Genomic DNA, 72,089 nt, shown 5'->3' with positions numbered 1-72,089 from the left:
ATGGGGTCCGTTCTGGAAATGGACATAATGCTGTCCTTGTCTCGTGAAAAAATGTTTTCATGGCTTTATTTGTTCAGCAGTTCGATTTGTTTTTCAAGGCAGCGAACAAAAAAGCCATGTTTTTTCATGATGTCCATTCCCAACACGGTTCCCTCACTGCTGTCTGGTAAATACCAAAAGGCTCTTCTACCATTATCATGCCTAAGTCGAGTTGAACTGGTTGTTTTTTGGTCGCGATCATTAGTGTGTCGCCTATGCCTCTAATTTGTATGTTTTCATTTGTTAGAGGTAAAGGAATGTTTGTGTAGGAGCATGCAGTGCCGGTATCGATAAGTATGTTGGCTAACCGCCTCCAATGTTAGCCCTTAATTTGATACGGTTGCCGCTGTTGATAATACTCCCTATTTCATTGGAGGCCACGCATCCCTATTGTATGTTATATTTCGACAGTAATAATTCGAGTTCAGCTTGGAATTCGGTGTTTTGTTGTTTTTGTCCCTGTTGTTGTTCCTCCATTTGTCGGGGAGCACTTGTGTTGTTTTATGTACTCAAGGTATCTAAACGTTTGAGAATTTCAGTGTCGGTTTTGGAGGGTGCTCCCTTTCTTTCGCACTCAGCTTTTAACTGATAACAGTCCCGTATGTTATGACCTTTTCTTCTGCAATAATCGCATCGATGTTGGGTGTAATTAAATGTTTTCATTTTTTCAGCACCCTTGCCCTCTGTCACCCACTGGGTTGCTGCAACATGATGCGATTTAGACTGATTGTGTCTATTTTCGATTTTAGATGCCCAGTCTACCACTGCCCTGTACGTGTTTTCAGCTGGGTCGGCACCACTCAAAAGAGCTTGTTGAACAGCGGGCCCTGCATTATTTTTTAGGAACTGAAGTAAAACTTCATGATCCCTATCTCGCGGTTTCTAGGTCGGAGTATTCTTTGTACGATTCCCACAAACGCTCTGCATAACTTTCGAATGGTTCTTTATTTGATTGTTTAATGTTAACAATTTTGCTCCATTCTGCATGGCTGGGTCCTCTCAGATCTAGCAGTGTTTGTTTTAGTCTTTCGTACACTTCTGTGTTGGTTTCACGATCGCGTCTATTTATAATGCGTCCCGACTTCATTTCCTCATTCAGTTTTGGTCTGAGTTCGTTCGAATAGTTAAGAGAGCAATTTGCCATACGTCTCTGATCTCTAGATTGTAAACATTGGCCTGTAACATTAAGGTGTCCCAGTAAGGCTGGAATGGACCTCTTCTTGGCATCATGCCAATTATTTCTTTGTGTGAGCTGCATTCCTCACACGCTAAAGGACGACTGATAGTTGTGATGTCATCTTCCGCATTTGTTATTGTCTTAAGGACTGCGACTTGAACAGATTTTTTCGAACATCGCTAGCTTTTTTCCGCGTCATAACCGGGCTGCGTTCTTTTGTCCACTGAGAGGAACTATCCCCATGGGCTCGGTTACGAGCCTCTCTTGTGTGTTTTGCGTAAGCTAATGTTACCGCATCATCGTCGTCACTATCCTGTTTTCTTTCCGCATTAAAAGGTGAATTTATGGCTGCTTCTTTTATAGCTGATATTGGGAAGCCTGCGTTATCACAACACTCTTCTAAGGCGGATGCATAATTTCGACCTGATCGAAGTTTTTGTTGGAGATCATTGATCTGTGCTTCCAACGCATCTACCCATCTTGCCCAACTTTGCTTTTTATACACAAATGTGTCGACTTGAGCCCTCAACTTTTTTAATTCTTCCGAACGCGATTTCTCTATGTCTTTAATGTTTACTATAATTTGCTCCTTTTTCGCCATGGTGTCGATGTCATTACGGCGAAGCAAGTAAACAATAGCGACGGGGGTTTTTCGGTATTTAGATTTAGATTCTAGTCTCCGACCCTCCGTAGAGTACCATGATAAGATTTCATCATTACTCCATTTTAAATTTAGTCCTTCCTCGTAGAACGAAAAAGGAGATCTTTGAATTTTATGGCCAGAGCTTCCATTACCTCTTCATCTGCTCTGCCTCTATCATGTCCCTGATCCATGTTTTTGACTAATATCTTTAGCCCCACCGGATTTTTCCGGTCTCCGGTCTAACAGTGGGTATTCCGACCCGCTCTATAAATGTGTCTATATGGGATGTGTCTGTGCTTTCCTCAAAACTTCTAATAGGCAAAAAGAATAGACTTACCAGAGCTGATGTAGACAGAGAAGTAGAAGAAGCTCAAAACTCATCCTCTGTCCCAAACAGGTTGTTGCGCTGAAAAGACGTCACTCGCTCGTTGGAGATCACGGAGGCAGGTCACCACTTGTAAAAAGGCAGGCAAAACTGCTAAAAATACATAGATTTGCCCCTTGAAGGTCTCTGCGTTGTTCTGTCTTTTCTGAGCACTGACTCCAATTTTATATTAATCTGACTCCAATTTTAAGTTGACCTCTGATTTAGATTAAAGTTCTAAATTCTTTCTGATTATTCTTTTATTTTAATCATTTAAGTTATTGATTACTCTGAATCCTCTTCTATTCATTTACCTTTTGATCAGTTTCTAATGAGATTCATACTGATAGTCTTTAAGTGGCTTCCTCCTACATTAAAGCTTCAGTTATGATAGAAATGATTCTTAAAATGGGATTCTCCTGCTCGGTTCCTCCAGAGCGGTTTCTCCTATTTTAAAGACCCAGTATTGATATAAATGATTTCAGAGGAATACAGAATAAATCAAAAAGTAACAATTTATTTGCCAGGTAGGATTTAAAACACAAGTTAAAGAAACAAGTCAAAGAACATACCTGGCAGTTGAGAAAAGTACATGTAATTGCAAAGCATGGGAAATCTGAATGCAGATTCCTATTATTACAGTTACACACATTGAGGTGTGGGATCATCTGACTACAGAGAACCTTGAGCTCTGGGCCAGCCTTCCTTAAATATCCAGACAGAATACACATTGTGTACCAAATGGTATTATCCTTTGTTCAATGAGAATTTGGGGGTGAAAGGGTTCTTGGCTTCCTGGTGTTAAACCTTCAAGGAGGGGATAGGCCTCCAGAATTATTCAGTATTTGGCATAGACCTTATAACTTTGTTGTCATTAAGTTTTATAAAGCTGGGGACAAAACACTATACCAGACGCACTCGAGACATTTTAAATGATACCAAACATGTTACAAAAGTTACATTATTTGTATACATCAGATATGGTGCATACAGATCTTAGGTGAGTTTGGGGTGATTCTGGGCTTAAAGGGAATGGATGAGGAGGAGGAGAGGGGAGAGGGGAGAGAATGGGACAGATGTGGAAGGGCGACAATGAGGTGTGATTTTTCAGTCTTCGCTCAGTGGGGTGTGGTGCCTCAGGAAGCATTTGCTATTTGCCTTTGAATGCAAACACATTGGCACCCCGCCTTACAACGTCGAAGTGAGTGACAGACGGGGAACATCTAGGTTACTGTTGTAACCTCCATTCCCTGATGGAGGGAATGAGACGATGTGTCCTCTTGGCCACGATGCTGTACCGAGCCACTGCTATGGCCGAACCTTATTCTCGGCTCCTCAGTGCAAAACCTAAATGGACAGAAGCATGATTCCCTCCTTTTATACCCATATGTCCGGGGGAGGGACATGCAAATTCTGTCTGCCAATTTATCAGAGGTAACCAAAGAAGTCCCCTAGTGTCGCTTCACTCGACACAACGTCTCGTTCCCTCCATCAGGGAACGGAGATTACAATAGTAACCTAGACGTTTCCAACTTACTAAATGGTAATGCCACACTTGATGCTGTAATATCTCGGCCTGTCTGTGGGATCTAGTTGATTCTGGGTAATGATTTACCATGTATTCATGTTTGTCTCACCCCCATTGCCAGTCCAGTAACTGAAGCTTTGTCCCAGAAATATCTGGAAGAGTTCCTTCCTTGTTTAGTCATCTGAGCCCAATTGTCTGCTATGGAGACAGCACAGAGCAGTTCACCTGTAGAGTTGGAGGTAGAAATAGGAGAAGATATTTTTGAACAGGTAATTTATGTGCATGTTATTGCTAAGTTTAATTGGAAGACTTTAGTAAGAGAACAGACTGAGATGAGCAGTTCAGTCATTTGTCAACAGAGCAATGTGCAGATGTGGTGGTGAATCTGCTGAATGCTTATCCCACACCTCATTGGCCTGACATGATGTGGAAATAGGAGATGCTGCCACCATAAAACATCATCCCTATTGGTTAAATCCCAGTAAGCTTTCCAAGGTAAAGGAGGAATTTGATTGCATGTGTAGTATTGGGATGGTAGAGGAAGATCAGAGTGACTGGAGTTCCCCAGTAGTGTTTGTAGCCAATCCAGATGGGTCTCTGCATTTACTTAGTAATCTATTCAAAAGCGAAGTGTTGAATATAGTTGCTTTTCCTATAACATGACAGAGAACTGTATTGATCATATGGGCCAAGCTCAATTTGTGTCAAAATTGTATATAATGAAAGTATACTGACAAGGTGCCTCTGTCTGATCATGCCCAAGGGATTGCTCTTTTTGTGACTACTCCTGATGCCTATTGATGTCTTACTGTTCCCTTTGGTTTAAGAAATGTGCCAGTCACATTTCATAGGTTGATGAATCAGTTTATCAATGTACCAATGAATGTAGTCACTTACATTGACGATGTCATTGTTTATAGCACCTCTTAGGTAGATCATTTATTACACATTGGGCAGTTCTTTTAGCAGCTCGAGAAAGCTGGGCTGTATAGTGATATTTTTGAAAACAAGTGTATTTTTGAACAACAAATGTTTTTCTTTATATTCCTTTAAAATCCCTTCAAAAACATGTATTTCTGTTAACCAGTAGTGTTTCTGTTGACCAGTAGTATTCTGACATGTATCCTTGATGTATTCCTTAAGATAAGATGTTTTCAGCAATAGTCTGACACTATCCTTGATGTATTGCTTAGGAGATCTCTTGTTCCTGGCATAATGTAGTGCCTTGATGTGTTAAACGCCTTGATGCGTTAAATATTTAACTAGTTTGTATTTTCATAGAGGAACAGACAAGGCCTCATTGTAAGGGTCTGCTGAAATGGAGGTGAAAGGTGAAAGCTGCATGATGAGGACAAGGCTGTATTACACAGATGTTTCTAAGATTGATGTATTCTGTACCACGAACTGCATGTGTCCGGGGTGTATGGGGGTACCAGCTAATGTATGGTTTTAAAGGGATGGGCAGATGATATATGTTTTTTAAAATAGTTAGATAGGGGATTTTCCACCAATATTCAATTAGTGAGGGAAATAAAACATATTGGTGGCGAAGGAAAGAGACAAGGATAATAAATCTATTGGTCAGAGATAATGGGCAAAAAGATAACAAAAGGTATATAACTGAGAACTTAGGAGGATAGAGTCAGAACAGACAGCTGGCTGGTCTCATGTTTGTTGGTGTTCAATAAACTACAACTTTGGCATCTGGAACTCAAGACTCTGAGAGTTTTCTTACAACTTAGAGAGATTCAACGCGACTTTCCACGACAGCTGGTGATAAACTTATCCACATATGAGATTGCACAGGGTAAGGTCACATAGTGCGGATGAGGCTCGGTACTATCCTGTGTGGCTTAGGACCAGGTCATCTTGGACACACCAGTCCCTCGACTCAAAAGCTGTTAAAATGGGTTTTGGGAATGTGGTTCATAACGAAAATGTGCATCATTTGTCTGCTGACATCGAAACTCCTACTATCCTGCTGAGGAAAGGCATGAGATTTGAGGTATCCAAAGACTGCCAAATAGATTTTACTGTGCCTTTCAAGATGGCAGTAGATGCTTGTGATGTAGGGGTAGGAATAGTGCTGTTGAATGCTAATTCAAGTGGGGTGAATGAACCTGTGCCGTATTTCACAAAAATGTTTGTAAAGTGTGTACAACTGTTGAGAAAGAAGTATTGTGTTAGCTGTGCAGTATTTTGCAATTGAGATCTTTAGTGTGGGTGGAAACATTATAGTCTAAATTGATTTAAGTTCTTTGACCTTTTTGACCAAGTTTACACTGTCTAACCAGAGAGTATTTTGATGGAGTTTGGTGTTTGATGGAGCTTTTATGTTCTTTTCTTTACTGTACTTGTTAGAAAAAAAGAAGAAAAAAAAATGGTAAAGAGAAAGTGGCTTTTTTTTATTTTCTTTTTTTGGGGGATTGTGGAGAGGGATGTTGATAAAAGAGATGGTGCTCAAATAGACTCAAGACTTCCACATTACAATCCGCGTCCACTGAGGGGAGTACATTTGTGGATATGCTGGGTATACAAAAGTGGTGTTTTTTAGGAAATAGTTTTTTAAAATAGAATATACAGTATATATATATAAATATATAAAAACATCATGAAAGAAGTTTGGTGACTTGAGACTCGACTCGAACTCGTGATGGAAGAATCTAGACATTACTCAGATATGTCCATTAGAAACTTCATACTTGACTCGTATTCCAGCTTAAAGACTGCAGACAGACATGACTTAGACTTCAGATGAAAGACTTGTGAACATCTCTGGTTTTTACCATTCATTGACCTCATCGTAATATTTGATAATATTTGATTTGACTAAACATGCCTTAATAATTAGCTAAACATCTGGCAAGTTGAACATGTCCATGGAATTTTTATTTTATTTGAATGTAATCATGATTTTTCATGTAGTCTCTCGATTCGTTTAACATCACACCACAGAACAGGTCAACTTCTCAAAAGAGTTACATGTCAACTCATGTGTGTGTAATGTCACTATAAGATTATAGTAGAGAGTTTCTGTTATTTGCTGTGCAATTCATTTTCTTTTAGTTTTTATTCCAAAGAAATTTAATTTAATGCAATACTTAATCATATAAAGTTGGTTTAGTCAATATTAGTTAGTTGATTTTCATACTGACTGTAAAGTTCCATTAAGTGACACATAAAAACGCATCTCTGTAATTACAATGGATCTTTAAAGCTGATGTATTCATGTCAGTCAAGCTGTTCACACTGGTAAAACTCTCCAGTTAAAATTAATGTCATAATAACCTAGTCATATACAAGACACGCCAACAGATCCAATTTTATGTAGTCAATGCAGTGACTACAAATTCCCTTTAAAGGTTTTGCAGTTGAATTGTTCACAATTAATGTAGCAAATATTCATGTTGAGCCATTAACTTGTGACCTGTTGCTCAGGGACTGTGTGTCTCCTGCCATCTGTGAGCTAATAATAACACTAGAGTGGACATCTCTGAAGTGCTACTCAACATAGGAGGTGAAAGCTGGAATGCAGTGTACGTTGAGATATTGGCTAAATTTAACTGTTCAGACTGGGCTCTTTCATCTGAGATGAAATTAATTACTTGATATTTTGTATCTAGTATAATTTCTTTACCATATACAGTCATAGCCAACACATTTTCCTCCTATTGCAAAAGAGCACATGAAGATTTGCACAAACTGTACTGTGTACTATATGGAAACATTTACTGACAGTAGAAATTTCAATGAAATGTTAATACATATGATCAGCTATGAATTTAACATCATACGGGAACATTTAAAAAAAAAATCTTCTTTTTTATAATATAACTGTAAATAAAAAATTGGACCATTTATGCATTTACATTTATGCATTTGGCAGACGCTTTTATCCAAAGTGACTTACAGTGCACTTATTACAGGGACAATCCCCCCAGAGCAACCTGGAATTAAGTGCCTTGCTCAAGGACACAATGGTGGTGACTGTGGGGATCAGACCAGCAACCTTCTGATTACCAGTTTACAGAAGAAATTGTCATCAAAAATTTAAGTGGTGGTGGTGTAGTGGTCTAATATGTGCATTAGACCACTACACCACCACCACTTTAATTTTTGATGACAATTTCTTCTTTAAACTTCTTTAATGTACTGTATCTACTAATCAAAATCTCAAAGAGCATTCTGGTTGTTCATATATTCAAATGATTGATTTAGTCTACATCTGTTCCAAAAATATTAGAAACATTCCCAAAAAGTAAAAAAATTTATGTAGATCTTTCAATGAACCAAGAGTACACTATAAGACAGAAGCATATTGCTTGTTGATGTTTTAATGTCTGCTACTGGTCTGCCTCAAAAAATCTCTGGACTGTAGCCAGTGTGTCCCCATTGCTGAAGCTCTTGTGTGCGTACATGTGTAACATACTGCAACAACTCGCAGGTGCAACAAAAAAATCTTACACTTGATTGAAATCTGGCCGAGCAGTCAGTGTGTGTGATGATGTGATGATTCGCTCTGACAAGGATTTGATTTGATAACAGTTCTTTACCTAACCCTTATGATGTATCATGATGCATTGTGAAATCTGAAAGCAGTACGATTCCAGGATTTTAATGGAGCAGGCTCGGCAGGGTCATAGAATGAAAAACTGTCTATTAGTAGCATGGAAAGGCAATTACACATTTCATTTTGGAATAGAGAAAGAGGTATTAGGTGGCTAAAAGGAGACACATGTGCCCGTCAAGCCCATTCACAAGAATTAAATCGCATTTTCATGCAGGACTGTATGTGGCACACACTGTGAAAGATACAATTGTTTGATCTTTTCATCACAGGTGACTGTAATCAACTGGTTAGTTCCCCTCAGAACAGTCTGAAATCACTCCCTATTCTGTAGCATTCACTATAAAGAGAATGAATGAATGAGTGTTTTCGTTCACAGCCTATGTCTGCCCACCAGTCATATTTACAGTATCTCACAAAAGTGAGTACACCCCTCACATTTTTATAAATATTTGATTATATCTTTTCATGTGACAACACTGAAGAAATGACACTTTGCTACAATGTAAAGTAATGTGTGTACAGCTTGTATAACATTTGAAAATTTGCTGTCCCCTCAAAATAACTCAACACACAGCCATTAATGTCTAAACCGCTGGCAACAAAAGTGAGTACACTCCTAAGTGAAAATGTCCAAATGGACATTTGTCTTATGGACAACTTTTCATTGTAGCAAAGTGTCATTTCTTCAGTGTTGTCACATGAAAAGATATAATCAAATATTTACAAAAATGTGAGGGGTGTAATAACTTTTGTGAGATACTGTATATAAGCTCTGAATAAGTTCGATTCATGGTTAAACAGTTTTATGGAGATATTATGGAGATACAAAAGCAATATTAGCATGCTCGGCAGTATCCATCCATCCATTTGAGACTGACACATTGGGTATCGATGCACGGCGATGCATAGATGAATTTTTCCACCCCTAGTTGGCAGGTGTGCATACTGTCCCGACAAGTGAGAGATCAGCAATGAGCAATGAAATTGCAAGAGAGTGAAAAAGTGCAAGATGAGGGCACATAACATTGGGAATTGGAAGCCAAACAATGTCTTTGTCATTTTGGTTGGAATCAACTCTCGTATTGCTATGTGCTAAAGTTTTGTGAGAACAAATATTTGGATTGTAAATTTGGGAGTTGAGTGATCTTATAATTAATCAAGTTTGTGATTAGTATACACAACAGAAAACAAGAACATTTAAAGAGTCTTTAAATGTGCAAAGCATGTGCGCTTGGCTTCAGGTAACAAAACCTTTACAAACTTTCCAATTATGTTATCTGCATCATTCCATAATATGAATGCAGTGCGAAGGACTTTGGGATTGCTGACCGCAAAAATATTCAAAAGGAAAGTAAAATCTGAGTTTGTATTATGTTTATTATTATTATTAAATGAAGTCCTTCTGATACACTTGATATCAGATAATCCAGTTCAGGTTTTGTTTCGGGTATCAGATTTTCAGATCATCTATTCTGGTTTTGTTGATGTGTTTTGCAGTGGGGTTTGGCTTTGGCTGGTGATCTGCTAGTGATCCAGTGACTACACCCAAGGCCTTGTTTACTGTCAGGTCACATTTCTCTGCTTTGACATTCCTTTCCACTGCAAAGTTATCCTTGTTCTGCTTGTAAGCTCTCTTGTTGTTATACGGAAGGAAAGAGTCTTTTACACTTGCTGTGGAGAGACTGTATTCTGGGGGAGGTTGGTAATGTTGCTGATGCCCATGAAAATAGTTACAATTGGGGATAAATGGAAGCACGGGTTCACTAGGTGCTTTAGAGGAAGTTCCAGGAGACATTGCTGTATTTCTGTACCTCAGGCTCTGATGGCACTTTGTGAAGCCCAGGTGATAGATTTCCAACAGATTAAGAATGAGAGACACACAGGCCACCACAAGCATGAAGATAATGAAGATGGTTTTCTCGGTCGGTCTTGAGATGTAGCAATTGACAGTGTTGGGGCAAGGTGGCCGGTCACACGTATAGAGCGGTTTCAGATCAAATCCATACAAAAAATATTGTGCAACAATGAAAGCTACCTCAAACAAGGTTTTGAAGATTATGTTAAAGATGTATGTGCGCAAAATATCTCCCTGGATGCGCACATGGCCTTGTTCATCTCGAATAGGAAACTTCCTTGACTTGGACTCCTCAATGAGGGTCTGTTTGTTTCCTGGTTGGGCAAGTTTCTTCTCTTTTTCTTTGTGTTTTTCCTCCATGCGCACCAAATGCAGGACATGGCCCAGGTATATGAGCGTTGGAGTCGACACAAAGATGATCTGTAACACCCAGAAGCGGATGTGAGATATGGGGAAAGTCTTGTCATAGCAGACATTTTGGCAGCCGGGCTGTTTGGTGTCGCAGCTGAAGCCCGACTGCTCGTCGCTCCACACTTTTTCTGCCGCTGTGCCCAGAACGAGGATCCGGAAAATGAAGAGAACCGTCAGCCACACTTTGCCCACCACAGTGGAATGTTCCTGAGCGCTTTCCAAGAGCTTACCCAACAAACTCCAGTCACCCATCGTTTCCAGATTCCTGGACTAGCTCTGGAAAACACATACAGTACATGCTCAGGCAAGGTATTGTCTACGACAATATTCGTGCCCCCACAAAATATAAGCAAAGATATTATATAAAAAATGATGATGAATTAAGATAAATTATGTCTGTCTACATGTTCTACATTTTTATTTGAGATTTTTAGCATTTTTGATTTATTACAGCAAGTTTTATTATTAGAACTTTAGAAGTTTATTTACTTATTTTAAATATTTTAAGTCATTTTGAGGCCCTCTGGTTGAGAATCAATGCTGCAGGTGATCTTTATGGACTGATACATGGAAGCGTAAAGTTCAATGTATTGGGCAAATCTGAAACAAAATTGTGTAAACACCTTTACTTCATGTTTAGTTCTCATTTACTTTTTAGAATTTACACATTCTTTATTATTATGATTAAGTCATCAAAACAATGAATTGATAGTGATGTTAGTATAGAAATTATTTAGTGACCAAAATAATGTTGTAAAACTTGGATAACACTGTACAACAAAGCTACATTCATAATATTAGTTAACTTGAACTAACAGTGAACAGTACTTTTAAAGCACTTCTACCATATTGTTACAGTACATTTCAAAATATACTAGTATGTTTCAACATTGTACATTGTTAACATTTGCTTATGCAATAAAAACTAACACCAACTTACAATGAACAATTGTAAATTAATAAATTAACATTTGATCAATAAATGTGGTAAAACAATAATGTTCATTGTTAGTTTATGATACCTAATACATATACCAAGGTCAACAAATACAAACTTATTGTATAGAGTTACCAAACTGTTACTGTATATTTTCATTTTGTATACTTTGAGAGAATGAACAGAGTGTGCATCGCTGTAGTCTACACAATCAACTGCATGCGGTGCTTCATCCTGAGATAGTCTTTAAATGCCATTGAAGTTTCCATGTGTGCGCAACACTTGAGCAATTGTTTTTCCTCCACTATCGCTTCCACCAAGTGTTGAGCAATAAAAAGTCATTTGTCTGATATTTCAATCCATCAATAAAAACAACAAAAACACTAATTCCCATTATTCATTTACAAGGTTTCTGTCATATTTGTGTTGAGGAAGTTCAGTGGGGACAATACAGAATTCAAATGTAAATCATCTTTTTTCAGGTTCAGTATGTGAGAGAAAACAGTAAATATCTTTCATACTGAGAGACACGTTTTTTGGTTTGTAAAATATCAGTGGTTATGACTCCCATGGCAATTTGAAGCCTCTAAGGATATTTTATACATCCTTACATTAATAATCACTTTTAAAATACTGAGAATTTGTTTTTCAAGTTTATTCTACACAGATGTGCACACCTGAAAAGTTATTTCATGTTTGTTTGTTCATTAAACCCTAGTGTTAAGATCTGTTAGATTGAAAGAAAACCAATATTATTAAATAAAAGCAAATAAAAAGAAAGATTTTACAAAGACTTCTGTATGTATGTATGGATAATTCACCGAGCGATACCCACCTTTTCATTGAGCACATCTCCAATGGCGGGACAGGAACCGTGAGAGAGGGTCCATGCAGCTCATTCACACGAGCCCTTTAAAAGAAAGTCCCTCAAAGAGAATGAAATGTGCACTTCAAATGATCATATCCACAGACGCTTCACAGGGAGATCAGTCCTCCGCTGACGTGCCGTCTCCCTCAGGGTTAAATATGGTTCAGGCTCAGATGTAGTCCAAAACCACTTGCTAGTTACTTAAAGTGGCACAGTAGTTTACCAATGAGAAAGGCCTGGGCTGACCCAAGGTCAGTTCTAAATATAGCACAGAGGTCTCCTGACTTAAAAGTGTACAGACATTTGACAACCTACACTGATCTCAATCTTGACCAATAAAGATGGCCTTAGATAAGTTTAAAAAGCCCAAATATGTCACGATTGTTGTGAATAATGTATTAGAAAAAGAAGAAAATCTGACCCTTTGCAAATGTTGGGACTATGCACTTTAAATAACTTGGATCACACTTATCATTTCAGTACAATAGGTGAAACCTGTAAGGGGTTAGTTCATATAAATGAAGCTCTCTCTCTCTTTTTTTTTTTTTTTTTAGAGATGAATGGATAAATTAAATACAATTACAGTGAAATACATGGACATATTGATATTTCCTTAAAATGATCCCAAATTTTATTCAGGAATGTTCAATATAATGCATTTCTTTTAATGTCAAGATTGATATTACAAGCAAAAAGCAGCATCAATCAATTCAACAAAGTCCTGCAGTGCAAATATTATTTCCCAGCCAGTCAATTCTATCAGATTGTGTGTTAAATACTGCTGTGATATACTCTGTGAGACCAAGAAGCATTTACAGTAAAATAAATATCATACAATCTCAAGTCAAGATGATTCTGTCTTCTCAAAAGATTTGTGCTTGCAAACATGTAAGAGACACAGGAGCAATTTAAAGATTCAACACACTTTCTGCAGAGCTGGAGCGTGGAACTGAAACAGACAAGTTTAAGAGACGTTCACACATGAAACACTATTAAAACCATCAAGTTTGAATCTCTTCTCTAATACACGTTCATAAATGATTTTCTCTAGATGTTGCATTAAGCAGGAATATGACAAAGAATCTTAACATGATATATATATATAGTATATATATATATATATATATATATATATATATATATATATATATATATATATATATAGAGAGAGAGAGAGAGAAGCACTTGGATTAATTTATAGGCCAGAAAAAACAAACAAAAATGATTGCACTTTTGTATTTCAAACTTAAACATCAGACATTGATACAGGCGACTTCTGGGAAGTCCAAGTTTGAACATTTTGTGCACTGTTTAGAAGTACAAACACTCAACTATTTGCAATTTTCTTCAAAATATTTAACATTCACACTGTGTTCCCTTTACAAAAAGCTTCACTTTGATGCTGCGCTGCTAAGCGCTACGGGGAACAACTCTAACTGTGAACCGAGCTGAAATAGTGTGTGTAACACGTCAATGAACATTGACTGGAATTTATAGCCTCGGTTGAAGTAATCATTAGATGCACCTGTGGCCAGGCTATAAATGGATACGTCACCAGGTGTCGTCAGAAACTCTTTTTTCAGAGCGATTCTGTTTCTGTGTGTTTCACAAACCCTGTCAAAACTTTCTTTCCTCTGTTAGGAGTTAGAATCAGTTAGGCAGTGTGCAGTGAACGTTGTTCTCTTTGTTCTCTTTTTTCTTCTCTCTTCTGTTTAGAAAATATTATATATATATATATATATATATATATATATATATATATATATATATATATATATTTTTTTTTTTTTTTTTTTTTTTCTAAAATTGATCCTCTAATGGTCAAACTCTTATATGAATTAGCAGGTCAGAGTTTAATAAACTTGAACTTTGGTGCGCAGTGTAAGATAAACATATACACAGTGGACCCGCAATGCTAACATTTTACAAATGTCTTTGCTTTGCAAAATATCAAACCAAGTGGCATTTATTTTTCAAGTAAAATAGCACAAGTACACTTTTCAAAGAAAACATTTCACAAAAAAAGTTTGTTAGGTGTGAAATGATAAAGCAATAGATCAAAATAAATAAAAAATATTTGGCCTCAGATGTCCATAGTGAGTGTGTTGAACTCCACCTGTGGTCCCTCTTCTGGGACACCTGTGTGAACTTCATACATCTACTAAAAATCACCACAACACCAGTTGATTAAAAGACATTGAGTAAGAATCACTCAGAAAAGTTAGTTTTGAGAAAACATCCAGCAGCACTTGATACACAGATCACACTTGTTTTGATATTTTGGTATGTAATGCAATGACTGAATTATTTATACGTGTGACTGAAGTGTCCACATACTTTTGGGGGCCAGTGTATGTTTTGTATTCGCATGTGCATGAATGGAAGTTAATAAAACACAAAGTCTAGTGAGATCATACTGTTAGTCCTCCAATCTCTTTGGGAGAAGACAAATGTTTGCACCATTTTGAATGTGTAAAAGGTGACAGTTCTCCAGCATTTATCTGCCCATGATCACTTATCACCTGTAGTGTCCCCTAAATGAATGAATGAATCAAATAAATCAATGAAGACAGATTAATAAGATTACTGACATCCACATTCCATGGGTTATCGATAGTTGGTTGAGACCTTGGCCATTTCTAGCTATTTTGCCGTCATTTGCAATATCCCTACTCGCTGCCAGGTGGGGTGCCTCATTGGAGCCCCCCAACCCTAGGAAAGATCCCTGTTGGCAAGTGTAGGGGGGGTTTGGCCTATTCATTGACCGCATAGACTTGTTCTAGAAACGGCCCTGTTTGAGACCATCAAATGGTCTTGAAGAGTCTAGAAAGCAGAGCAGCGCTCGCTCTTATCAGTGACCGGTTTTCGGCCAACGTTAAATCTGGGCTTAAATGAGTGCTCTGATATCAGCTGATTAATTTCATTCTGCTTGTAGGATGCCAGTTTTTGAGAGAGCCAAGGTCCTTTGGATTCCCCTCCTGCACCCTGAAAGTATCTGACACACGCACGGCCTATTAAATACACCACCTCTGCAACGTTCAACAAGACACACACTCCAGACACCGTCAGCATGAAGACAGTGAAGATAGTCTTTTCTGTTGGGCGAGACACAAAACAGTCCACCGTATTCGGGCAGGGGTAGGAGTCGCACTTTACGAGACGCACCATCTTGATGTCTGGGTAGATCATGTAGAAGACATACAAGAAAACGGCCTCGAAAATTATGCGGAATAGAATGCTGATCATGTAAGTCCACCAAAGAGAACCTGCAATCTTGAACTTCTGAGTCTTGATGGACTCAAAGTCCTTTGTGTTCCCCCTTCCGGACATTTTCAGGATCTTCCTCTCGACGTGCCGGCGATGAGCTACGTGCATGGCGACCAGTAGTGCGGGTGTGGACACCAGGATGAGCTGCAGAGACCAGAGGCGGATGTGAGAGATGGGGAAGAACTGGTCATAGCAGACGCTGTTGCAGCCAGGCTGTTGGGTGTTGCAGGTAAAGCTGGACTTTTCGTCACCCCACACGCTTTCAGCCGCCACCACCAGCACCAGGATCCGGAAGATGAAGATGACTGAGAGCCAGATGCGCCCGATGCCCGTCGAATGCCTGTTCACGCCACTTATAACGGCATAAAACGATGCCCAATTCATGATTGAGTCCAAAACTAAGGAGAGGAGAATGCAAAATATGACAAGGACCTTTAACTACACCAGTTCTGATCAGTTTCATCAATTCCCAATATTCCCAAATGTTTATTTCCAGATTTAAACTGGTTTTAACTAATATTTTGTAATCAATTTGGACCCACTTATTCCTAATCAACATCACAATACACACATAAACAAATAATCTTGGTAAATGGTCTGCAATTATATAGTGCCTTTTTTAATCTTCGAGGTTACCAAATCGCTTTACACTGTGTCCCAAACACCCATTCACGCACACACTCATACACCAATGGCAGCAGACAAATAATCTTTCCTGTAAATGTAAGAGTGGTGGAGGCGTAGTGGCTAAAGCACAGGGCAGTTAATCAGAATGTCTCTGGTTCGAACCCCACAGCCACCACTATTGTGTCCTTGAGCAAGACACTTAACTCCAGGTTGCTCCGGGGGGATTGTCCCTGTAATAATTGCACTGTAAGTCGCTTTGGATAAAAGCGTCTGCCAAATGCATAAATGTAAATATAAATGTAAATAATAATTGTAAGTCATTTACCTGACAGATGAAGCAGCTGACGCTGTAACAGGACCAAAAGTGATGAACAGCCGTCTGTATTCTTGGCATTTGGACACTTGATTTGAATGAAATAAGTGTTCAGGTCACTTTGAGCACAAGAGCACCACACGCAACCTGGCCAATAGTGTGCTGTCGGCCGGCCCCCACAAAGGCTACACAATTCAGGATTTACCAGAGTAAAACGCTCAAATTCATTCTGCACATTGCAAACTACTTAAAAGTATACTTTAACTCTTGCAAGAAAAAATGCCATTTTTGATGACTGATTACCTAAAAAGGATCTTAAAGTAGGGGAGACTAGGGCTAGTTGTCACGCTTTTCACTCTAGTGAATATTTCTCAGGGTTGACACAAACCCTAAAGTCTTAACATAAAACCTAAAGAACATTTCCACCATTTATCTCCAGGAAAAACAATGCAGTCCTCTGAAGACACAGTGATCACTACTGGGGCATGTTGTCATAAAACCTCTATTATAGAATTTAAACAGTAAAAATAATGAAAAACTAAAATTCATGAAACAGCACAAATGTAAAAGATAATGTACAAAAATATCCAACCATTGTTTTAGCCAACAAATAGTGTTATTAATATATTGTATAAATTAGAAATATTTAAAAGATGTGACAGCTTGCCTCCACCTGACCTTTATGAGCTATCCCCTTGTAGTTACCAAGATACTGCCCTTGTGACAACTAGCCCCAGTGTGCCCTAAATAAAAAGATTTGGAGAACAGTTTACCTTCAGCTGTGATAGTGAGCAAGCATGTCCAAGAATCATCCAGAGGCCTCGCTGAAGATCACCATGCCCTTTGCAAATGCGAAACGTTGACGCGCTACTAGCCACAACCCTGCACCACAGATGTCACGCACTTATATAACCCGTTTACACACAAAGCCATTCTTTATTGAGGCCAACAAGACTCTTCACAATTCAGATCAAATGCCGTGATTTCCGCCCACCCGGGCTAGAAGAAAGAATCTGTGTGGATTCACAATAGCAGCAACATTATTCATTGTGCCTGGCAGGCAGAGGAAGTGAGGGCTGATTCTGACCCGTGCACACTTTATCAAACACTGGACAATTTATCAAAGACGCTCGACTTGTTCAATTACATTGTCAGGCTTTTGTGTATATTTCTGGGTTCAAATTCAGGTGAAATAGTCCGAGCTGTGAGGGTTTCTGCAGGATTCATGAAGCTAGATTTAAAGTAACTGTTCACTTTTGATCAGCTCTTGTTAACAGAGCACAAATTAAACATGGCAACATGTCAGTAACATCAAACCTCATTGGTTCTTGCACATCATGTGACCAAATGTCAGTGACAAAATGACAAAAGCCAGTGAGGTTTGATTTGTGCTATTAAATCAATTATGTTAAGAGTTGATCAGTGTTTGATACAAACTGATCGAATGCCTTCAGAAGACTTGGAATATGACACACGAGTCACATGGACTACTTTCATGACACTTTGGGAACTTTTAATTTCATTTAATGACCTTGTTAAGACCACCTATATGAAACATATGACAAACTTTTAGATATCTGTGATTTCATGGCTCTGTTTGTTTGAGTCTTTCAATATGTCATCTTCTGGATCAACCCATGATTTGAGTTTGCAGACCGTTCAGTAAACCTGCTAAAAATTAAAGAATTTTTGCTGGTTGACACTAATGACAAAAATCAAACACTTATACAACAAGATATGTATCACAAGTGCTGTAAAGAGGTCGGCACATGCCTTAAAAAGGATAGTTAACCACAAGATGAACATTTTCTCATCATTTACTCACCCTCATGCCAGATGTGTTTGAATTTCCTTCTTCTGCAGAACTCCAATTAAGATTTTTTAATATATTTCAGCTCTGTAGGTCCATACAATGCAAGTGAATGGTGACCAGAACTTTGAAGCTCCAAAATCCACATAAATGCAGCATAAAAGTAACAACTCAAGTAGTGTGATCTATATTAAACATGACATGACTGGTGTGGGTGAGAAACTTTCCCATCCATATTCACCTACCTTCTATTTGAAGCTTGTCAAAGGAGGAGATTTACAGTAAAAAAAGACCTAGAAAAAGCACCTATCAAATCACTTCTGAAGACATGGATTAATCTACTGGAGATTACTTTCTGAGTTCTGGTCACCATTCACTTGCATTGTATGGACCAATAGAGCAGCGAAATTCATTCTGCATTTGTGTTCTGGTGAAGAAACAAAGTTCTACACATCTGGAATGGCATGAATGTGAGAAAATTATGAGAATTTTCATTTTTGGGTGAACTACCTCTTTTAATTGAAGCCCAAAACTGACCCGTACGAGGCTGAACCAGAAGTCGCTCACCCTCTTTATGATTTTTCTCTAAGCAAGTAAAATGTTGCAATACACTGTATTTTCGTTATTAAGGAATCGTAAGCAACATTCGTTACAGTTTAGTAAACATACACAGTTATATCGCAACTTGACTCGTTTCACCAGAGCAGAAGAAAACAAAACAAAACTTTGGTTTGCCGTTTATCAAGCGTCTAAACTTTGCTGAATCGTGTAACAATGCAACAATCACATGAAGTCCTGTTTGCAGCCTGAACTTGTCTTTGTGACACGAGCACTAAAAAAGCCTGATGCAGCACAACACATGATGCAGGTGTCTCCAGATGCATTTACAAATATTGATCAACTTTTTAACCTGACACAGTGTCTACAACATTGCAGAACCAATCAGAGCTCTATAATACTTCATGTAACATTGAAAACTATGACATTATTAATTTAAGACATTTAGCTCCAATTGATGACATTGTAAGACCTTATAAGTAGAGTTTTAAAAAGAACAAATAACTTATCAAGACTAACACAGCCTCAATCTTTGGTGGCCCCGGGACACAGTCCATAATATTGCCTGGGAAAAAGTTCAAATCATACAAATGACACGGCTCATTATTTTAGATATATAAATGTTTTTTCCAGTCCACTAATCTGATTGGACAGTCGGTGTCTGAAGGGTACTGATATTTAGTATAGCAGTATCAAATGCCTGCATTGTATTTTCTAGATTGGTGCTTAAAAACAATATCACATTTGCTATTCATCAGAACAGCATTATGCTTTAGAGATTTAAGACAGACTAGTGCACGGTGTCATGACACACGAACTGACGTTCATCGCAAGTTCACTGGCATCTGTGGCAGGAAAGCATCCTGGTTCATATAATTGACCAGCTGAATCTCCCCCGACTGGAAAAGAGAAGTAGAGCTAAATGATGCAACAAGATGACAAAGCAGCTTTTATTGTCATTTTCCCAAATGAAACTACATTTCAAAAAGAAGTTCAACCGAACACTCACACCTAATCTACTCGAGCAGTCATAAAAGTAAAAAAACATTTTCAATAAATGTCTCTCAAAGCAGCTGCAGTTTGATAAATGCAAAAGAAATCAAATCAAATACTTGGTCATTTTGTAATAATAGCTAGTAGTTTAATGTCTATAATGTAAATCCGTCACAAATATATAAACTTCACACTTTTGCATTTCAACTCATTCTTGAATTGATCGCAAGTCATTCTCACAATTTTGACAAAACCTCATCGCACAGTCATCTAGATAAAGTTACCTTTGAGACATATTTCAATCAGTAGACTTTGCAAAACAGCAATGAATGAATGTTACATTTATATTGCACAATGTTCAACACACATCAGAAAAGAAAACGTTTGAAGTTATGATGAATGACCAGTTGGAATGTAAGACTGTAAGCTCCGAAACACTCTCACACTGACCCGTTCTATACAGACTTCAATCACACATCAAGAGAAACTCAAACAATCTTCTCAACAATTCTGACAGAGAACGTTTTCAACAAAAATCAGCACATTTTACACACATCACTGAATGTTTTCCGTAACGCAAACCTTTTAAACGACACAAACTAAAGCACATGCGACTACTTTGAACATCACATACAAATTCTGAATAAAAAAAAGAGAATCTGTGTAACTTCAGTTCCTTGAAATGTTAAGAAGCTTCTTCTACTAAAGAACAATAGAAATCCTGTCTCGGACACACTGCTGTGTGTAAACTTCTCTTCACAACAGTCCCCAGAGGCTGTAAAAAGATGCTGTGACATCATTTCCTGTTGTGACAGTAACAGGAAATCAGATACTTCTCCCACTCTAAGGACTGCAGTTTTGTTTGCGGTTGGACATGACCTGGAGAATATGTTCACTGTTACTGTACACAACTGAAGTCCTTTATGTATCCATGACATTTCAACAGGTCCACTCACTTGTTGTCAATATCTTACGCTTCTGAAGCTCATATCGGGCAAATCCATGCTGGACCAGTCTGACCGACAGTGAGTCGCCTCTCCTAATGGAATCAAACACAAACAAATCAAGACGTTCTCCTCAGGGAGGAAGAGCGCTGATTGGCATTTCCATTTGAAATTGACCTGTAAAATACTTCACAGCCTTACCTCATGGCACCAATCTTTCCCTTCTGCATGAAGAGCTCCACAGAAACTTCAGCTGATTGTGGGTAAAGTCTGGCATACAGAGTCTTGTTCTGCACTTTACTTTTAAACCAGCTGATGGCTTCAACAGACCAGAGTTCACCATTCACCGGCCTCACCTACATCATATAAACAACAACAGAGATCAACGGGTGTCGTTATTCACTCACCTTCATGTGTTCCAAACCCAACTGACTCAGTCCCCATTCTCTTTCATTGATGGAAAACATATGCAAGTGAATGGTGACTGAGACTGTCAGCTCCAAACACTCTGTGTTCCGCAGAACAAAGTGATATGATGGCAGAACACACAAGTGCATTGTGGGGTGAACTTGTGATTTCATGTAGTAAATAAAAACTGCTTTTCACTCAATTATCTGATGGGAACTGTCTTGCTCTCAAAAATGTGGAAGAAGGGCGATACGACTTGGACAAAAAATCCTATTGCAATTATAAAAAAAAAAATTGTGTGATTGTTTTGGTCGAAATATAATTTTTTTTAATCATATTACGGTTCAAATTACAAAGTACATTTTTTGCCCATGTTTATCAGCAAATAAAAAAAACGCTAGCTAACTTAAGTCCTCTTAAAATTTTTGTACACTTTATGATAAGGTGTGAAGCACAAAACCGCTCTGAAAACACCTGTGTAATACACTAATACCATACAAACAGAACAGAGACGTGCAGAAACTTAAGAGTGGAGCTTGTGCTGGGGTGTAGCACTCCATTTTCCCCTAACTATTTTAGGGGCCCCTGAACAATTTAGGTTTGTGGTGGGGATAATATGCAGTATAAACATTTTTAGATGGATATAACAGTGCTAATTCTTCACAACTTTTTATTTTCTTAATCAAGCAATACATAATATATATATACAGTGCTGTGCAAATGTCTTTGGCACTTAAGATGTTTCACAAAAACATTTGTCTTAAGATGGTTATTTATATATTCAGCTTTAGTGTGTCAATAGGAAATATAAATGTTAGACTTCCAGACATTACTTTTGCAAATGGAAATAAGAATAGAAGAACATGGATCCCTGCAACAGATGTCATGTCCCCTACAGAGTCCCCTACTAAACATCATGTCAGCCTGAGATTACATGATAAGACAGAAGCAACTGAGACAGCCTAAATATATAGAAGAACTGTGGAGAATTCTCCAAGAAGCTTGAACATCCGATCTGCCAACAACCAAGAAAAACTGTGTCCAGGTGTATCTAGGAGAATTGGGGCTGTTTTAAAGGCAAAGGTGGTCACACCGAATATTGATTCAACTTTTTATGTTTAACTGACTTTGTATGAGATTAAGTGATAAATGAAAACTATTTATTTAATTATTTTTGAAGACATCCTCACTATGCAACATTTTTCACAAGTGCCTAAAACTTTTGCACAGATCTGTATATATATACATATATGCATTTATGAGTTTTATTGTTGTCACCATAACATTTCTGAAATGAGAAGAGTGTACATCGACTCATTATCTGTCAACATCTTTTATGGGGCATTTCGCATTCATCCACTCCCACCAGGACTTTTCTTCTGTGATATTTTGTTTGTTTGGGTGTATGATGAAGTGAGCAGTCTTTAGAATTAACAGTCTTATCTGGGAATGGTAGTAACTGATGAAATGAAGTATTTGTCCTTCTGGTTGCAGCCCGGGATTCTTTGAATAAAGTCCTTGGGCAGTTGCCCTCATGCACCCAAGCAAACACCCAATCCAGCACTCAAGGGCTATGTAAGTCACGGGTAATACAAAAATCCTCTATAACAGAAAACAACTCATTAACATCTTTACAAGTTCTTTTACCAAAGCATACACAAGATGAAATAAGAACTACAAACTCACGGTTGAGCAGCAATCTTAACGTTTCTCAGACCAGGATTACCATTAAGAACAGCAGATACCATGTGGTTACTCAAACTGAATCTACCTCTTACTCTCCTACTTCCTCTTTTATCTATAAGGTAGAGGTGCTACTGGTGCCCCCTAGTGGATGGGATGAACATAGCACTGAAAATGAAAACAAATAAACATGTGACAGGCAGTGACTGTTACAGTGCGTTTGTCTGTGTGTGTGAGAGTTTGTGCACAAGTTCGTTTTTGAGGGATTGATAGAAACTCAGAAACTGAGAGAGATTGCTTCTGAGATTACATTTGTCTCGTCATAAGTAACATCGCTTCAAAATTGCCAAGATGTAGGTTTAAGCACACTTCTCAGCAGCAGCGAGTGTCGCCATATTTCTATTGTAAACATTAACAACTGTTTTCAACCCAATGAGATGCAAGTGTGCGCTGACATGATGGCTGTTTTTCCGCTCGCAGGTAAGTGTTTGAGTAATACGTATGTGTCCATGTGTTTGGGAGTGTGTGTGTGTGAGAGGGGGAAGGGTGGGAGCGAGGGTGCTTTTCACAGATATTTCAGATGATATAGAAACTGTTGTACTGCTCAAGTGTATCTAGCTTTGATACAGCTCAAGCCTTCGTTGCTAGAAATGGAGGATGTGCTGCTTTACAGCATTGGAGTAACAAGGTAGTGCGTGCGGGTGTGTGTGAGCGAAAGAGAGAAACAGAGAGATCACTTTTAGAATTACCTGTGTTTAAAGTGGCACTCGTCAGGATTAACATCGCTTCTATTTGCCAAAGTGTAACTTTAAGTATACTTTTCAGCAGCAGCAAGTGTTGCCATTCTTGTACAGCTTTTCCATTGCTAAACAACAGTTCACAATCCTACTGTGTTGCGGGGGGGTGCTGACTTTGCTAGTGAGAGTGAAAGAAAGGGGGAGGGATAGCCGATGGTGCTTTCCACTATGGTTATGTAGGCTGATAGTGACGAGAAGGAGGGCGGGCCATGCCGTGAGGACATCAGGCTAATCAGTCGGGAGGGGGATAAAGAAGAGCCGGGAGTGCTATTTCGAGAGGGAGAGAGACGCACTTGCCTGTGCTGCATGTCAGTACGTTTATTTGTTTTAAGTTAATTTATCATTAAACCTTTATGTTGATTGTTCAGCTGGTTCCCGCCTCCTCCTTGCCCATCCTTATATGGTTACAGTCGTGCTGAAATCCGGGAGGGAGGAGGGATGTGCTGTCGTAGAGTCCTTGCCGCTGCCGTCTGCAAAAAAAGCTGAGCAGCCACGACCATCTGCCTGGGGACAGAGGCTTCGCTGCCAGCTGCTGAGTGCCGGAGGAACCGCTGCTGTCCGCCAAAGAAGGGGAAGAGCGGTTCCATCTGCCAGGGGCTGGAGAACTCGCAGCCATCCGCCGGGGGAGGAGTGAGCTGTCACCTTCCAGAGTGCATCATGTCGGGGTGTTTCCCCGTCCTGAGTCGGGCGATGGAGGAGTGTGATGAGGAAATCTTATCAGCCAGAAGGGGGATAAAGAGAAGTGCCAGTTTGAGGGGGGGGTCCTTTGTAGTCTTCTGTTGTCTGTAGCTGAACCAAACCAGACAGTTATTGAAGTGCAGAGGACAGACTCAATGACTGCTGAGTAGAAATGAATCAGCAGCGCCTGTGGCAGGTTGAACTTCCTCAGCTGGTGAAGGAAGTACAACCTCTGCTGGCCCTTTTTCACAATGGAATCAATGTGTGTCACACACTTCAGGTCCTGTGAGATGGTAGTGCCCAGGAATCTGAATGACTCCACTGCTGCCACAGTGCTGTTTAGAATGGTGAGGGGGTCAGTGTTGGGGTGTTCCTCCTAAATTCCACAATCATCTCCACCGTTTTGAACGTTTTGAGCCAGCTGTTCAACCTCCCTTCTGTATGCAGACTCATCGTCATCTCGGTAGTTACAAAGACAGAGAAACTAGCTAAGGTTAGACTACTTATTTTTAATGAATTTACTTAGCAGATATAAGTATTCAAAAATATTTTAAGAGAATACGGCATGAGGATGAGGAAGAGAGACACACAGCACTTAGCCAATGTTAGCATTTAACGTGAAATGGCAATAAATAAATGCATGAGCCTCAATAATTACATGTGTCCATTCATTTGATGTGAAATTACAATTAGAGTCAACAATGAAACGAAATGCAGTGACCGGTAAGATTCAAGCTTGTTCCCTATCAAAAAGCTACACTTTGATGCTGTGCAGATTTAGCGCTTTGGAAACATATTTAGGAGTGACCAGCTGTAAATGTGTGCAACATGCAATGAAACTGACTAGAATTTATAGCCTCCGCCGGTACAGGGGCTATAAATAAATGTGCCACAGGTGCATCGTCAGATCTTTTGTCTTCAGACCACTCTGTGTGTTGTGCTTCTCAAGCTGTCAGAACTTTCTTTTCCTCTGTTAGGAGTTAGAATTTGTTAGGCAGTGTGCAGAAAACCTTTTCTCCTTTCCAAGAATGAGTGTGAAGCAAAGCAAGCTGTGTGTGTTCCCGTGTTTACACTCTATGGCTGAAACGGACACTCTTTGTTTTGTGTGTTTGGGGGAAGAGCATGCTGCTCTTGCGTTAGGGTGGGGCGGGTGCGAGACAGGCCCGTCCCTATCGCTCGCTCTCTCCCCAGATCCAGCTGGTCCTTCTCATGAGTCTGCGGACTTTGAGCTACCCACCTCTGAACATTCCACGCACAATAACAAAGTGGCTGAGGAATTACTCGAGGTGGTTACTCGGGCTGTGGCCAGGCTATAGTTAGACTGGCTACGCGAACAAGATACCCCCAAATGCTCTAAACTAGAAGACAGATTTCTGAAAATTTCAGAAAATAGGAAGGGAACGCTATATCAGTCCCTTACTTTGTTGACCTCCATAACGAGTTTTCTCATTCATGGAGGAATCCTTATACTTCCCGTGTCTTCGCACCCTCAAAGAGACACGGGGGTATTCCACGATGACGCCGGTAGAAGAGACACTTGCGGGTTATCTCTCGCCTGGCTCGGCATTATCTCTTAAGAGACCCACTCTCCCCACAAAGCAGTGCAAGACCACCTCCACGCTTGTGGGAAAAGCTTATCAGGCAGCAGGTCAGGCTGGTGCTGCCCTGCACACAATGGCAGTGTTGCAGACGTACCAGTCTGACCTGCTGAAGGACTTCGTCATGCCACAGATCTGTCTCTCCGGGTGAACAAACAGATGACTCTCGACATTGGCCGGTCTATGGCTGCTTTGGTCAGCTCAGAAAGACATTTATGGCTAAACCTTTTGGGCATCAAGGACAGGAACAAAGTGTTCCTCCACGATGCACAGGTTTCCAATTCTGGCCTATTTTGTGATGCCATGAACAAGGTTATCACCAGGTTCCAGGAGGCGAAAAGCCATGAGAAAGCCTTCTGTCAATTCCTCCCTTGCCGCACTCAGGGGGAGGGGCCGCTGGCCACCCAGCCCTACCCTTCTAGAAAGTAGGCTCAAAAACAGAGCGTGGCAACTCGCGTTCCCCCTCACAGAGCTCGTCGCCCTCAGCAGCCCCCAAAGCAAGACCTCAGGACCGTCATCTCTAAGAAGAGAAAGCTCTGACAGTCTTGCGCCCAGCCGTGGGGGTAGCGCCCCCATGGGATGGGTCGTGTCAAAGATCCACCTATGCCCTCTCGATACCCCCAAGAAACTGCTCCATTCCCGCCGCCTCTGGCGTTTCGGGATTTAGTGGTTTCCGGCTAAATGTTGGGTGTTCCGTTGCTTCCTGCCATAGCCCAGGACATGGGACACTCGACATCCCCTCAACAGGAAGTGTCAGAATAAAAAAAAAGGGCAAAAAGCCATCTCAGAGAATCTGGCAGCGTGGAAACTACTGCCAGGTGTTTCTATGAGGGCCCTAAGAACAGTAGAAAAAGGCTACAGAATTAAATTTGTTTGCCGACCTCCGCGTTTCAATGGCGTGGTTCCCACTACTGTGAAACCAGAACAAGCATGTCTACTGTGGGAAGAACTGCAAATCTCTTGGTCAAAGGGGCCATAGAACATGTTCCCCTTCCAGAGAGAAAGTCAAGTTACTACAGTGATACTTCCTGATCCCCAAGAAGGATGGAGGGATGTGTCCAATTTTAGACCTTTGAGGCTTGAATCGCTCAGAGGGCGTTCAAGTTCAAGATGCTAACCGTCAAGATAGTCGTGTTTCAAAGGTCACAATTGATCTCATGGACACGCACTTTCATATAGAAAGTCTGCCACATCACAGCAAGTTCCTGAGGTTCGCTTTCGGGGGCGAAGCTTACCAATATCGGGTTCTTCCATTCGATCTATCCTTATCACCCCGCAAATTCACTGAATGCATGGATACAGCACTGGCTCCATTGCGACTCAGGGGCATCTGCATTCTCAATTACATAGATGACTGGCTGATACTAGCACAGTCACAAGAACTGGCATTGCAGCACAGGGATATCATTTTACATTTTTATGCATTTGGCAGATGCTTTTATCCAAAGCGACTTACAGTGCAATTATTACAGGGACAATCCCCCGGAGCAACCTGGAGTTAAGTGCCTTGCTCAAGGACACAATGGTGGTGGCCGTGGGGTTCGAACCAGCGACCTTCTGATTAACAGCCCTGTGCTTTAGCCACTACGCCACCACCACTCATATCATCTGAGCTCATCTGGTTTCTCTGGGGTTGAGGCTCAATGCCAAGAAAAGAGTTATCTCTCCCACTCAGAAAACTACCTATCTGGGGATCGTATGGAATTCGATCACAATGCGGGCACAATTGTCTACCGCTCTAATCGAGTCCATTCAGAACACCCTGAGCAAGGTCAGGCTAGGCCAAGGTTGCACTGTTCGTCAGTATCAATGACTCCTCTCCCCTTGGGCATTTTGCACAAGAGACCGTTTCAGTTGTGGCTCAAAGCCAGGGGATTTCATCCAAGGGCCAGTCCCCTAAGGCTGACAAGGGTTACGCGTCACATGCTACGTACCCTTTTCTATGTGTTCAGACCCCGGTTCCTCACTTTGGGTCCCACTCTAAGTGTGTCCTGCCGTCGCAAGTTCCTAATGACAGACGCCTCCCATGGCTGCCATGTCTTGGTGCGGGTGGACAACACAGCGGTAGCCTCTTACACAAACCATCAAGGAGGTCTACGCCAGCTGAACAGACTGGCATGGCAGATTGTCCTTTGGGCCCAGGGTAAACTACTGTTAATCAGAGCAGCTTATATCCCTGGATGCCTGAATAGGGAGCAGATTTACAGTCCAGATGGGAAATACCGATGGAGAGTGGAAATTCTAAGTCGCATTCTAAGTGCCAGGGCTCCCTCTACTAGAATACTGCCAATAAATGGGGTGTCTTTGAAAGATGGTGCAGTGCACATAATGCAGGTCGGCTTAACTGCCAGATTGCTTCAGTTCTGGACTTTCTGCAGGAAAACTTAGCAGGCACATGCCACGGCACTCTCAGAGTTTATGTGGCTGCTCTATCGGCTTGCCACGCCTTGATTGACGGGATGCCATTGGGGAAACATCCTCTGCTCGCTTGCTTCGCTCGTTGAGCCATGGGATTGAGACCTCCTGCTAGGACTAGGATCCCATCATGGGACTTTGCAATAGTCCTTGAGGGTCTGGTTGAGACCCCCTTTGAACCTCTAGAGTCAGCGTCTGATAAACTTCTGACTCTCAAAATGGTTTTTCTTATGGCAATAACTTCTCTAAAAAGAATTGGGGATCTGCAGGCTCTGTCTGTCTTGCCATCCTGCTTAGATTTTGCTCCAGGAATGGCTAAAGCAATATTACACCCTCATCCTGACTACCTGCCTAAGGTTCCTTTCGTGACTGTACATCTCGAATCCTTCTGCTTCCCGCTGTTTACCATGCCGGAGCAGGAAAGACTTCACGGACTGTGTCCAGTCCGTGCCCTTCAGACTTATGTCCACCACTCTAGCCAGTGGCGTAAATCAGGGCAACTATTTGTTTGTCATGGGGGCCGTAACAAAGGGGTGGCCGCCACCAAGCAAACTATGTCACATTGGGTGAGAGATGCTATTGCCCTGGCCTACGAGATGCGCGGTCAAGCTTTGCCAGTAGGTATCAGGGCTCACTCAACCAGAGGGTTTTCCTCCTCTAAAGCTTTGGCCAGAGGTGTCCCTCGTTAACATGTTTGTAATGCGGCAGGCTGGTCCTCTCCACATACATTCATAAGATTCTATAGTTTGGATGTTCATGCCAGTAGGGCTCTTATGTACTTGAGTCTACATCACAAGGTCATGTCTGAGACCTCTCGCACTCTTGTGAGCACAACTACAACTCTAAGGGGTCCAGACAACCGTGGGTATTATCGTTCCCAAAGCAGATTTGTAATAAAAAATATTTTTTAAAGATTTAACACCATTTTTTTAAGAAATGTTTGTGCGAGTGTGCAGGCAACACAAGCCTCCAGTAAAGAAAGGCCCTTTAAAATTGGCTTTCATAGAAGTTGGGGCTCTTGTGTTCCACAAGGATAATGTTGCGCTCCACATCTCCTCAGACCCTCATCAATATAATATAAAGAAGCAGGCCTCACTTGCATCAGGCATATGCTTTTTTTATGTTTATCTCATTTCTGCAACCTATTAACCATGTTTGGCCTATATAATGAATTATTTATTTGCCCTTGGTCTAGGCTACTCAGTGATGCAGGCTTTTGAGCACACCGTTATTATCAAGCATGAGGCCATCATAGGGGGATTCAAATTACTTTTCTGGCTAGTAAAGAATGACATTGCTCACCACACCAACTACCCTAAACTGTAAGTCTATCTCAGCTTTTGGGTTGTGATTACTAAACCTACCTATAAATAAACCTATTACAAATTAATGCTTGCAAACTAAGAACTTTAACCATAGACCTAGCAAAATGTTAAATTACTTCCTTTTCTCAGGTGCATCAAAGAAACAATTACCAATCACACAGAATAGTTGATGAAATGCTGGAGATCCTTGCACAGATAGTAGAGTTGCCTAATGTGGAAGAGATAAGGTCATCTCAAGAAATCAGCCTAGAGGTTGACGAAATGACAGATGTGTCCACAAGCCGCCAGCTGGAGTTAGGTGGGGTATTTTTGAAGGAATGCTGCATATTTAAATAAAGATTTAGGCATAGGTGATATGTATTATTATGTGTGAAAACCTATTAATTTTATTTTAGACACGTGGATAAAGAGGGGTGTGTTTTTAACCATTTCCTTGACCTGGTGATGTCAAGAGTGTACTACAGAAGAAGGAGCTCCCAGTAGATCGGCTCTATGGACTCGGGACAGACGGTGCAGTGGTGATGTTGGGTATGGAGTTTATTGTTAAATCTGGTAGATTGTGTTAAATTTGCATTGTCAGCTGTTATTTAACACTAATCAAGTTGATTTGTATAGCCCTTAATCACAGTTACATTCTCAAAGGGCTTTATAGGCCTACATTTAACAAAAGATTTACAAAAATTACACCCCCAACTCTAAATGTACATCTTAAAACTGGGTCATGTAAATGGAGTGACAAAGCAGCTCACAGACTTCCAGAGCTGGTTTCTGTAGCATGTGCTGCTCACAGACTATCACTGGCATGCAAAGATGCCTCAAATGCTGTCAGATATATGGCTACCTTCAGGGACCACTCCCGAGATCTGCCGCAAACACTCTCGGTGTAAGCGACTTGGAAGTTAAGGTGCATTTTCACCAATTTTATTAATACTATTGTAGTGTAATCATATTATTTATTTTATACTTACCAGTGTTTCTACTTGATGGTAGGAAGTGAAAGATAAAGGCGGCTGCTCATGCAAGGGAGGCGAGCACAAATAAGTATCCAGTGGCCAAAGGCCTGTACACCTTCTGTGCCACATACCACTTTGTGGCTGCCCTTTACCTTCAAGCAGATCTGTTGCCCCACATATCAATGCTGTCTAAGGTGTTTCAGAGAGTAGATTTCAGTGAACTTTCTCCACATAAAACAGCAGGTAGATTACAAAAGGATGCATTTGATGAATGATGCTCATTATTGCATTATGTGATCTATAATATTTCTGTCTTTTTCCACATTTAGGTTCCAGTCACACTTGATATTCTGAGTTGCATTCAGGAGGCAGGTGAGACCCAACTCTCCAGATCATATATTGCTCGCCTTCAAGACCTGGATGACCCAGAAGGACTTGGGCATTCAGCATTGCCGGTGAGGGGGAGCAGGAGGGTACATGGAAACCAGGCATGCCCCTGGGAAGAGCTGTGGGCCAGATTCGTCAGAGAAGTAAATACATACTTTCTTTAAAATTTTAAGATTTATTTTCCCTTGAACTGAAAAATTTATAAAAATTCAAGGTCCTCAAACCTTACATCTGCATCCTGAGGAGCAATCTTAAGTGCAGGTTCCAGGACATTGAAGTGCAAGGAGCCCTCAGTGTCCTGGGTCCAAAGCTGGTTACCTCAGATGTTGACCAACATTTCAATGTTGAACACCCTAATCAAAGAAATTCATCCCAGGACAGGAAGCCACAGTTCTGCAGGAGCAGACCTCTTACAAGCAGCGTGTACTATCAGGATAATTTAAGGCTGGTAAATTACCTGAATTGGTAATACCTGAATTAGACAGAAATCAACTGAATTGATTTCTGTCTTGTCAAGTAAATTGTATTTGTATAGTGCCTTTCACAACTCACATCATTTCAAAGCAGCTTTACAGAAGATCAGACATTAAAGAACGATAAAACTGTATTGTCTATAATGTCGATGAATCATCATTATGTAATTAGATAAAATACAATTGTTAATCATGTTTAAAAATAATTAATTAAATAATAATTGTATTAATAACCCAGGTGAGCAAGCTGAAGGCGACTGTGGCAAGGAACACAAAACTCCATAAGATGTTGATTAATGGAGAAAAATAACCTTGAGAGAAACCAGACTCGCTGTGGAGGCCAGTTCCCCTCTGGCTAACATCATGAATATAATGTAAATATTACTTATGTGTAGTTAAAGTCATGGTTTAAAATTATTAAACTAAGTAGGTGTTAAGGGTCAGTGTCTAAACATCGATTCTGTCTGAACCGCAAGATTAATGACCAATGTCCTTGAAGTCCATCCCGGATCAACTGCAGAAGTCCACATAGATGCAATTGTCCTTGTTAACTGGCCGACGAAGGCTTTTGTTGGAAATTGTTAGTCTATGCATTCTATTTCAAGATCGTAGTCCATCAATAGACCAAGGTGATGCAGGCAGAGATCAGGGATGTGAAACGCAGTTCACCTGGCCGGTAATTTCGGTGAGGTTCGGTGTGGTCCATCCTAAATCCAAGGTTCAGACAATGGCATATGATGTATTCCATGTCTTATGGTTGGAGTTGGCATCAGTTAATTCTCTAAAGTCCATCATAATAGACTGAAGGGATGTTTGGCTGGCCCGGGCTGCATTTAGTCATCATCATTCAGCGACACGTAGCAGTGGAGTCCAACACGAAGCAGGAATGGTGCTGGATCCAGCTGCTTCTGGTGACCTCAGGATAGGAGGTTGAGACAGGGAAACAAATAAAATAATATAAGCATAGATGCTATTCAATTTAGCATCTATGTTATAAATCATGATCAAAGTTTATGGTTTCTGGTTCTGGCAGGTAAAAGTAAAGCAGCCTAATTGTGGGTTGGAGGATAAATTAGGTGTATGCCTGGCTAAATAGATGTCTAGTCTAGTCTAGACTTAAACTGAGGGAGTGTGTCTGCATCTCGAACAGTGTTAGGGAGACTATTCCATAGTTTAGGAGCCAAATATGAAAAGGATCTACCTCCTTTTGGGGATTTTGATATTCTAGTAACTATTAACAGGCCAGAATTTTGCGATCTTAATGAACATGTTGGAATATAGTGTGGTAGAAGGTCACTTAAGTACTGCGGAGCTAGACCATTCAAAGCTTTGTACGTAATAAACAATTTTAAAATTAATATGGAATTTAACAGGTAGCCAATGTAACACAATGATAAAATGGGGCTAATATTATCATATTTCTTGGTTCTCGTTAGCACTCTGCATTTTAAACCAATTGAAGTTTATTTATTGATCTTGCTGGACATCCTCCCAGTAATGCATTACAATAATCTAGTCTTGAGGTCACAAACGCATGAATTAGTTTTTCAGCATCAGCAACAGAGAGCATGTGCATTAATTTAGCAATATTTCTTAGTTGGAAGAATGCTGTTATACAAACATTGCTAATTAGATTTTCAAAAGACAGAATGGTATCAAATATAACACTGAAGTTCTTTGCTGTTGAAGATGATGTAACAGTACATACATCGAGAGTCAAATTATATTGTAGTGGCTTATTTTTAGAGTTTTTTGGTCCAATAATTAGTACCTCTGTTGTCAGAATTGAGTAGAAGGACTTTTCTGGCCATCCAATCTTTTATTTCATTGCTACACTCTGATATTTCGAGAATTGTGAAATCTCTTCAGGTTTTGAAGAAATATAAAGTTGTGTATCGTCGGCATAGCAGTGGAAACTTATTCCACGATTCCTGATAATATCTCCCAGGGGAAACATATACATGGAGAAAAGGAGAGGCCCTAAACTGATCCATGTGGCACTCCATATTTCACTTTTGTTTGGTTTGAAAATTCCTCATTTACATAGACAAAGTGGTAGCAGTCTGCTAAATATGACCTAAACCATGCTAATGCAACTCCACAAATGCCAACATAATTCTCTAGCCTATTTAAGAGAATGTCATGATCTATCGTGTCGAATGCAGCACTAAGATCTAAAAGCACTAGAGGAGAAATGCAGCCGCGATCAGATGATAAGAGCAAGTCATTTTTAACTCTGATAAGTAAAATATATGAAAAATTTCGGTCAGAAATTTGTCATATATACTATTTCTCTGTAGAAATTAACATATTTTGGAGGATACTACCTTTTCTAGTATTTTTGACATAAACGGGAGATTTGAAATCAGTCTATAATTAGCCAGTTCTCCAGTTTCAAGTTGTGGCTTCTTAATAAGCGATTTGATAACTGCCATTTTACAGTTTCTTGGGACATGTCCTAATCATAGCGAGAAGTTAATAATATTAAGAAGAGGTTCTGAAATTACAGGAGATACCTCTTTTAAGAGCTTAGTTGGTATAGGATCTAACAAACATGTTGTGGCTTTTGATGTTTCGATAAGTTTTGTTAGCTCTTCATGACCTATGACAAAGAAGGATTGAAGTTGCATGTGAGGAAAATTATTAGACACTTTTCTGAGGTGCTATGACAGATGATTGCATAATTCCAATTTTATTACTGATTATTTCAATTTTATCTGTAAAGAAATTCATGAAGTCATTACTCTTGTACTGCGACATAATATCTGGTTCTGTTGAGGCTTTATTCCTAACCAATTTATCCATAGTACTGAATAATCATCTAGGATTGCTGTGGTTATTTTCTATGAGTTTACTAAAATATGCTCACCTGACCGAGCTTCTCTCTTGGAGAGCATGAGTGTGATCATTGTACCATTGTGCAGGGCTTATTTCTTTAATTTTCTTTAACCTTCTGGGCTCTGAGGGTATTTTGGGCCCTGGAGAAGTTTTGACATGCCTTGACATTTTTGCTTTTTTCAGTTGCTTAAAAACATATCATAAACAAGTCTGATAACACTGTATTCAGCACAAACTGGGCTACAATAAGTTGTGAGCAACATGTGTGTACAGGTTTGTATTTCTGAGAAAATAACGTTTATGCGTGGTTTTTGAAAAATCTAAAATTTTAAGTCACTGAAATAAGGCAATATAACACATACTAAACATTTGTCCACAAGACTTTTGAGAACTGGATCTTGTAGCCTAGATTTTTTGCTACAAAATTATGTGAAAACCATCCTGATCACTCATTCATACAAAACAATATAGTAATTTAACATTTGTAAAACACATTGTGTTGATGGGTAATATGCGAGGAGGTGTGTACTATCACGAATATTTATGTGATTCACACCTGAGGATAAAAAAGACCCCTCCTCTGGGCCCATCAATGAGGAATGTGACAAAGAGAATGAATGTGAGGAGACTTAATGAAGTCAAGAAAAATCAAGTTTTAAGTTAAAAGTAATCTGACTATATATTTTCTTTACATAAAGGCTTTACTTAATTTTAGACCTAAACTACTGTTAAAAGAAGTCTCTTCTGCTAACCAAGACTGGATTTATTTGATCCAAAATACAGAAACAACATTGATATTCTGAACTCTTTTTACAATTTAAAAGAACAGTTTTCTATTTAAATATATTGTAAAATGCAATTTGTGATCAAAGCTGAATTTTCAGCATCATTAGTGCAGTCTTCTGTGTCACATGATCCTTCAGAAATCATTATAATATGATGATTCTCTAATATGGGTATATTTAAAGTGCATTTTACTCATTTACACCTGGACAGATATTTGCATGCACAAGCTTTGTTTATGATAATGAGGCAGCATAAACGCTATTTAAAATATAATCTAAACATTCATATAATTTTATATCATATCATATTACATATCATATTTATATTATACAGCATACAATTTAAATACCTGCTTCAAACGTTCATCGGAGTCCCGCTCTTCTTCTGAGGAAAATGTTAGCTCTTCCATAATATTCTGGAGGTTTCTCGTCTGTATATCGTTGCAAATGTGCAGAAAAATGAATGAAAAGTGCTTACAACCTTACAGTTGGGGGGCGTGTACATTTGCGTTGACGTCTAAGCACATTAGCGTGTGAATGGCGTGCTCTGCTGGTGGGTGGGATCACATTACAGATAATTAGATAGCCTAGAAAAAACTGTACATCACTTTGTTTCAAACAGATTATATTGCAGGAGAATATTTGTTTTAAATTTGAATTGTTTTATTTAAAAGTAGACATTTTAAGCTTTCTTTAGACATATGTATCATGTTTATGTGAGAAGTATTCGCGGAGTTTCAGTTAATTTTTGTGACTATTTTCTGAAATATGCTTGTGAACACAGAGACTGCTAAAAAGCTCACCCTTTTTATTATCTTTATTTTACAAAAGCACAAGATTTTGTTGTTATTGTGAGTGTACACAAATAAAAGTAGACCCTTTATAGTCTCTAATGATGTCTTACACTTATCTGTATACCCAAAAATGACGGAGTATTTTAAGTTGTTTCTGCTGTAATGACGAAAATATCCAGCAGGACGAGTCCGTCGACCCCAGAGGGTTAATCGAAGTGGGGCGACAATATCAAGAGTGATAGAGAAGACTGCATTTATATTTTTTGTTATTTCATGGAAGTGGAGCGTAGTTGTAGCGGGAAGACCAGCAGGTACACATCATCACATCATTAGCTGGGTACCTCCTAGCCAATCGTACGTAAGCCAATGCTTTATAAGTCCGCTCACCTTCTATCACATTGCTGTTTCGGTGTGCTAACACTGCAAACCCGGATCTTCACCCATATCTCATTCACTCCGGAGATCTCTCTCAATCGCATTGCACGACCCGGCGCGGAAGGAGCGCACACTTCACGAATCCTGCAAAATCATCGGCTCAGGCAGCAGCCGGCTTCCATCAGAAATAATTCATTTTCATATCCATCAAATGCATTCAGATCTAGTCATGGGTCTAGACCTTCCGTTGCCATGTTACCTGTTCATCACAAAGTTGCAACGCTGCCTGTTCAATATAACGCAGTCGCATCAACATCAAAAGCCAGTATTTTACGTCAACAGCGCATTCACTCTCATAGTATGGCAGACAATCGCGTAATCTCATGAGGGCAACTTGACCAAGGTTCATTCACTTGTCATTCATAGTCTGCATGCCCGAGCATTCCCCATCGGGGAATTAAGATAATTATTCATGCATATCATCATGTACAGTCAACGCTTATCATACGGGCTCTCATTACTTCATTCAGTAAGATTCCCCCATTTTACGGCCACCTTCGACCAAATCACGTAACGGGTGTGTTCCAATCCAATTCATAATCCCTATGCCCTAGTCACTAGGAAGACCGAGCCCATGATGTGAGCATTCCGAGGGAGCATGACATCACAGTTTCACCTAAATTACTTAACCAACTTATGTATCTACTGGCTGTATCTACTGGCTCCCCTGGAGTATGGACACAGTTGGAGTATCTTTTGAAAGAAGACACTTTGGGCTTCACTTCTCAAGTTTCAGAATTAATATATGTTGTTATTTTAGCAACATATATTAATTAATTAGCAACAAACTACAATCTCAAAAAAAAAGAAAAAAAAAAAGTTTTGGACTTTGAGATGGGCCCATTCTGTTTAGAAGACTTCATATCTAAGATAATATACAGTTTTACAACAGGAATGCTGCTCAGATTGCATAGTTTGTCGAAGAACGACGATGAAGTGTAATTCTTCCAGGTGAGATCTCACGTAAACAATGGAGAACATATCAAGATTTATAATTACTTACAAGTGCTACTGGACGTTATAGAATGAACTCTGTCATGGACAATTGACCCAAGCAGGCTGAACTGGATTCATCTGGCGATCGCGATTTCATAATAAGGTATGAAGTCCCGTTTTGATATTGCATGTTGTCATCCGCACATCTGGCACAAATAAACAAATTGCTGTTTCTGGAGGACTGCTTTCTGGCAGAGTGCTCAGAGGATGTGCAGACCAGCTAGCAGATGTTCTTACCGACATCTTCAACATCTCTCTGAGCAGCGCCGTTGTTCCAACGTGCTTCAAGGCCACCACCATCATCCCCATGCCAAAGAAGTCTTCAGTGTCCTGCCTCAACGACTACTGTCCCGTCGCACTTACACCCATCATCATGAAGTGCATCGAGAGGCTCGTCATGAGGCAGATTAAGACCCAGCTGCCCCCCTCACTAGACCCACTGCAGTTTGCGTATCGTTCAAACCGTTCAACGGACGATGCCATCACCACAACCCTCCATCTGGTCCTCACCCACCTAGACAATAAGGACTCATACGTTCAAATGCTGTTCATAGATTTCAGCTCAGCATTCAACACAATCATTCCCCAGCACCTGATTGGAAAGCTGAACCTGCTGGGCCTGGACAACTCCCTCTGCAACTGGATCCTGGACTTCCTGACTGGGAGACCTCAGTCAGTCCGGATCGGGAACAGCATCTCCACCACCACCACACTGAGCACTGGGGCCCCCCAGGGCTGTGTGCTCAGTCCACTGCTGTTCACTCTGCTGACTCACGACTGTGCAGCAATGCACAGCTCGAATCACATCGTCAAGTTCGCCGATGACACGACCGTGGTGGGTCTCATCAGCAAGAACAACGAGTCAGCATACAGAGAGGAGGTGCAGTGGCTGACGAACTGGTGTAGAGCCAACAACCTGTCCCTGAATGTCGACAAAACAAAAGAGATGGTTGTTGACTTTAGGAGAGCACAAGGTGAACACACTCCACTGAACATCGACGGCTCCTCTGTGGAGATCGTCAAGAGCACCAAATTCCTTGGTGTTCACCTGGCGGAGAACCTCACCTGGTCCCTCAACACCAGCTCTATCACCAAGAAAGCCCAGCAGCGTCTCTACTTTCTTCGAAGGCTGAGGAAAGCACATCTCCCAACCCCCATCCTCACTACATTCTATAGAGGGACTATTGAGAGCATCCTGAGCAGCTGCATCACTGCCTGGTTTGGGACTTGCACCGTTTCGGACCGCAAAGCCCTGCAGAGGATAGTGAGGACAGCTGAGAAGATCATTGGGGTCTCTCTTCCCTCCATCAAAGACATTTACAAAAAACACTGTATCCGCAAAGCAACCAGCATTGTGGACGACCCCACACACCCCTCACACAAACTCTTTACCCTCCTCCCGTCTGGCAAGAGGTACCCGTGAGTCAGCAGAGTGAACAGCAGTGGACTGAGCACACAGCCCTGGGGGGCCCCAGTGCTCAGTGTGGTGGTGGTGGAGATGCTGTTCCCGATCCGGACTGACTGAGGTCTCCCGACGTTGATATCCGATCTCTGTTGCATGATAGCAAGTCAAGTCAAGTGGTTTTTATTGTCGTTTCAACCATATACAGTTAGTACAGTACACAGCGAAACGAGACAACGTTCCTCCAGGACCATGGTGCTACATAAAAACAACAAAGGACCAACATAGGACCACATGAGACTACACAACGAAATAAAATACCTATATAAACTACCTATATATACCTATATAAAGTGCACGTGCAAACATGTGCAAAAAGTACAGGACAGTACAACAAATTACTGACAATGAACAGGACAATAGACAGTGCAGCGCCGACCAGTACTCAGTAGTGCAAAAAGATGACAGTTTCTAAAAATGTAAACATAACATACTATGAGATAATGTTCTATGCACATAGCAGTTATTGATGTAGCAGACAGTTATAAAGTAACAGTAATTAAAGTGCAACTCAGGACACATGTGTGTCAAACCAGTCTCTGAGTATTGAGAAGTCTGATGGCTTGGGGGAAGAAGCTGTTACACAGTCTGGCCGTGAGGGCCCGAATGCTTCGGTACCTCTTGTCAGACGGGAGGAGGGTAAAGAGTTTGTGTGAGGGGTGTGTGGGGTCGTCCACAATGCTGGTTGCTTTGCGGATACAGTGTTTTTTGTAAATGTCTTTGATGGAGGGAAGAGAGACCCCAATGATCTTCTCAGCTGTCCTCACTATCCTCTGCAGGGCTTTGCGGTCCGAAACGGTGCAAGTCCCAAACCAGGCAGTGATGCAGCTGCTCAGGATGCTCTCAATAGTCCCTCTATAGAATGTAGTGAGGATGGGGGTTGGGAGATGTGCTTCCCTCAGCCTTCGAAGAAAGTAGAGACGCTGCTGGGCTTTCTTGGTGATAGAGCTGGTGTTGAGGGACCAGGTGAGGTTCTCCGCCAGGTGAACACCAAGGAATTTGGTGCTCTTGACGATCTCCACAGAGGAGCCGTCGATGTTCAGTGGAGTGTGTTCACCTTGTGCTCTCCTAAAGTCAACAACCATCTCTTTTGTTTTGTCGACATTCAGGGACAGGTTGTTGGCTCTACACCAGTTCGTCAGCCGCTGCACCTCCTCTCTGTATGCTGACTCGTTGTTCTTGCTGATGAGACCCACCACGGTCGTGTCATCGGCGAACTTGATGATGTGATTCGAGCTGTGCATTGCTGCACAGTCGTGAGTCAGCAGAGTGAACAGCAGTGGACTGAGCACACAGCCCTGGGGGCCCCAGTGCTCAGTGTGGTGGTGGTGGAGATGCTGTTCCCGATCCGGACTGACTGAGGTCTCCCAGTCAGGAAGTCCAGGATCCAGTTGCAGAGGGAGGTGTCCAGGCCCAGCAGGTTCAGCTTTCCAATCAGGTGCTGGGGAATGATTGTGTTGAATGCTGAGCTGAAATCTATGAACAGCATTCGAACGTATGAGTCCTTATTGTCTAGGTGGGTGAGGGCCAGATGGAGGGTTGTGGTGATGGCATCGTCCGTTGAACGGTTTGAACGATATGCAAACTGCAGTGGGTCTAGTGAGGGGGGCAGCTGGGTCTTAATCTGCCTCATGACGAGCCTCTCGAAGCACTTCATGATGATGGGTGTAAGTGCGACGGGACGGTAGTCGTTGAGGCAGGACACTGAAGACTTCTTTGGCATGGGGATGATGGTGGTGGCCTTGAAGCACGTTGGAACAACGGCACTGCTCAGAGAGATGTTGAAGATGTCGGTAAGAACATCTGCTAGCTGGTCTGCACATCCTCTGAGCACTCTGCCAGGAATGTTGTCTGGTCCAGCAGCCTTCCGTGGGTTGACTCTACGTAGAGTTTTCCTCACATCTGCCGTGGTAAGACAGAGCACCTGGTCGTTGGGAGGAGGGGTGGACTTCCTCGCCATCACGTCGTTCTGCATATATAGATATATATATATATAGATAATTAAACACAACGAATTATAATTAATTAAGAATATACATCATGCAGACAGGCTGTATTAATTTTCAGAACACCTTAATGGAATTAACCCGTACCACAACCAATCAGTTCGCCAGCAAACCACTTTGCTCGATACTTCTTGATCAATTCTCCAGAAGGTTTATTCTTAGTATAAGCTTACTTAATCAAAGCACGTTAACTTACTTTGATAATATCAGCTCGTAGCTTTAGATCGCACATTAAAGAGGCTTTGCCTTATGACCAACCAACACAGACAATCAAGTGTATAATTGGGTTTAATACAAGGAACTAGGATATATCACTACACTTAAACAAACATAGAACACATTTAACAACAAACATTTAACATAGAACAAACAAAGTAAAACAGGAAGGAAAATAAAGAGATTTTAGAGATAGCAAACTTGTTACAACAGTTAAACCTTAAGAGCCAGCAAGGGAATTACACACTCTAACGCATTTGAATTTAGATGGAATAATACTTGCAAAATGGACCTTTGTGTCGCTGAACAAGGCTGCGTGTGTGCGTGAATGTCCTCGTTGCGTCCGTGAGCTGGAGGATATCTGTTGGTGCTTCCGGAGCATGGATCGCTCGCGGGAAGTGCAAAGCATCTTAGGAGTAATGGTTGAAACTGAGAGAGAGAGTCCTTTCACCCGGAGGATATCGGACTGCTCCAAAAACGTAGAGTGTTGAGCTTTGTCCGAAGACAAGAAAAAGATAAACGCCAAATAAAACCAAAGACATGTCTGACGAGAGTTTGAAGAGAAGTTGAAGAAACTTGAAGAGGTTCAGAAGAGAAAGTAAGAGAAGAGCGGAAGAGGAAGAAGAAGAGAGAGGTTCCACACCAGGTCCTGACTTTTAAGGTAGGGAGGTCACGCCTCCTTTGGGAGGAATGACCCAATAAGGCTCCTCAGTTTTGGCGCGAGGTGGTTCCCTTTGTCTTGTCAAGGCTGCTCATTTGCCTAATTTATGACAGGGTCCGGATGTGGTTGGAATCACTCAAAAGATGGTAAAACATAGCAGAATACATTTTAATGTAAACTTATATATATATTCAGCTAGGGCGAGTCGTAAGGTTAAATTTGATACCAAGAAACTTGTATTTGGTACACTTAAAAGTGAATATATATTTTAAGATTATTTATATAAGCCCTCAGAGTTTAACTACACAACTAAACAATCTTAACTAGTTTGATATAACAGCAGAAATACCCAAGCATACGGGAATAAAACATATTTCCTTAAAAATAAGCCATTTCGTGGTTTTAAATGGTATGAGTGTATAGATTTTCAGTGTGTAGATGGCGATATCACGAGTGTCTCTGGAGAGGCTCTTTGGGTTGTAAAAACGTCAAGAAGCATTCTAACTCCCAGACTTGCTGGCACTACCTGGTGATTTAGATGGGGAGTCACAGGGTGTGGGGGTTTTAGAACCCTTAGTAAAAATGTGTGCATTGCATTCAGAATTAATGAGTTCATGATTTTCCATTCATACTCTACACCGATTCACATCAACACACATTCACAAAGCAGTCTTGTGCAAGATGATTTGCACAAACATGCACACATTTTTGTATGTTTTGGGGCACACCTCCTTCAAAAACTAAACTGTCCACTGCATCTTCAGGGCTCTATGCCGGGAGTACATGAAGACTCTTGTGTTCCTTTTACAGCCAACAACTAAACTCTCATGAAGCTGAGACATTATTATTCTCACCGTATTTGCTCCAGCTCGAGGAATAAGAGAGAGAGAGAAGAAGAAAAAAAACAACCCACAACTCTAGAATTCTAGACATCACACATATTCTCTAACCATGCAAGCTTCCCCCTAAAGAAACATGACAGGATCAGGTCTATTTTCACGTCGTCCCCTGGTCAGTTTGGGTCTCCTAACGCAATCTCCAGCCCTATCAGGCCACCTCAATTTTGCCATGCTTATCATTCCTCAAGGCCACTCCGCCATTTTTCCGCCTCCTCACACTAGCTCATTCCATAGACAGCCTCTCCTACCCACCAATCGATGATGGCTGGCTGGCCCCTATTTCTCGGACATGGCTCCCTCCATAGGATTCAGGGGTTGCCGTCTAGGACCATGGTTCACAGGGGAATGGCCAGAATTATACTTTCTTTAATATAGCTTCCTACGCTCCAGATGCTCTCTTCGTAAGTAATCCCATTGCTAGATATTTCATAATTGAATGTATTTAACAAATGTTCTCGATCTACAATCCCAGTCTCGATGCGGCTCAGCGGAGGGAAGAAAGAAATGACACCGAGACCCAAGCTTCAAATCCTTCCTCGCCATTCGTACAGCACTTCATCATTCGGTCCAGCAAACAACCTTCCCCTCTACCCTCCAATGAAATGGTTCCTTACCCTATATGGGGTCAAATATATGTTTGAGTTCAGAAATAGGAAATACATTCCCAGAACCACTGCAGCCTCGTTCCGCGATGACACAGCAAGCTACATCTACAAAAGAAGTTTAAAATAGGCCTTTCTTATTCCACACCCATCATCACGGCCAGCGTCATATGGGTTCCCTCCAGAAACTCAAAAGCATCGTAGTCATGTGACAATTCCGCAGTCGTTACTACAATCAATAAAGTGTGGCCCTCCTCGAACCATCATGTCCCCTATGAGACGTCTGACATGGCAGAGAATTTCCCGTAACTTCATCATCCCAGCCAGACACATTCCCAGGTTTTTCAACATAGTCTCTGACCCCCTCCCTCGCTTCGCAGGAGTTCCACAAACCAGCTCGACGAGCACCCTTCAAGGTATACTGGAATCTACAATGAAGATGCTCGGCTGCTGCTCTCCCCAATCATACCTGAAATAGTCAACTTGACCCAAATCATCAAACAAGCTCAACTCCCCATCAGCCATAAGTTCTCATGCATATCTGGTGGTGGTTGGTGGCTCTTCCCCAGCTCATCCCACAATCTACACAATGATTCAATTCAAGCAAGCTCACAGTTCACAAGGACAGCACATAATCATGCCCCCACCCTCCCCCTCGCCGGGCTTCCATAAGCTCAAGCACAGCTCCTTCGCATAGGTATTGCTCAAACCAGCCGTCCTCGCCAGAAGCTCGCACCATAACGAGATGGCTTTCAACAAGTTATGGTACAACAACATCGCCATTATCATATGGCGTTATCTATGCTGTTCACTCTGTCAAAGATAACCATCAAACAACTTTCCCTCATCAGATGGTTTTCATATAAAAAAAATTCTTTCAACAAAGGGATTGCACGCAACGTCGCCATAACCGTATGGCTTTACGCATGTTGCTCACCTTTCGGCAAAGATACCTCAAACAACTTTTCCCTCGCCGGAGGGTTTTCATACCAAATGTCTTTCAACGATGGGACTGCACGCAACGTCGCCATTATCGTATGGATCTACATACGTTGTCCCCTTTGGCAAAGATACCTCAAACAACTTTCCCTCGCCGGAGGGTTTTCATATCAAATGTCGTTTATCTTTCAACAAAGACACTGCACAGCAATGCCGGCCTAAAGCAAAGATTCTGCTCATCAGGGGCTCTCGACAGAGTGCTCAAAATCACACTCGAGAACAAAGAGGAAATGCACAGGGATAAAATCAAACTCGAAAAAACTGCTTTCCCATCGCAAAGGCTTCACACAACCACGCCAGAGGTATTGCAAATTTCACGTCAAATTCTGACGCTTGCATCTCTTAATTCCTCCTCCAGAATAAACGCCCAACACAAGACCTGGCTCGTACCAAACTGGATCATCTCTTTTGGGGGTAGTATACTACTTTCTCTCTTTTTGGGGGTAGGCTCCTCGCACCTGCCCCCTATCTCCGGCAGGACATGACGGTTCTGGGTACAACTACCTCGGACTGCCGGACGGGGACTAGGCCAAAGAGAGAGACATCACCTCCCGTTTTACATCTATCAAGTAAATGGCATCTCAAACTTCACTCAAGCCTGCGTGTCTTCCCGATAGAAATCAAGTTCTTCAGGGCTTTGGGTTTTATTGTGTGTATGAGATAGATCTGGAAGATTATTAGTGAAGCTATCTTTAGTGGTTGAAAGAATAGTTCTACCTGAACGATAGCGTGGTGTAGATGGAGTAACATTAGCTGATTGCAGCATACAAGAGACGAGGTAATGATCCGAGATGTCATCGCTCTGCTGCAGAATTTCTATATTATCAACATCAACTCCATATGACAAAATTAAATCTAGCGTATGATTATGCCGATGAGTTGGTCCTGTTACATTTTGTCTGACTCCAAGAGAGTTGAGAATAAATGCTAATCCCAACGTATCATTTTCATTATCTATGTGAATGTTGAAGTCACCAACAATTAAAGCTCTATCTACAGTAACTACAAGATCTGATAAAAAATGTGCAAATTCACCAAGGAAATCAGAATAAGGCCCGGGTGATCTATACATTGTAGCAAGGACAAAAGTCGACAGAGATTTTTTATTTATATCTGACGGTGTCACATTAAGCATTATTAGTTCAAAAGACTTGCATTTTATCCTGTCCACTGAGTAACACCAAAAACTTCACTGTAAATTTTAGCAACACCTCCTCGACCCTTCAGACGAGGCTCATGTTTACAACAATAACCTGGGGGAGTAGATTCATATAAATTAATATATTCATCCGGTTTAAGCCAGGTTTCAGTCAAAGAGAGCACATCCAATCTATGATCTGTAAACATTTCATTAACAATTAGTGATTTGGTAGAAAGAGATCTAATGTTTAGTAGCCCTATTTTTATATTATGTGTATTTTTAATTTGTTTGTTTTGTTCAAGTTTGACCATAATAAAAAAAATTCTAAATTATTTAGTGAGGGTATTGTGTTTGGTAGTTCGGGGAACAGACACAGTCTCTATGAGATATCTAGGTGATACAGTCTCTATGTGTTGTAGTTTATGTGACCTGTGTGACTTCTCAAGGCAGCTAGCAGACGTTCGGATTAACCAGTTTGTCTGCTTCCTGACCTGGGCCCCAGTTAGTCAAATACTGTCATTATTAAGACTATGATACAAATTACTAGAGAGGAGATAGGCACCTTCCCTGGAGGGATAGAGTCCATCCCTTTTGGTAGGTCAGGTCTACCCCAAAAACTCTTCCAATTGTCTATAAATCCTATTTTATTTTTCAGACACCACTCAGACATCCAGCCATTCAGTGACACTAATCTACTATACCACTAATCACCACGACCAGAGGGGACCAGAGAGGGGACCAGAGCATATTACAGTGTCTGACATCGTTTTTGCAAATTCGCACACCTCTTTAACATTATCTTTAGTGATCTCCGACTGGCAAAGCCGGACATCGTTAGTGCCGACATGGATAACAATTTTAGAAAATCTACGTTTAGCATTAGCCAGCACTTGTAAATTTGATTTGATGTCAGATGCTCTGGCCCCCGAAATGCAATTAACAATAGTGGCTGGAGTCTCTATTTCCAGGTTCCAACATGATTCTTAGTGGGTGTATCACTGAGTGGAGAGAATCAATTGGAAACCCTAACAGGAACGGGAGAGTGGTGTCTCTTTGCTGAGCGAGTATGCCACAGAGACGTCACCCAAATGCCCTGCTGCAGGGGCTCTACAGCCGGAACCAAAGTGTGTATGTTGCTCTCTGTACTACTCGCATCTGAAACAGTATCTAACGGCTTCTCTTTCTCACTGACCTCCACTAGCGTTTGGATGCGAGTCTCCATCAGCCTGACTAATTCCTTACATTTATCACATGTGAATCCTTCACTGCTGACGCAGGAGGCTATTGTAAACATGTGACATGCAATGCAGGAAGAAATAACATGAGCGGATGCCATGACTTACCGCAAATTGTTTGTTGTTGGTTGTTCCTGAGCGGTGAGGGTTTGAGATTGATATGAATCCCTCATGCAGTTGTTTGTTGTTGTTGGTTGTTCTTGATAAGTAGTGCTTTGAGATCGATGGAATAATCTGTGTACCGCAGAGGAGAAAAAACGGGTGCGCGCTGAAAAAATTGCACGCAGTTTAATCGCAATAAAAATAGAACGCGGGTGCAGGTGGAATATGTGAGCAGTTAAATGGCAAAATGGCAGATGTTAAGGATTAAAGGCTGAAAACAGATATATAAGCGATGCTAAAAAAAACACAGACTCTAGCTAGGTGCCAGCAGCAACAGGTAAAATACACGCAGATGAAACAGTAGAAAAGCAGAAAAACCTGAAACGCGGTAAACACATTTTTTATTTTATTTTTTGACTTTACATATGTTAGCCATACAGGTGAAACTCAAAAAATTAGAATATCGTGCAAAAGTTCATTAATTTCAGTAATTCAACTTAAAAGGTGAAACTAATATATTATATAGACTCATTACAAGCAAAGTAAGATATTTAAAGCCTTTATTTGATATAATTGTGATGATTATGGCTTACAGCTTATGAAAACCCCAAATTCAGAATCTCAGAAAATTAGAATATTACATGAAATCAATAAAAAAAAAAGGATTTTAAATACAGAAATGTCGGCCCTCTGAAAAGTATAATCATGCATATGTACTCAGTACTTGGTTTGGGCCCCTTTTGCATGGCATGGATGCCAATGCGGCGTGGCATGGATGCTATCAGCCTGTGGCACTGCTGAGGTGTTATGGAAGACCAAGATGCTTCAATAGCGGCCTTCAGCTCTTCTGCATTGTTTGGTCTCATGTCTCTCATCTTTCTCTTGGCAATGCCCCATAGATTCTCTATGGGGTTCAGGTCAGGCGAGTTTGCTGGCCAATCAAGCACAGCAATACCATGGTCATTGAACCAGGTTTTGGTACTTTTGGCAGTGTGGGCAGGTGCCAAGTCCTGCTGTAAAATGAAGTCAGCATCTCCATAAAGCTTGTCTGCTGAAGGAAGCATGAAGTGCTCTAAAATGTCCCGGTAGACGGCTGCGTTGACTCTGGACTTAATAAAGCACAGTGGACCAACACCAGCCGATGACATGGCTCCCCAAACCAACACAGACTGTGGAAACTTCACACTGGACTTCAAGCATCTTGGATTGTGTGCCTCTCCATTCTTCCTCCAGACTCTGGGACCTTGGTTTCCAAATGAGATGCAAAATTTGCTCTCATCAGAAAAGAGGACTTTGGACCACTGAGCAACAGACCAGTTCTTTTTTCTTTAGCCCAGGTAAGACGTTTGACATTTGAAGCCCATGTCCAGGACCCGTCTGTGTGTGGTGGCTCTTGATGCAGTAACTCCAGCCTCAGTCCACTCCTTGTGAAGCTCCCCCACACATTTGAATTGCCTTTTCCTGACAATCCTCTCCAGGCTACGGTCATCCCTGCTGCTTGTGCACCTTTTTAATCCACACTTTTCCCTTCCACTTAACTTTCTATTAATGTGCTTTGATACAGCACTTTGAGAACATCCAACTTCTTTTGCAATTACCTTTTGAGGCTTTCCCTCCTTGTGGAGGGTGTCAATGATGGTTTTCTGCACAACTGTCAGGTCAGCAGTCTTCCCCATGATTGTGAATTCAACTGAACCAGACTGAGAGACCATTTAAAGTCTCAGGAACCCTTTGCAGGTGTTTAGCTGATTAGTGTGTGACACTTTGAGCCTACAATACTGAACCTTTTCACAATATTCTAATTTTCTGAGATTCTGAATTTGGGGTTTTCATAAGCTGTAAGCCATAATCATCAAAATTATATCAAATAAAGGCTTGAAATATCTTACTTTGCTTGTAATGAGTCTATATAATATATTAGTTTCACCTTTTAAGTTGAATTACTGAAATTAATGAACTTTTGCACGATATTCTAATTTTTCGAGTTTCACCTGTATATCTGCTTGGGTGTGGCAACAGGTGATCACACTCACTCTCACTCACTCACACACACACACACACTCGCACTCGCACGCACACACCCTTATTTATCCAATAACTTGATAGAAACAGCACTATGAGACTCAGCCTGTGGCCTCAGCAGTGTCATTAAACCTAATTTTTTAACCACTCCACAATTTTATATTAGCAGTAAAACTATTGTTTTGGCTAGTCGTTTAAGACATTTACTTTGTGCACAACATATTTCCAACAATTGTTTAAAAACAAGATGGTTTCACTTTTAATTGACTATATCACAATACTAGTGAGTCAGAAGTTTACATACACCAAGTTAACTGTACCTTTAAGCAGCTTGGAAAATCCTAGAAAATTATGTCAAGCCTTTAGGCAATTAGCCTAAATTGCCCTTGTTCATCCTTGGGAGCAATTTCCAAATGCCTGAATGTGCCACGTTCATCTATACAAACAATAGTACGCAAGTATAAACACCATGGGACCATGCAGGCATCATACTGCTAAAAGAGATGCATTCTGTCGCCTAGAAATGAATGTAGTTTGGTGCGAAAACTGCAAATCAATCCCAGAACTACAGCAAAAGACCTTGTAAAGGTGCTGGAGGAAACAAGTGGACAAGTATCTATATCCACAGTAAAACAAGTCCTATATCGACATAACCTGAAAGGCTGCTCAGCAAAGAAGAAGCCACGGCTCCAAAACTACCATAAAAAAAGCCAGACTACAGTTTGCAAGTGCACATGGGGACAAAGATCTTACTTTTTGGATAAATGTCCTCTGTCTGATTAAACAAATATTAAACTGTTTGGCCATAATGACCATTGATATGTTTGGAGGAAAAAGGGTGAGGCTTGCAAGCCAAAGGACACCATCCCAACCGTGAAGCATGGGGGTGGCAACATCATGTTGTGGGGGTGCTTTGCAGCAGGAGGGACTTGTGAACTTCAAAAAATAGATGGCATCACGAGGAAGGGAAATTATGTGGATATATTGAAGCAACATCTCAAGACATCAGCCAGGATGTTAAAGCTCAGTTTCAAATTGGTTTTCCAAATGGACAATGACACTAAGCATACCTCCAAGGTTATGGCAAAATGTCTTAAGGACAACTAATTCAAGCTATTGGAGTCACCATCACAAACCCCTGACCTCAAAATTTGTGGGCAGAACTGAAAAAGCGTGTGCGAGCAAGGAGGCATACAAACCTGACTCAGTTACACCAGTTCTGTCTGGAGGAATGGGCCAAAATTCCAGCAACTTATTGTGAGAAGCATGTGGAAGGCTACCCAAAATGTTTGACCCAAGTTAAACATTTAAAGACAATGCTACCAAATACTAACAAAGTGTATGTAAACTTCTGGCCCACTGGGAATGTGATGAAAGAATTAAAAGCTGAAATAAATAATTCTCTCAACTATTATTCTGACGTTTCACATTCTTAAAATAAAGTAGTGATCTAACTGACCTAAGACATGGAAAGTTTTCTATGATTAAATGTCAGGAATTGTAAAAACATATCAATATAAATACTGTAAATAGTAGGCTACAAATTATGCAATTTAACAATAAATATGTAAAAATCATATATTAAATATAACATCTTATTGATTATTGATTTTCCTAGTGTACCTAGTTAGAAGGTCTTTATAATTAACAGGATTAGCTGAGAGATATTTTTATATATGCAAGCAAATGGAACATTATAACTGAAACAAATCAAAATTTAGTGAATCAGAATCAAATCGGTAAATCTATATCAATACCCAGCCCTCATAAACATTCTTTAACCGTGCACATCCCTACTCTAGACACAACTATGATAATGTCACTTACATTTGCCAGTGAAACCTGCAGCGCTTGCACAGACCTGGCGGCCATTTCTCCACACAGTTCCTTTATGTTCTCAAGAGAGACCCAGCCAACATCTCCATAGTCAATCCTGCTGACCTCCACCTCAATTTTTGTGAAATCTCTCTGCTTGCTATCTGAAATCATCATCAATATTTAAACACTCATGCAACTTATGTTATGCAACACTATGTTAGCCATAGTGTTATAGAGCAACTGTTGTTGATATAGTTAAAACAAAATCAAGTTCTGTTGTTCCAAACCCAAATTACTCTATTTCTGTGGAACACAAAAGGAGAAATTTTGAAGAATGTTCATGTTGCTGTCCAAGAAACAATTAAAGTTGACAGTGATCGAAAGCATTTGAGTGCAAAAAATGGACAAAAGTCTTCTGATGCCATCACCGACAATCATCCCCTCTTCATGGTGTTAATCTTGACAATGAAATTACTGCTAAAAATGTTGTTGACAGAGGGCTTTTTTGTCAATGATAATGAAGACGAGACGAAAAAGACATTAATTAAAACTTACTGTTGTCGAAAATATGACGAGAAATTTTTTTTTACTGCAAGATATTAACAATGCACTAACACCATTTTTAAAATAAGATTTTTCTTTAAAGAAAGAAAACTTGACACATCTGCCATCCCACATCGTTTCAAAGCAGCTTTACAGAAAATCATACATTAACAAAAAATGAAATGGTAATATATATAAAGTCTTAAGAGTCATTATTGTGTAGTTTGATTAAATATTATTGTAAAATGTGTATAGAAATAAATAATAATTGTATTTAGAACCCCTGTGGGCAAGCTGAAGGCGACTGTGGCAAGGAATACAAAACTCCATAAGATGTTGATTAATGGAGAAAAATAACCTAAGGAGAAAACCACTGTGGGGGCCAGTTCCTCTCTGGCTACACAACATAAATATAATGCCAATATAAGTTATTTGTATGCAGTGCAAGTCATGGTTTACAATTTGTGAACTAAAGTAAGTGTTAATGTCCAGTGTTTAAAAAAAAAAAAGAACTGTAAGATTAATGACTAATGTCTTTGAAGTTCATCCTGGATTAACTACAGAAATTCACATAGATGCTTTGTCTTATGTTAGTGGCTGATGAAGGTTTTTGTTGGCAATTAAATGATAGTCTATGTATTCCATTTCATGAGTGTAGTCCATCAATAGACAAAGGTGATGCAGGCAGAAATCAATGAGTTGCATCACATTTCAACCTGCAGGTAATTTCGGTGAGGTTCGGTGGGGTCCATCCCAAATCCAAGGTTCAGGTAGTGGCATATGAAGTATCCCATGTCTTACAGATTGCGTTGGCATCAGTTCATCCTCTGAAGTCAAAAGACTGAAATGATGTCTGGTTGGCACAGGCTGTAGTTTGTCGTCATCATTCAGCAACACATAGCAGTGGAGCCTGACACCAATCAGGAACAGAGCTGGATCTGGCCGGCTCTGGTAACCTCAGGATATGAATCCCAAGGTTGAGACATGAAAACAAATATAATAATATTTAAAAATCTAAACGCATTATAAATGTTAAAAATGTATTGCTAAAACACATGACAAAGACTGAACTGTGAAGTTCCGCTGTCGCCATATCTGTTTCCGGTTTACTTGCGCGTCGCCCAAAATGTCTTTTTACTCGATGTCTCCAGAATCTTCCGAAAATACGCGTCAGCGATGTTCATCGCATTGTTGATGCCTGGTCCCCTGCTCCGACAAGCAAGAGGGACAAGGGCTTTAAACTCTACATATCGAGTTATCTGCACAACTACAAGGGTAAGTATTTTAATCTAATGTGGTGTGCCAGCAGATAGCGGCTAAGCTAGTTCAGCCACGTGTTCATTTTTAATGTAACGTTAGTATAGAAGCTTGTTTTTTCTTAGTTTTAAAGCAGACTGTTTGTTAATTTTTGTGATAATTGTGATATCAATTATATTAACTTGGTGTCCTCTCAGTTTCTAATAAAGATCAGGACACCGGTGAAGTCACTGTCAGGGCATTGTGTTACAGGTCCATGAGAAAATCAGAATCAGAATCAGCTTTATTGCCAAGTATGCTTACACATACAAAGAATTTGTCTAGGTGACAGGAGCTACCAGTCAACAACAATACAAACAATACCAAAAAACAGCAGCAAGACATAGGTAATTAAAAACAAAAAGAACACAAAATAAATAATTATACATATACGTACATACACTCACCTTCATACATACCCACATACACACACGTAGTGCAAATCTAATACAATCTGTATATAAAGAACAAAAAACAGTATATTATGTACAGAGCAATGTAAGTAAAAGCAGATAAACCTAACAGTTTGAGTGTATGGTGAAGCTAGAATTAATAAGACCGCAGTTATAGGCTTGTTACTTTAATAGCCCGATGTTCCTGGGGACTCGGCTAAGGTTATTCATGATTAATGTAACTCAAATCAAATGAAAACAGTTATTGTAGGCAGGGTAAGTTTCCCTAGCTGGTCCCCTCTGTGTAAAATGCGTTCTTATTCAAGTTTTCAACTCAGTCATTCGTTTAAGATGCAATCTTGTGTTATAAGTATTAGGCTATCATGATTATACAGTGAGCAAGCTATATAAATAAGTATTTAATATAATAAAAGTGTAGAGCAACAACCGAGGGTGTAAGGTAAAGGCTGAATATTGTAGATTTATTACAATATGTTGCATGTTTCAATTAAAATACCTGTGGATATGCAGGAGCACACACTCTACAAAGGCCTGACTGGAGATTTGCCTGATCTATCCGTCCTTCAGGTGAGTAGGGATATAACAACAGCACATTTCACTGTACAGTATGATATATCAACCAAAATCTGTATACCAATATTTCATTTTCTTTTCCTCCCCTTTTACAAACAAATATTCTGCTTCAAAGAAAAAAAATGAAATTGATGTTATCATAAGGGTTCTTCATTATGAACTTGTATGCCATGCATAACATACTGTGGATAGAAATTACAGGGAAAGTTACTGGTATGATAATTGTGGTTATATTATATTACTATTATATTTAGTGTATTGCTAATCAATATATTGTTACTTCCCAGATGACAGCGGCTCGCTTCAAGAGCAGGTGAAGCAAGTTGGGACAATGTTGAAGACATTTGCTCGCACTGGGCAATCAGGTACAACTTGCAAACAACACCTGTGGTTGTTGGTTTAATTCCCACTGGGGCCACCTGTACATGTAGTAGACCTAGATATAAATGTCATAGTTTAGTAGTTGAAGGACCAGGACTGACTACTTTATTCTTTTATTCTGGGAACCCCTGTAGGTGCAGATCAAACCCTAATGCTGCGGCGTCTTGGAATTTGGCGATGTTGTGCGTAGCATGGACGACAAAATGCTATGCTGCAACGTTTCAGTGCCAATGTGTCTGTTGGAGAGTTATCCCTGCCAGGGGATCTGTTACTCCCCCCTAGACACCCAGGAAGATTTGGCGTTGCTTGACAACAGTTTGAGGCAGGATAAAGATCTCCAGCAACGATTTGTAAGTGTGCCGATTTCGTTTATAACGGTATAGGGTAATCTAAAAAGTACAATTAAGATCGTACACTGCATATTCTACAGTCTGAATCCACAGCCTGTCACGTTTTAAATTTATGAGAAGCTTCAGAGAAATGTAATTTGTAACATGTTTTTTTTTGTATTTTCAGCTTCGGTTTTTGGCAATCAAATGTGGGAGGGACCTAAAGACAACCGTGTGGGGAATGCTTCAGAGTATCTTCTCTAATCACCTTTCCATCAATACAACCTGGACTGGTGTAGGGGATAAAGCATGTTTTAGAGACATGTTCCTGAAGACCATTGTTCAAAGTAAGTTGGATATTTTTTTTATATTTAAGTAGATGTGTATGACCTTATGCCATTCAAATGGAATGACAGATTTTTATTTTCTACAGGAGCCATCCGGAAGAACCCGGCAACACAGGATGCCACTGATGAGGCGATCCAGGTTAACGTTACCTGAAAGGAGCATCTGAACATGAAGGTGGAAAAAGGCGCCGCACAGCTGAGAGGGACCCACAGCTGACCCCTTAAACCTAGGCTGACTACTGACACCCCAGCATCACTGACAACTGGAACCCTTTCTTTATCCTGCAGTCAGTAACATCAAGACCCCTAAAAAAGCCTGCTAAAAGGAGAGACTACACTCACCCAATCCACAGTGTTCACTGTGGAAATTGCTCTTTTTTTTTTTTTTTTCTCGTGACCCTGCTTTGAGGGCAGCTCCTTGGATGAATATGGGATGGTTTGTCCTTTTATACAGGCGCACGAGGAATCACTGAAGATATGCTAATTTGCACTGCCTCATTCTGGAGGTCAGGGAAAACCGGTGATTCTTAGCCCACTACGCCACACAGTCCCCAACCTCTCCAGACATTCTGATTGGCTGTGTTCTCTACAGCCAGATTTTCTGCTGTTAATTATATTTATTCCCATTTGTTGTCATGTGTAAATTGAATGTCAAAATGTATATTATACCTGTTATCCTGCACATTCCTTGATACCAAAGATCTCAATTATTTCATATACAATTTGCTGCTTATTTCATTGTTACAGTGCTTAACTATTCTATTTTTAAATATAGCTTGTAAATCCTAGATTATACATCTAATACTTGATATTTGCACATTATCTGGTATCAAATATTCTACTTACCGTGACTTTAGTATTAGCTTATTTCATTCCGTCAGTGCTTAACAATTCTATTATAGTTTGTAAATCCTATTTCATACCTCTGATACTTGATATTGCACATTAACTAGTACCAAAAATTATACTTTCATTCCATCACAGTGCTTAACTGTTATTCTATTGTTACATATAGCTTGTAAATCCTTGTGCCACAGGTCAGCATTGCAGTTATAATGGTATATTCTACTCCAGAGCTTTACTCTAAATTATTACCACTTAACCTATTGTTAGAAATGACTTGTAAATATGATGTTATACCTCAATTTATTTGGTATCCTGCACTTTCTTTGGTACCAAATATCCTCATTGCTTGTGTTTACTGGTAATTCTTTTCATCCCAGAGCTGACCTCTTTATATTATTAACAATTATTGTAAGTGTTACAATAGTGTTTTTTAAAAAAAAGAAATTGGAAACCTGCATGTTCTTTTGTGTGTGTGTGTATATATAATGTTTGTATTTTTCTGTTATTTATATTTCAGTGATCTGACATCTTGTTTCAATGACAGTTACTGTACTTTGAAATGTGGAATTAAAACGCCAAATGGAAATTTGTCTGGTTTGATCAATCATTATTCTTGATAAACTGCATGCTATAAATATATATATATATATATATATATATATATATATATATATATATATATATATATATATATATATATATATACATATATACACACACAATAAGCGGCGGCAGATCGCTCGAAAAAAGCGTTTGCCTCCGACGGTCCACCTTCGATATAACGGCGGCGGAGCGGCGGCTGGCCGTCCGCGTATCGAAGGCGGTAGGAAGGCGGCTGCCGCTTTTAAAAAGCGGCTGCCGCCGGCGGACCGCCGTCAAACGTGTTTGCGATATCGCCATTCTGCCGCTTCTACTGCCGCCGGCGCACCGCCAGCGGACCGCCGACTTATTGCTATCTGGGATAGTGGAAACTTATTCCATGATTCCTAATAATATCTCCCAGGGGAAGCATGTATAAGGAGAAAAGCAGATGTCCTAAAACTGATCCCTGCAGCACTCTATCCTTTTTTTTGATTTGACAATTCCTCATTTACACATACAAAGTGGTAGCGGTCTGATAAAAAGGACCTAAACCATGCTACTGCAAGTCCACTAATGCCAACATAATTCTCCAACCTATTCAAGAAAATGTTGTGATCTATCGTGTCGAAGGCAGCACTAAGATCTAAAAGCAATAGAAGAGAAATGCAGCCCCGATCAGATGATAAGGGCAAGTAATTTGTAACTCTGATAAGTGCAGTCTCTGTACCTGAATCCTGATAGCAATTGTTCATATATTCCATTTCTCTTTAGAAATGAACATAGTTGGGAGGAAAATACCTTTTCTAGTATTTTCAACATAAATGGCAGATTTTAAATCAGTCTGTAATTAGCCAGTTCTCCGGGATCAAGCTGTGGCTTCTTAATAGGCGGTTTGATAACTGCCATTTTAAAGATTCTGTCCTAAGGATAGTGAGGAGTTAATAATATTAAGAAGAGGTCTCTGAGATTACTGGGAAAACCTCTTTTAAGAGCTTAGTTGATAATGGATCTAACATTCATGTTGTGGCTTCTGATTTTTTGTTTTGAAGTTTTGTTTTCTCTTCATGACCTATGACAGCGAAGGATTGAAGTTGCTTGTGTGAAAGCTTATGAGACACTGTTTTCTGAGGTGCTATGATATTTGATTGCCTAGTTCCAATTTTATTTCTGATTATTTCAATTTTATCAGTAAATTAAATTCATGAAGTCATTACTATTGTGCTGCAACACAATATCTGGTCAGTCAATGCTTTATTCCTAACCAATTTAGCCACAGTACTGAATAAACACCTAGGACTGTTGTGGTTATTTTCTATGAGTTTGCTCAAATATGTTGAACTGGCAGCTTTTAGTGCCTGTCTCTATCTACAGACACTATCCTTCCATGCACAGCAAAATACCTCTAATTTTGTATTCTTCCACTTGCACTCCATTTTCCGAGCTGCTCTCTTGAGAGCATGAGTGTGCGGTACCATGGTGTGCGGCTTTTTTCTTTAATCGAAGGGGGGCGACACTATCAAGAGTGCTAGAGAAGACTGTATTTATACTTTCTGTTATTACATTTAAGTTCTTCTGGACTTTTTGGCTTACTGAGCATGTGAGACAATTATGGAAGATTATTAATGAAGCTATCTTTAGTGGTTGAAAGAATAGTTCTACCTGAACTATAGCATGGTGTAGATTGAGTGACATTAGCTGATCGTAACAAACAATATATGAGGTATTGATCTGAATGTCATCGCTCTGCGGTAGAATTTCTATAGTATCAACATCAACTCAATATGACATAATTAAAAAAAAAGTGTATGATTATGGCAATGTGTTGGTCCTGTCACATTTTGACTCAAAGAGAGTTGAGAATATCGATAAATGCTAATCCAATGTGACATTTTAATTATCTATGTAAATGTTGACAACACCAACAATTAAAGCTCTATCTACTTTAACTACTAGAGCTGATATAAAATTTGCAAATTTACAAAGAAAACCAGAGTAAGGCCAGGGTGATCTATATACTGTAACAAAGCAACAGAGATTTTGTATTTATATCTGACGGTGTCATATTAAGCATTATTATTTCAAAAGACTTAAACTTATATCCTGTCCTCTGAGTAACACCAAATATTTCACTGTAAATTGTAGCAACACCTCCTCCTCGACCCTTCTGACGAGGCTCATGTTTATAAGAATAACCTGGGGGAGTAGATTAATTTAAAGTAATATATTCATTCAGTTTAAGCCAGTTTCAGACAAACAGAGGGCATCCAAACTATGATCGGTAATAATTTAATTTACAATTAGTGCTTTGTTTGAAAGAGATTTAATGTTTAGTAGCCCTACCTTTTATATGATGTTTATCAAGATGTTTTTCAAGTTTGATCTATTTCCACGCTCCTTACATTAGAATCACCAATTATTAGCACTCTTTCAATATGATCCTCAGTGGGTGCATCACTGAGTGGAGAGAATCGATTAGAAACCCTAACAGGAACGGGAGAGTGGTGTTGCGTTGCTGAGCAAGTATGCTGCCGAGATGTCACCCAAACGCCCTGCTGCACTGGCTCTTCAGCCGGAACCAAAGTGTGCGTGTTGCTCACTGTACTACCAGCATCCAAAACAGTATCTACCAGCTTCTCTTACTCACTGACCTCCACTAGTGTTTGGATGCGTGTCTCTAACTCATTCATCTTCTCCGTCATCTTGACTATTTCCTTACATTTATCACATGTAAACCCCTCACTGCTGATGAAAGAAGCTATAGTAAACATGTGGCATTCAATGCAGGAAGCAATAACATGAGTGGATATCATGACTTACCTAAATTTTTTTGTTGTTGTTATTGTTGTGGTTGTTCTGGAGAGGCGAGAGTTTGAGATCGATGTGGTTCAGTACTTTCAAGTGTGCACGGTAAAATACACACAGACGAAACAGTAGAAAAGACAAAGCACACAGTAAAATGGCAAAGGATAAAACGATGAACGAATAAGAATAAAAGCTAAGCAGACTCGTAAGCCACAAACACTCGTGCAGCGTGCCGAAACAGCCAGAACAGGAAGTGTATGACTTACTTTCTTATGCAGATTTTTTTTTTACATTTCAGCTTTGTAGGTCCATATAATGCAAGAAAATAGTGACCAGAACTCTGAAGCTTCAAAAAGTACATATAACCATCATAAAAATAATCCATACGACTCCAGAGGATAAATTAATGTCTTCTGAAGCAAAATGCTACAACTGACAGGCAATTTACAAAACAAAAAAGGGAAGTGCAGTATTTTTTATGCCTCATTCGGCTGGTCTGGATCCATCAATTGCGGCACCATCTTGGAACGGTAAACAAGGAGAGCTGTTTGAATCGGTTTGAATGTGAGTGAGTGGAGGACATACCTCAGACCACTGTATAAACTGCTTTTGTGGGAAAACAGTAACACGGTCCATAGAAACAGCTGCTAATAAGGGATCTACATATGAATATATGAACATTTTAATATTGATTATTTCTTGCAAACACCCAGTGTTTCACTTCAAAAGACATTAATCAATCCACTGGAACCGTATGAATTATTTTTATGATGCTTATATGTACTTTTTGGAGCTTGAAAAATGTGGCACCCATACACTTGCACTGTATGGACCTACAGAGCTGAAATATTCTTCCTTTGTGTTCTGCAATAGAAAGTCATACACATCTAATACATAATGCTAATATTCTGTAAAGCTGCTTTGAAACGATGTGTGTTGTGAAAGGCGCTATACAAATAAAATTGACTTGACTTGACTTGACATCTGGAATGGCATGAGGGTGAATAAATGATGAGAGAATTAAAATGTTTGGGTGAACTATCCCTTTAATGGACATAAACCATGGTTCACAGCAAAACTCAGACAGATTCGTCATGCCAAAGAGGATGCTTACAGGGGTGGGGATAAAGTCTTGTACAATCAGGCCAGGAACACACTGAATAAGGAAATCAGATTGGCTAAAAGAAGCTACTCTGAGAAGCTGAAAAATAAGTTTTCAGCCAACAACCCTGTATCAGTGTGGAGTGGCCTAAAACAACTTACTAATTCCAGGACTCCTACCCCCAACCATGTGGTGGACCAATGACTGGCTGACGACCTGAATGTGTTCTACTGCAGATTCGAAAGGCCCAATCTCACACCCCACACACACTCTGACTTTCACTTCACACAAACATTAACACCTCCTGCAACCCCCCTCCTCCCCCCTCCTGCTACTCAACCTGCACTCAAGATCAAGATTGAAGACTATGTGTGCCGTGTCTTTCGGAAGCAAAGATCAAGGAAGGCTTCAGGCCCAGATGTCGTCTCAACAGTGTGCCTTCATTACTGTGCTAACCAACTGGCCCCAATCTTCACACAGATCACTGGAGCAAAGTCCCATGCTGCTTCAAAAGCTCAATTATTATCCCTGTCCCTAAGAAATTTAAATTCACAGGACTTAATGACTACTGACCTGTCGCCCTGACATATGTGGTCATGAAGTCATTTGAGAGACTGGTGTTGGCCCAGCTGAAGGACATCACTGGACCCTTTCTGTATCCCCTCCAATTTGCTTATCGAGCAAACAGGTCTGTGGATGATGCAGTCAACATAGGGTTAGGGCATCATGTCCTGCAACATCTGGACAGACCAGGGACATATGCAAGGATTCTTTTTGTGGATTTCAGTTCAGCTTTCAACACCATCATCCCAGCTATTTTCCTGACTAAGTTAAACCAACTCCCTGTTCCCATGTCTATCTGTCAGTGGATTACCATCTTTCTGACTAACAGGCAGCAGCTTGTAAGACAGGGAAAATTCACTTCCACCACATGTACAATGACTGCACCACCAAGGATCCCTCTGTCAAGCTCCTGAAGTTTGCAGACGACACTGTCATCGGCCTCATCAGAGATGATGATGAGTCTGTATACAGAAAGGAGGTTGAACGGCTGGCTGTCTGGTGCAGTCATAACAACCTGGAGCTGAACATGCTCAAAACGGTGGAGATGATTGTGGACTTTAGGAGGAACATTGTCCCCCCTCACCATTCTAAACAGCACTGTGGCAGCAGTGGAGTCATTCAGGTTCCTGGGCACTCCCATGTCACAGGACCTGAAGTGGAAGATCCACATTGACTCCATTGTGAAAAAGGCCCAACAGAGGTTGTACTTCCTTCGCCAGCTGAGGAAGTTCAACCTGCCGAGGCACTGCTGATACAGTTCTACTCAGTTTTTTTCTCTCAGGCTATCCATCTCATGAACAGTTAAAGTTGCCCCATTGAGCAATAATTATGTGCAATACACAGTTAAGTCTATATATATTATCCAACATATCCACTTCTGCCATTACATACATTGCACTGTACATAATATACTGTATTTTTGTTCTTTATATAACAGATATGTAATAGATTTGCACTATGTGTGTGTGTATGTGGATATGTGTGAAGGTGTGTGTCTGAGTGTATGTACGTATATGTATAATTATTTATTTGTATTCTTTTTTGTTTTTGTTTTTAATTATCTATGTCTTGCTGCTGTTTTTGTATTGTTGTACACTGGTAGCTCCTGTCACCAAGACAAATTCCTTGTATGTGTAAGCATACTTGGCAATTAAGCTGATTCTGATAATCCAGTCATTGTATATTGGGGAATTTTTATTTTTCATAATTTAAATCATCTGGAGCCTTTACTCAAGGTGCTGTGGTAAATCATACTAAACTTATTTAAGTTATAATATTCTGACTGTACCCATGAGTACACTACTATCTTCAGACAGTACTTCTAGTGAAACTGTTTCCTACTTTATAACAGATGTGGTTTTCTTTTAATCAGGCTCTATTTTAATTATTAGGTAATCTTTATTGATAACTGAAGTCAAACCTGGCCAGTTTGTTTCCTACTATCAAACATAATTAAAAGAGAACACATAACACACATGAGGAAAAAGTTTTCTAATTTGCTCATAATTCTCAAAGGTTCAGAATTTAAGTTATTTTTATTTACTACACTTCTTCCATTGTTTAACAGTACATTTCTAATAAGTCTCATAAACAACCAAATAAAATGTAGTATTCAAGTTGTTTGAACAAAGATTTGCAATTCTGCATGTGTTAGGCAGATCCTGCATGCAGGTCTCGTTTTATTATTGTTCCCCCAACTTCCCACAGCACTTCACATCCTGATGTGTTAAAGTGATCCAAGATGCTGGTCATCATTTACCAAACAATACAGATAACACCATGGATGGCTTCTCATTACTGTGGTTTGGTTAATGTAAAAATAATAGCCTTAACACTTTTAGAAACTTTACCATTATTTTATTTTACATGTACATATTCCATAATAGTCCTGTAATAGTTTACATTGATAAAACTTAGTGTCTTAATGTGTAGATTAAAGAGCCTAGCAATTTATTTTGCCACATGACAGTGTTGTCTACCTCTTGGGTTTTCAACCTGTGGGGCCCCTAAGGGGGCGCCAACACCTGTTCATTCAGAGGCATACAGTCACGTGAAACAGCTGCGAATGTGAGCTAGCAAATCTTTAGTCATCCACTAGAGGGGGCAATTTGATTAGTCCCCCATCTAATCAGGCAATCTTTACATATCCTCATTGGCTACAGCAGAGTTGGTGTGATAGAGTTTTAGAAAAAATAACTAAAAACAAAATGGACCGATAGCTTGTAAAAAAGATTAGCAGTGATAGTATCAGTAGTAACCGTAAAACGGTTTAACAGACTGACAAAAAAAAAAAAAAAGAGGAAGAGTTCCTGACTGAGCCCGTACATCAAACTGATGGCGAACCCTCCCCTTCAACAGGGCTTTCCACAGAGAGGGGATTCATTGCAAAAACCAAAGGCCTGGGTGCATCAAAATGACGAAAGTATGACAAACAGTATGATTAACAAAATACTGATTAACGTGCATCACATTAAATAATGAACCATGTCCACGGTGTGTTGTATGTTCTGAGGTGTTGCAAATGACAGTTTGAAACCTGTGAAACTGATATGACACTTACAAACCAAACACCCAATGTTAGAAGATAAACCGGTAGACTTTTTTGCCGTTAAGAATCAAGCTTAACAAATCAAAAACAAACTATGACCAGCCAAACCACTGTGGTAGTCAAAGCACTTCCTGCTTCATATGAGGTGCCATATTTAGTTGCCAAGGCCAAAAAACCTCATACAATTGCAGAGAGCCTCATTCGTCCAGCAGCAATGGCCATCTGTATGTTTGCTATGTTTGGTGATAAGTGTGCCAGTGACATTGAACAAATTCCACTATTATACAACACTATCAGCCGCCGTATTACAGAGATGGCAACCAACATAAAATGTAAATTAACAGAAAATAAAGGACGGAAATTGTTTTTCATTGCAATTAGATGAGCTGACAGACATCTCAAACTTTTCCCAATTACTTGTATTTGTCCGCTACCGCTGTGAGAGAAAACTGCTTGAGGATCTGTTATTTTGCTCAGCACTGGAACAAATAAAAAATGCACAGGGAGAGATATTTTTGAAAACTCAAATGGCAAACTGGATGAACATGGTCTTTGTTGGGACAATTGTATCGGTGTGTGCACAGACGGAGACGGAGCCATGTTAGGAAATAAAGGACTTTGTGATGTAGCTCCACATGTTCGTTTCACCCACTGTATGATTCTCAGGGAGGCCCTTGCAGCAGTGCTTCAAACAGCAACACAAATTGTCCCATAAAATCAGGACTGTTTGCCCTGTTGTGCAAAGAAATAGGGTCAGCATATGAATCCTCGGCAGTGTGCAATATTTTCATTGCATGATGGACTAAGAATTTTTCTATTTGATTGTGCATCTTCCTTTGCAAATTATTTTACTGACCAAAAGTGGCTCGCGGATCTTACATACCTGTCTGCCATTTTTGATAGACTAAATACCCTTAATTCATCTCTGCAAACCTACTAACAATGTCTGACAAAATTGTGGTTGTTTGTGAGTAAACTGGAGTGTTATGTTATAAATATCACATATATTATATATTACAAAAAAGGTCGCTATGGCATTTCTAGTAGTTATAGAATTCCGGCAGTTCTAGAGTTAAAATAACGCAAGTATCTATGTTTTACCATTTATTGTTGCAACTGAAGTACGGCACAAGGAAAGTGAAAAACTCGACATCTGTAGCTATATATATATATATATATATATATATATAGTAAAAACATTTATGAATATATACACAATATATTCACATAGATACTTGCCTTATTTTAAATATATAGACTATAGGCCTACTCTCTCTCTCTCTCTCTCTCTATATATATATATATATATATATATATATTGTATTTAGTTATAAAATAATACACTTTACAGGTATATATATATATATATCTATATATATATATTCTACACACATACATACAAATGTATTGTAGGACTACAGTGAGCCCCTGCGCCATCTGCTGGGAGAAAAGATAATTGCAGACTTGAACGGCACAAATAAATATAGCGTGGCAGTCGATTCACAGAATTAGATACTATCCCATCCAAAAAGACATCAATGACTTGATTAGAGATCTTGGTCTCACAAAGTCCAATGCTGAGCTTTTAATGTCTAGTCTCAAGCAGTGGAACTTGTTGGATGAAAGTGTGCAAGTCGCAGATCAGAGGAAGTGTCACCAAACTTTTTCCAGCTTCTTCACCCGTCAAGATGGGCTCTGCTTCTGCAACAATGTGACCAGTCTATTCAAAGCAATTAGAATCACCTGTAATCAGAACGAGTGGTGCCTCAAAGCCGTGCTGCTTCATAATGGTAACACGTACCCATCTCTTCCCCTGGCTCACTCTGTGCACCTCAAAGAGGATTAAAACAGCATCAAGACCTTGCTAGACGCCTTGAAGTATGATGAGTACGGCTGGGAGGTCATAGGAGACTTCAAAATTGTGGCATTCCTGATGGGTCTCCAAGGCGGTTTTACTAAGCTTCCCTGCTATCTTTGCCTTTGGGACAGCAGGGACACTAAGTAGTGCCACAGTAGTGGTAGACAGTAGTGGCACTACCACAGGTGGGACTGGCCACAGCAGACCGAGTTCTCTGTGGGGAGGGACAACATCAAGTGGGAGCCACTGGTGGACCCCCGGAAGGTGCTGTTGCCACCACTGCACATCAAATTGGGCCTTATGAAACAATTTGTCAGAGCTCTAGTTAAGGAGTCGGCAGACTTCAAGTACCTTCAAGACTTCATCCCCAAGCTGTCTGAGGCAAGGGTCAAAGGTCTTCGTCGGACCACAGATAAAGAAGATCCTGGAGTGCAATTAATTCCCCAAGATGCTCACTAGTAAGGAGAAAGCAGTTTGGAACAGCTTTGTCGCAGTGGTTCAGGGCTTCCTTGTCAATCACAAGGCCGAAAACTATGTGGAGCTGGTTGAGACTCTGGTGAAGAACTACAGTACAATGGGCTGTAGTATGTCCTTCAAAGTCCATATCCTTGATGCTCATCTTGATAAATTCATGGAGAACATGAGAGTGTACTCAGAGGAGCAAGGTGAGTGCTTCCATCATGATATACTGGACTTTGAACGCCGCTACCAAGGACAGTATAATGAGAACATGATGGGAGATTACATTTGGGTGCTGATTCGTGAAAGTGATTTAAAGTATAATCGTAAATTTCGAAAAACTACTCGCTTCTAAATCTTTTGGAGTCATTTTTGTATTACTTTAGTATAAATACATTTTAATTTGGATTCATATGTTGTTTTTTCTGACTTTATGTGAATGAAAAGACACAAATTCACCCATTTACTCACTGGAAATAGGTAAATTTCAAAATATCACTGTCCTGGTCAAAAAAGCAAAGTTTGTGGTGAATAATAGCCATTTTCTATACTTTTGAGGCACAAGCACTTAGGAAATAACACTTACTACCGAGGAACAAAAATTGTGTTACATAGTGTATTTTAAGTATGTATTGTATATTATTAATACATTATTTATATTATGTAAATCAACTTCAGATAAGCGGTTGAAGATGGATGGATGGATGGATGGATGATTCATAAGGAAGAGAAAATACCTGTAGAAGTCAAAAGGAGCATCATAGAGATGGAAATGAGAAATGTAACAGCTGTTTATAAGGACGACGAAGTTTTAACGCTGAAAGAGAGAGCGAGAGAGAGAGAGAGAGACTCGGGCACTTTCTTCTTTCTGTCAGTTTGTGTCAGGTTGTAAAATAATGTCACATGTTCAAGTTTTGTTATCAGGGGGGCTCTATAGGCCTGCAGTCAGTAAAGTTGCAGGTGTTTACATGGAACAGCTCTCATTATCTAGTCCTGCTCCTCATTGAAAGTCTCAGTTAGCAGTAGGGATGCCACGCTCATATAAAGTACTTGTACTCGTAAAAAAGTTCCAATACCATCTGACGAACGAATATCAATCCGTAAACATTCAGCGCACAAAATAAATTAATGCTATCTCCTAGTGTAATTATTAAACCACAAATACTGAGATTTAATTAGATAAATATATATAGTTTGCATGTGCTGTGTTCTGTGTGCTTCAAATGTGAGAGCTTGTGAATGTGCTGTGCCGGTGTTATGATGATGCCGGCTGTTCTTACAATCTCTTTGGCTCAAACTCACGCACTCTGTTTGTAGCAGATGACCGCGAGCACTGTGCGAGCACAGCGCTTATTCGCTTCATACAAACTACATATTTATTTAATTAAATATAATTCGTTTGCAGTTTAATAATCACTTTGAGTCACATAGCGACCAGCTTTTCCGGAGGTGAAAACATCCTGGTTGCCCACTAAAGCTAAGCAGGGTTGAGCCTGGCCAGTACCTGGATGGGAGACCTCCTGGGGAAAACCAAGGTTGCTGCTGGAAGTGGTATTAGGGAGGCCAGCAGGGGGTGCTCACCCTACGGTCTGTGTGGGTCCTAATGCCCCAGTATAGTGACGGGGACACTATACTGTAAAAAAGGCACCATCCTTCGGATGAGATGTTAAACCGAGGTCCTGACTCTCTGTGGTCATTAAAAATCCCAGGACACTTCTCGTAAAGAGTAGGGGTGTAACCCCGGTGTAACCCCGGTGTAACCCCGGTGTCCTGGCCAAATACCCCCCATTGGCCGCTATCTACCATGGCATCGTATTAATCTCCATCCCTGAATTGGCTACATAACTATACTCTCTCCTCTCCACCAATAGCTGGTGTGTGGTGGGCGTTCTGGCGCACTATGGCTGCCGTCGCATCATCCAGGTGGATGCTGCACACTGGTGGTGGTTGAGGAGAGTCCCCCTAAACTATGTAAAGCGCTTTGAGCGCCTAGAAAAGCGCTATATAAATGCAAGGAATTATTATAATTATTACAAATGGAAAGGGCTTCAAAATACAAATTCAAAACAAACGGAACAAATTACAACAGAAATATATCACTACTGTATAGTTAAGTAATATTAACTGTAATAATACTTATACTAATAATAATAATAATAAATCAACAGTAATCTTATTTAAGCAATATCTCACACCCATGATACTCTGTTACGCAGCACTTTATTTGACAAAATATAACTCTAATGTTGTATTTTGGATTGTGCTGTGAGGTTCTGAATAAAAGCACCTCATTTGATCATTTATTATTTGATAAAATACATTGTTGAACAGTTTTAATTAATTTATTTAGATCATTTTTATGTTTAAATATAAATAAACTGTTGATATGGATGGTATTGGGACGTCCCTAGTTAGCAGGTAAATTTATGAGCCAACTCTTTTTAGTGAACCAAAAAGACTTATGAATCAGCTGGAGCTGACTGAAATAAAATCCAAATAAACCAAGAATTGTTACTGTGTTATGTGTGCTTAAGGCTCATGAGAGTTTCTTACTGGTCGTTCATATGACATGTAGTTTATTATACAACCGTTGTTTTGTGTAATAAGTGAATAATCTGAAAAATTATTCTAAGTGGACAATCTGGTAATTAAATATTGCATAAATAATAATAAAAAAGCAGTTCACTTTTAAATATGTTTACTGTATTGTTTATTTGTCTCTCATGTCTGTAAAATTCACTTGTAAAATGCAATAAAAATCCAGTAAGAAATCTGACTAGCTGGTAAATTTTTTCATCTACCAGCCATCTAGGCTGGTGGGTTAAAAAGTTTATTTCGGATCCTGTTGATTTGTACAGCTGTGTGGTTTTATTTACTAATTCTCAACTACTGTACATGTTAACATGAATAAATGTGTGTGGGAATTTCCTGCTTTATAAACTTGCGGTAATTATTAAAATTGTGCCCAATACACACAATCCCAAGCCATATTTCAGGCCCTATTGACTACATTCAAAAAGGACATTTTCAAAAGACAATTTATGAATACACTAAAAAACTGAAAAGTAACACTGCCTAATCAAATCTCACATGTGTTTGTTTGCAAAATCTTCAGTGAGTAATGACTTAACCTTGAGTTCATCTCTCAAAAAAAGCTATCGTATATAGCTTCGGATCACTTCTATAGTGAATATAGTGTACGAGTCTTATGAAGAATAAGTATGGCTATTCTGATAAACGTCTCCCCTTTTGTTCCACGGAAGTAAGTCCTTTGGGTTTGAAACAACATAAGGATGGGTTCAGTCCAACTTTAGTGTAAATTATTAGTTAAAAATGGCTTAATCTCACCTTGGCTCAATCCACATATTTTGGAGACCTGGGCACGGCACCACATCTCTTGCTTGGGAAACCATACTGAGACATATGCTCCAATATCTGGGATGCGATTCATCTCCACAAACGACCTACCACTTTTACTACTTCTTCAACATGTAGAGATAGGAGAGAGACATTCATACTGCATTGTCACAACACAGGAACAGTAATAAAATAATACACTCAAAAGTCTTTCTACTTACAGCAGGACTTCAGACAGTTCACAAAGATGAGTGTCCTTGTGTTGGATGAAGAACTTGTTTGGATTTACAATTTGTGTAGTAACAACTGGCATCTCCTCAAACTTGCGAATCTGAAATTCTGGGATTCTGATAGTTTCACCGTCTCCATCTTTAACATCATCAATCTGTGTGGACTCTTCACTTGAGGGACAGATGCTTTGGCTGAAGGCATTAGGAACTTTCCAGTCATCTTGAAAAAGAAACTCCTTTACTTTGTTTGGCAATGGCTCTGGTAGGGATTGATTCATGCCTGTTAAAACATCCCCAATATCCCACAGTTCACTGCTGGAGGTGATCATCCAGCGATACGCCACACAATCAGTGCTGCGGTCTTTCACCTCAAAGAAAGGTTCCGAAACGTCACAACAGATCTGGTCATTCTTAACATCCTTACTGCCTCTGGCCGAAGCGTTAATCTTATGACCCTCAATAGGTGCTGTGTTCAGTTGCTGCATTGGTGTAAATGATCCATCAGCTGTGCCTGCTCTATATTTTACATCAGGACCAGAAGACAGCAGTTGTTCCACTCTTGCATTGGTTCTCAGAAAGTGAATGAGTTGAGAGCACGTCAGCTTTTGCTGCAGAACATTCTGCTTGGAGATCATATTTTGACAGGGTTTTGCTGGAAGGCTCTGATGCATGTAGTTCATGATCACCTGAACTCCAAAAATGTCACACTGTTACTAGTCAGAAGACACAACATATGACAGTAGTGTTTCAGGAATTACTTAGATAAATGTATACATTTCATTTGTTGAAGATGCTGCTCCTATCATTTGAGCAGGTGCCGGGTGACTGAAGTCTGGTGTTGTCTGCGTATCACTCAAATTGCCGTGATCCACCAATAATCTCTCGTGCAAATGATGCACTCTTGTCTATCCTACTACTGTACACTGGACCATGTGCACATGCATCGACCAGGCTTCTGTCGATATGCGTGCTCCGGGAACAGGATAGCGCAGAGCGGATAACATGCACGGTTAAACTGGGCTTCCCTCGATATGATGACGCACAACAAACCTCATGCGAACCATTTGAATTCTACATGATAATTTTCTATTTTAAAGCGCTATGGAGCAATTCAACCATTTGAAACGGCTACACCACTGACATTCTGATGAGGGAAAGAGAAAACACCTGCATCAATAACAAGACTTTTCACTTGTGATCGACCAATATGGGTTTTTTAATAGCCGATGCCGATATCCAGAGAGCAGGGTGGCCGATAGGCTGATCCAATGCCAATATATCACACAATTTAATATTGTAAATAACAAACATAAATTTGCTAAAAAAAAAAATTCTCTTATTTAGCACTATATTTACTTATATTTATAAACCTAAAGAAAAATTTTTAATTAAAAAGTATTTACATTTCTTCCATATTTTAAATTGTAGATAGCGGTTTCTTCAGATTTCTATTTAGTCATCACATTTTTGAAATGTATTTGCACCTGAAGAAATTGTAGAAAGAAGGAAATAACAGTACACACAGTAGTCCAGCAACCATGGATGGTATGTCCACATTAGCAATCATATTTTCTAAAAAAAAAAACTGAATCAAACCAACATACATAGTGAATAAGACATTTACTTATAGCACACGTGAAGCACTATTACCTTGGGCTGCATCCGGAAATGTAGACTTGCTACCTTACTGCATAATCAGTAAATGGCTTAAATTGACATCTGTTTTGAATGAATGGAACTCTTTAAGGAAACTGGTCTCTGAACAGTGTGAAAAGCACCTTATTTTCATCCTCCAGAGGATTCTGGATCTGCTGAAGTTGTGTGAGGTTGGTTTAATACATCTGTTTAAATAAGGTATCTGCATATTTGCAAATGGTATATAATAGAATTTTTATTGATATGTGCATTTTTATCATTAGACGAGACAGTTAAAAGTTATAGGGAACTGTTGAGGAGAGAGAGGGAGAACGAAACAGATGAGAACTTTAACATTATGAGCTCAAACACGTCAGATATGCGGACCATTTAAATGAGACTGCTGCACACTAGCTATTATTGTAGTAACACAATGGCACATAACAACAAAATGAACCGTGATTGGTCGTTTACATGTCTCAGTCACTTCACGTGCAAGCAGACGATTTTCGGTGCCCTCAAGGAAAAAATCAGCTCAACCGTAAAATTAATCTGACGATGCGATAATGAAAAAGTCTGAATATTGAAAGATTCATTGCCTCATTGATATATCGGTCGACCACTACTTTTCACATCAAAACACCCTTACTAACATTTAACAGATTTTTTCATTACAACTGTAATGTCTTTGTTTTTTAAGTCTTTAAATGTGTTTAGGCTATTCTTTGTTCATAACAAACAGTTTATTTTTTAAGAAATACTATCTAACTAACAACTGAGGAGCAATCCATGGTCTTAAATATCAGGGTCTGAAATTCATTTCTAAAAAAAGGGGGGGTGGGGGGGTGTTCCATGGCTCATATGGGGGGATTTATGCACTTTGGGGGGTGGGGGGGGGGGGGGGTGATAGTTTTAGTAACACTAAAACAACAGAAATTTGACAACAAACTCACCTAAATCGAGGCTATATTTCTCAATTTCTTTATAGGTCAGATGGAAGCTGGGTCAGAAATCAACTTTAGGCATGTAACGGAATTCAGTTATTCAGATATCACAGTAAATAACATGCACAGTATTGTTATTGTGGGCACTTCAAAATACCGTAAATATTTCTAGATAACCTTTTATCCAAATTGTTTAGATTTTTTGATCGCACAGTACTTTTTATTCTATCAATGAATCAAGATTTACAACGCTGTGTGTATGAGGCACAAATGACATATGCAAATTCTGATGTAAACAAACCAGCATGGACTAGAAGCATGGTTGGAGGAGGAATGCAGCCGACCCTTTATCCGCCTTCTAGTAGGGTTAATTCGGGAGTGTGGAAGTATTTTAGGTTCCACAAAAATGCAGAGGGAGTGATTGCCAGCCACCCTAGTCATGGGCTGCTCTCACTGCTACGATCAGGCAGGTGGTATAGCAGCATCAGGAAGCACACCAGCTGAATTCATGACAGCTTCTTCCCCTAAACGATCAGATACACCGTTATTTTGTGTAATATTGTACACTGTAATAATGTATATTGTGTTGTGTAAACAAGATGTGTAAATTGTGTTGTGTAAATCAAATGTTTATTGTAATTGTCATAC

General features: G+C 40.0%; 3 protein-coding genes and 2 long non-coding RNA genes across 5 annotated transcripts; 2 read left to right on the top strand and 3 right to left on the bottom strand.

Annotated features, from left to right (window-relative positions):
* Positions 1-7,877: 7,877 nt before the first annotated feature.
* LOC127617074 (gap junction alpha-3 protein-like) lies at positions 7,878-12,532 on the bottom strand. Its single transcript, XM_052088952.1, has 2 exons — positions 12,360-12,532; positions 7,878-10,863 (listed from the first exon to the last, which is right to left on the bottom strand). The coding sequence occupies exon 2, from the start codon at positions 10,837-10,839 to the stop codon at positions 9,772-9,774; it is 1,068 nt and encodes a 355-aa protein (XP_051944912.1). The 5' UTR covers positions 10,840-10,863; positions 12,360-12,532; the 3' UTR covers positions 7,878-9,771.
* A 1,674-nt stretch (positions 12,533-14,206) lies between these two features.
* On the bottom strand, positions 14,207-17,447 carry LOC127617080 (gap junction beta-1 protein-like). Its single transcript, XM_052088964.1, has 3 exons — positions 17,373-17,447; positions 16,612-16,687; positions 14,207-16,057 (listed from the first exon to the last, which is right to left on the bottom strand). Exons 1-3 carry the CDS (start codon positions 17,409-17,411, stop codon positions 15,216-15,218), a joined length of 957 nt encoding a protein of 318 aa, XP_051944924.1. The 5' UTR covers positions 17,412-17,447; the 3' UTR covers positions 14,207-15,215.
* A 2,473-nt stretch (positions 17,448-19,920) lies between these two features.
* Positions 19,921-69,542, bottom strand: LOC127663491 (uncharacterized). Its single transcript, XM_052155090.1, has 7 exons — positions 68,854-69,542; positions 68,624-68,757; positions 50,642-50,793; positions 46,799-46,924; positions 21,106-21,260; positions 20,917-20,999; positions 19,921-20,839 (listed from the first exon to the last, which is right to left on the bottom strand). The coding sequence occupies exons 1-7, from the start codon at positions 69,540-69,542 to the stop codon at positions 20,757-20,759; spliced, it is 1,422 nt and encodes a 473-aa protein (XP_052011050.1). The 3' UTR covers positions 19,921-20,756.
* LOC127617086 (uncharacterized) lies at positions 52,215-53,997 on the top strand. The gene is made up of 4 exons (XR_007967273.1): positions 52,215-52,450; positions 53,395-53,451; positions 53,745-53,822; positions 53,973-53,997. It is a non-coding gene; the product is annotated as an uncharacterized LOC127617086 (long non-coding RNA).
* Positions 54,097-54,839, top strand: LOC127617085 (uncharacterized). The gene is made up of 3 exons (XR_007967272.1): positions 54,097-54,188; positions 54,355-54,514; positions 54,601-54,839. It is a non-coding gene; the product is annotated as an uncharacterized LOC127617085 (long non-coding RNA).
* Positions 69,543-72,089: the final 2,547 nt, after the last annotated feature.

This window comes from Xyrauchen texanus, chromosome 23 (assembly GCF_025860055.1).
Source record: "Xyrauchen texanus isolate HMW12.3.18 chromosome 23, RBS_HiC_50CHRs, whole genome shotgun sequence".
NCBI lineage: Eukaryota > Metazoa > Chordata > Actinopteri > Cypriniformes > Catostomidae > Xyrauchen > Xyrauchen texanus.
This window is presented reverse-complemented; position numbering and strand designations above follow the sequence as displayed.

Bases quoted from the DNA above. Each gene is read 5' to 3' on its own strand.
- LOC127663491 (XM_052155090.1), bottom strand. From the start codon at position 69,542: ATGAACTACATGCATCAGAGCCTTCCAGCAAAACCCTGTCAAAATATG. The intron at 50,794-68,623 runs GTGAGATTAAGC...TGATGATTTCAG, and splicing joins AATATGTGGATTGAGCCAAG to ATAGCAAGCAGAGAGATTTC. The intron at 46,925-50,641 runs GTAAGTGACATT...TGCGGTACACAG, and splicing joins TGCAGGTTTCACTGGCAAAT to ATTATTCCATCGATCTCAAA.
- LOC127617080 (XM_052088964.1), bottom strand. From the start codon at position 17,411: ATGATTCTTGGACATGCTTGCTCACTATCACAGCTGAAG. The intron at 16,688-17,372 runs GTAAACTGTTCT...ATTCAAATCAAG, and splicing joins GCTCACTATCACAGCTGAAG to TGTCCAAATGCCAAGAATAC. The intron at 16,058-16,611 runs GTAAATGACTTA...TCCTCTCCTTAG, and splicing joins TCAGCTGCTTCATCTGTCAG to TTTTGGACTCAATCATGAAT.
- LOC127617074 (XM_052088952.1), bottom strand. From the start codon at position 10,839: ATGGGTGACTGGAGTTTGTTGGGTAAGCTCTTGGAAAGCGCTCAGGAA.